A 72089-nucleotide genomic window follows, 5' to 3' on the forward strand; every position below is an offset into this window, starting at 1 on the left:
TATGCAACACGAGACCTGGTGGACAAGGAAAAATAAATTATGATCTGTCCCTAGAATTTTTCCTTTGTGTACATAAGGAAGATGGTTTCCATAGGAGATAGTGATCCATATGTGTTCTCTTCACTAATAGAACTATGGGGACATGGCTTTAATATTTTATTCACCAAAAAAAAAAAAGCACCATTGCTATTATAGAGCAGGCAGAAGTTTGTATTGGTTTTAGTTATCATTCTATTTTCAGCTTTGGAGAACTAGGTGGGGTGTGACATACCCCATCAAGATTAAAACTCCTATAACTTTTTAAAAAATACTGTGCGCAAGTTGCTGTTTCGTGTAGCTGGAGTTACGACATTGCCAGTTTGCGTAGTGACGGCGGTTTAGTGCAGCAAGCATTAGTGCAGTGAGTACACGTGCGCAAAGTGCATGTGGGCATCTCATACACCACCTGGTTCGGCATGCAATATTTTGGTTTTTACTACTTTTTTGATACATAGCGGGAGATGTATGAAGGGGCGATGAGGAAGCAGTATTAGCTCACGTTATGTGCGCTGATACTAGAGATGAGCGGGTCCAGTTCCCTGAGAACTGGTACCGGACCCACCCGATCTTCTGGAATCCAGGGCGATCCGATGCGCCCCTTGGATCTCTCCTCCTGTCCCAGATCCCTAATCGAGGCAAAACCTTGCGACTCTCTGTCGGATCTCGAGGTTTTGCCTCGAGCGGCCATTTTAAAAAATCCCTTTGCCTTCAATGGGCAAAGCGCTGATTGGCTGACAGAGCCGTCTGGCATGGCTCTCAGCCAATCAGCGTTAAGCCCATTGAATGCAGGGAAAAAAGATGGCGCTGGTTCCCGTGGCCGGCGCCCCCCGGTGCCAACACACCCGCTGCCGGCACTCCCCACTGCCGACACACCAGTTGCCAGTACCCCCACTGTTGACACCGCCGGCAGCTCCGCTGGCTCCCCCATGCTGCTGACACCCTGCATTGAGAACACCCCTGCACTGCTGACATAGTCAGCAAACCTGCACTGAGGACACCGCTGGCACCCCCGCCCTGCCGACACTGCCGGTACCCTGCACTGAGGACACTGCCAGCACGACAGCACTGCCATCCCATGTACTTAGGATACTGTCAGCAACCCCCGCACTGCTGACACAGCCAGCAAACCTGCACTGAAGACACCACTGGCACTGCCGACATCGCCGGTACCCTTCACTGAGGACACTACCAGCTCCGCAGCACTGCCATTCCATGTACTGAGGACACAGTCAGCAACCCCCGCACTGCCGACACAGCCAGCAAACCTGCACTGTAGACACCACTGGCACCCCGGCTCTGCTGACACTGCCAGTACCCTTCACTGAGGACATTTCCAGCACTGCCATTCCATGTACTGAGGACACTGTCAGCAACCCCACTCTGCCGACACTGCTGTCACAGTAAGTGCACTATTGGTGTATCCAACCCACACTGTATAACACACTGTATCTGTGTTGGAAATTGGAAGCTGAACTGCCACATGTTAGTGCCGCCCACTGTGTTGCTTAGCTAAAGGCCCCCATACATCAGAGATTGATTGCAGCAATCGTGCAATTTGCAATCGATTGTGTATAAAAATATTTCCCTTTTTCAATCGATTGTGGCAATTCTGCAATCGTTTGAAAAAGGAAAAGATTTTTATACACAAGTGATTGCAAATTGCACGATTGCTGCAATCAATCTCTGATGTATGGGGGCCTTTAGTCAGCCAGCTAGCTGGATGCAACCTTTTGACCTTAACTAGATGAAAAAAATAATATTGTGAGGTCAAAATTGATTGGAAATGACTGGAAATAAATGTTATTGAGGTTAATAATACTGTAGGAACAAAAACAGGCCAATTTTATGTGATTTTAGCTGTTTTTATGATATTTTAAGAAAAAATCCAGATCTAAAACCAAAATACAAAACAAAACACCAAGGAAAAAAATCCAAAACCAGATTCAGATCCAAAACCAGGGGAGATCCAGAACCAAAACCAAAACACGAGGGTCAGTGCACATCTCTAGCTGATACCGCTTCTTACCCATGTATTATTGTGGGGTTCTGTGTTAAATGACAGGGGCGCTATATGACCCTGTTATTGTGCTGATACCACTACTCTCCCATGTATTATTGTGGATACTGGCACTGACTGTTCCAACAGCTGCAGCTATGCGCCATCACCACAGCAGGGACAGCACTGTCCATTCTGCAGAGGCTCCTGGGCTTGGGGCTGTAGTGAGATCTCGCACATGCCCAGTGGAGCTTGTCGGGAAGGGAGACAGTGCATCAGCTCTAGACTGATGCGCTGTGTGCTCTGGCGGGGATTGCCAGAGGGGGGAGTTTTCACTCCCCTTCTCCATGAAATAAGATGTTAACACATCTCACTGGTAGTGTTTCCTGCTTCGCCACGGTAAAGAGGCGAAGCAGGAAGAGTTTTAGCGGCACGATCCATGGTGCTATAATACATCTTCCCCACAATTTGTTATTTTTACTGTTCTATGCTTGGTTTTCTCAACTTCAGGATGAAGACATATATGCTGCACTTTTTCAAAAATATTGTTTCTAGGAGATTTATAAGTTTAGTTCCTTAAAAAAAAATTTAATTTTGTTTTCTTGTTTTAAAAGATTAAAGAGTTTATTCCCATTTTTATTATTTTGTTTTATTTTTATACCTTAAGGGACAAGAATCGATTAAATGACAGCTGGAATTGCTGTCGTACTAAATTAGTATACTTATGGTGAAGTATAGCATGGGGTATGAGATAACCCACATGGTTCGCCATGTTGATTTTTTCCACCTGGTTCACGGAAAGTTAGAGTGATTTTGGTGCAGTCAGCTAAATAGCGACACTCAATGAACAGAATTCATTGTAACCCCTTTAGGTTGGGGGGCCAATATATAATTTCAATTTGGCGCCCCTATATATTTATTTCTATATATATCTATAGACTAGCAGGGCATGGCCCTCCTAGTTCCAAATGTGACTTGCTGCGGTGCATTCCTAAGGTGTATGAACACCCAATACAATCAGACAGAGGACAGGTGGCACTTGGCAGACTAGTAATAAGTTTAACACTTAGGGGGTATATTCAATTGGCCGCGAGAAAAGCCAAAAACCCGCACCTGCGAGGTATTTCCTGCAGGTGCGGGTTTTTTGCTATTCTATTAGGTGCGTGTTTTTTATAAAAACACGCGCTGGGAGGTTTTTTTTTGCGCACCTCCTGAGCAAGCGTGATTTTTCCAGAAATCAATGTTCTTAGGAAAAATCACGTGTACTTGCTCTGACAACCCCCCCTCCCCAAAGGACTAATTAAGCAATTGGAAGTATCCAATTAGTTTAATTAGTCCTTAATTACTCACCTTCCGAAGCGCTGTCTTCTCATCTTCTTCTGCATCCAGCGTCGGGAGCCGGGTCTTCTGCAGCAGCAGTGAGTATGTCAGTGTGTGTGCTGTATGTAAGTGTGTATGAGTGACTGTGTGGTGTGTGTGTGTATGAGTGCATGAGTGTGTGTGTGACACCCGGTGCGGTGTGTGTGGCCCCCCCGGAATGGGCGCTGGGAGAACTACATTTCCCAGCAGCCCTTGCTCCTCCCATCAGCCCCCGGGACTCCCAGCAGCCCCCTCTCCAGTAAGAAGAGAGAGGGGAGGCTGCCGGGAGCCGCGGAGACCCGGACAGGTGACTTTTTAAAAAAAATGTACGCGGCGCGTGGTTTTCAGTGATGAAAACCCCGCGCCCACTGTTTTTTTTTATTGAATCCCGCGGGTATCGGGAGCGCGCATACCCACGGGATTTCAAAATTGGCCGCGAGGGGCGCGAGGTTTTTTCCTCGCAAAACCTTGCGGCCAATTGAATATACCCCATAGTCCTTTTTTCCAACGTTTTGGGGACAAACTTCGTCTTCAGGGCATTAACACACATCACAGTACAAAAACACATACCTTTATACCCCAAATGAACATCCAATTATGCCCACATAGCACTCACCTGGAGGACGCCGCCAGCAGCTGCCCTGAAGTACGCGCTGGGAACAGATGTCGAGGCTACAATGACATCATCAGGTGACATTATATAATACTTGTAGAAAGTAAGCAGGTGGTGAGAATTCTAGTAGCATAAACTATATCAGTGGTTCTCAACCCTGGCCCTCAGGGCACCTAACAGTTCATGTTTTCCAGTTCATCGGTGGAACTTTACAATGTACCAGTTGGTAATACACCTGTGCACCTGCTAGATGCTCTGGAAAATGTGACTTGTTAGGGGTCCTGAGAACCACTTACCTATTGACCGAGTCATAGACTATGGGCGGAATTGGTATGGCCAGCGGTTCGATTCCTGGCAGCGGCAGCCCGACATCAGCAGAGATCCCGGCAGCGGAAGCCCGACAGCGCTGGAAATCCCGATCATGGATAGGTAAGTATTGTCTAACCTAACCCCCCTAACCTTCCTTAGGGGTGCCTAACCCTAACCTCCCCAAGTGCCTAACCCTGATCCCCCCTCTAAGTGCCTAACCCTAACCACCCCCTTCCCCGCTGCCTAAACCTAAGTCCCCCGGGGGGGTGCCTAACCCTAAGTCCCCCCCCAGGGTGCCTAACCCTAACCCTCCCTCCCCCTAGCCTAACCCTCCCAGGGGGGTGCCTAACCCTAAGTGCCCCCCGGGAGCCCTAAACCTAACCCTCCCCCCCGCGGCTGTCCGCTCGCGGCGCCCGGCATCACTACGATCGGGATGCCGGGCGCCGGTCTCCCGGCGTTGGGGAAATTCCCGGCATTTCACCCTTGACGGGATATGACAGTCGGGAAGCCGGCTGCCGGTATTTAGGCAGTCGGCTTCCCGATTGCATACCCTATGGGCAATAGGGAAGGAGTAAGAATGAGGAAATGTATTTGATGAATAAGGGTAAGAGATGTGATTCAAGAGAAGCTGTGAACGTAGGAAGCCATGAATGTAGGATATAAGATTAGGGAATAAATATTAAGTGGTATATGAGTGCAATTTTTTATGGTAGTCTGGAGATGAGAATAAAATCAGTATATTGTGAGAAAGGAAAGTAAAACATATACTGTATATCCTATAGATATGTATACTGTAGACATAGGGGTCTACTCATGAAGTAGTGAAAAGCCCTGTTTAACTGAAGAATTGGAAAATGATGAGCGGAGGCATGGATCAACAGAAGGGTTACCAAAAAGCGGAATGAGTGGAGAATGAGTGAAATGTAGGGTTTCTTAGCTCAGTCCCAAATTGACAAAGATCAGGCTACTACCAGGGGGGATTTTACAGTAATGGGTTGTGAATAATGAAGGCACCATAGAAGTGAGGAAGTGATGGTACCTAAATGGCACTGCCATAAATAAAGGCCCACACTCAATGGACACATTAGGGGAACTGCACTACATATGTGTGTATACAGATATTCCTCACTTAATGACTGAGTTCCATTCCTACGACTCGGTCATTAAACAAATCGGTCATTAAGCGAGGACGTACAGTGGTAGGGAAGCAGCAGGACTCAGGCAGAGGGTGACACGTGCCTGTGTGTGCCCCACCTCCTCCCTGTCCATCCTTTCCCCTGGGAGGCATGGTCTCCTGTGTGTCTCACTGTTACGGTTCACGCACGGTTGTGTAAGACCTCTAGAGCCAGGGAGAGGATCTTCCACCAATAACAGCCACCCATTGTTCCCTTAGTGAATTATTTACACACCGGTACTTAGGTGGCCGCCTGGATTTGCGCCTCCAGCAGTGGAGGCTTACACAACCAGCGAGAGACCGCAGGACTGCCGACTAGGACAAGACAGGACAGTGATGTGACAGTCCTTCCACACTGTCCAGGGACAGTGGTGCAGCTGGGTAGGCGTATGAAGAATGGTGGTAGTACGGGAGCTACTTGGTGCAGCTGGGAAGCCGTATGGAGAATGGTGGTAGCACAGGAGCTACTTGGTGTGGCTGGGAAGCCGTATGGATAATGGTGGTAGCACGGAAGCTACTTGGTGTGGCTGGGAAGCCGTATGGAGAATGGTGGTAGCACGGGAGCTACTTGGTGTGGCTGGGAAGCCGTATGGAGAATGGTGGTAGCACAGAAGCTACTTGATGCGGCTGGGAAGCCGTATGGAGAATGGTGGTAGCACGGAAGCTACTTGATGCGGCTGGGAAGCTGTATGGAGAATGGTGGTAGCACGGGAGCTACTTGGTGCGGCTACAGCCGAGATGAGATGCAAGCTATGATGTGGCCTTGTGGGTCGTGGTGCGGCTATGACAGCCAAGATGAGATGCAGGCTATGATGTGTCTGGAGCAATATGGCAGACAGGTGAACTCTGGCATGACAGGAACAGAGGCAGGAAGCAAACTGAAACGGCTTGGCTGGACTCTGGAATGAAAGTGCCCCAGGCAGCAGCAGGGTAAATTTCACATACTAATATTAAACAGACAGGTGCAGTGGAACTTGGGGAGACCGGCAAAAGTTCAGACTTCAGAGTGACATGCATACACTGGTTGTCAGACGGTATAACTGGCATGGAGTGAAAGGCTGGCTGAAACTTAAAGGAAACAGGGTCCAATCAGAACCAATTCCTGGAGAGAGCACTTCCTAATCAAAGGCATGTGTCCACCTGAGCTCTGCACACAGACAGCTAGTAATTAGCGAGCACATGATACAAAGCACACAGACAGACATGAATGACAGGCTATGATTTAAACACAGACAAGACAGGATTTCCAGCTTCCTGCAAAAAGCCAGAACAAGGACAAGACATGATGCAGTATCCCAATAACAACTATGACTGGGAACTGCCACCAAGATGATTTGCCAACGGCAAATCCTAATACTCACGCCACAGCCATGGCCCTTCTCGGACAGAGTCTGTCTTTTTATTTTTTTGTATCAGTGCAAGCCGCAGTTAGCTGGTTGGAACGCCGGTCGTAAGTCCAAACGGTCGTTAAACAGGTAGGTCGTTAAGTGAGGAATGTCTGTATATATATTGTGACAACAATCACATTGACTGGGTAAAATCCATCAGCAGCTTTATTGCTCACCACAGGCAGTTACACAGGATCTTTCCGTTTTACAGGCAAGATGTTACACAAAGTCTTCAAAACAGCAATATTTCTTCAGTGGACTCGCAGGTCCAGGAGCCCTAACACTAGTCACCCCCAGGCCTATAAGTCGGGTGACTATTTCGCCGTCAGGCTCAGTTTCCCCAGTGTCTCTGCAGTTCTTAAACTAGCCTCACACAGGTGTCTGTAATGAGCTGCCTTTCCAGACTCTGATTGAGGCAACACCTGAACTGGACATTACATAATCCTAATGCCTTTGCTCTGCCAAACCTGGGAGATATGGATATTGCACATTTACCTCATGTGGAATTATGCTGACCCTGTCACAATATATATATACAGTGTGTGTGTGTGTGTGTATATAATATATATATATATATATATATGTGTGTGTATGTATATTTAGTATAGCTCTAAATCTTTGGTAAAAATATATGTCAGGAGTATAATGACTGACACCAATTATGTGTTATTATTTTCAGGGAGTTGCTATTTAGAAACTCAGACCACCTCTGTTCCTGTTATGCCATTTAAAAGGAGGTATTACAGACTGTGGGGTATATTTATAAAAATAAGGGATGTGTCATTGACACATTTAATTGTGTATTGCAGTATATCACATTACATGTTTTCCCGGCTCAGTCCATGGGGTTCTGAAGTCAGACTAGACAGCCGCAGAGTGGTCCTCTTAAGTAATTCGGTCAGAGGGCCTGATTCAAAGCCGCTCGTTCGCTCCGAGCGATGTTCGCACATCTGCGCATGCATTGTAATGCGCATGCGCCAACCAGTCAGTGCGGTCGGAAATCGTGTGCTTGCAAAATAGCGAGTACCTGCTAATTTGAGTGACAGGATGAGGCGTTTGTGGGTGGTAACAGGGGAAGGTGATCCGAACGCAGGTGTGCCAAACGGTCAAAACGGGCGTTTTAAGGGTGTGCATAATTAACAAAACAGCGTCATCGACCACGTCACTTGGTTGTCTTTTAGCCTGAACTGCTCGCATGATTGCGGTAGGAAAATGCTACAACAAGAATAGCGAGTAGTTCATACGCCTTTCGATGTACTCGATTAATCTAATAAATAGCGGAGATGACGTATGATGCGAGCGGCCAGGGGGCGTCTTTACAAAATGGCGAGCGCATGTTTCGTTCGCTCACTCAGACATAGAGGCTCAATTTAAATAGCGGTGCCTCTTAATGCTGGTAGTGGACATAGTAGGCCTCATTCTTTATAGCTGAGGTTGTACAGAGGGGGCTGCATAGGGGAGCTTCTCCCGGCTGCTGTGGGCATTGCAGGAATGGCAAGACGCTGTAGGAGAAGTTTTCTTTTCTACACACTGGAAGGAAAAAAAAAAGACACAACGCCCATCCATAGATGTAAATAAATGTCCTGCCCCGCCATTACAGAAAATGTTTCAAGTACCCCTGATAGTCACAGCTAGTACTTCTGGGAGTACTAGTGCTCCAGTTTGAAAACACACTGCTCTAGCTGATATTTGTGAGTTGGTGATAAAATCTGATAGGTATCAATTTAATTTGAAAAGCTATCACAGTAATCCTGCCCCTCTCCTTCACTGTACAATAGAATGTTTGTTTTGCTATGGTGCTACACTGTTGTCGCTCTCTGCAGAACAGTTTCCCTTTGTGCTGATGAGAAGCTGATATATGTGTTTTTCAACCATAAGGCAGTAGTGATATACAGTAGGGGTCTATTTAGTAAAATCAATAATCACATTTCTCCAGCATATAAGCATATCTATACTTTAATTAAATGCAGTGCAAAGTCTGGAAAAATCACTGATTTCTATGAATTTTCAGCTGTCACTGTAGATCATGCAGCCCTCATAGGAAGTAGTGGGTGCTACTGCCAGGCAATAGTTATATAAAGGAGAGAATCTTAGCTTCTCTCCTTTTTTCAAACAAATGTAGATGGGTGGCTAGAGAGCGGGGTAAAATTCAATTAGCCGCGAAAAGTTGGAATCTGCGGAAAAGTATGGCGGATGACGTTATTTCGCCGGGCGGAAACTTTAAGCCGTATTCAATTGCAAAGACTTTTCGAGTACGCATAAAGTCACTGCAATGTAATAGGTGGAAAAGATTCGCCTTTGAAAGTAGACGGGAAAAAAAGTGCAGAATTGCGGATTTGGGGTGCAAAGGTGGGAAACCACTCAGCACCCTTGGGACAGCCCCTAAAGGATAACTGTATCATAAAATCCGTTAAAAAAAAAGAGGAACACCCCAAAAATGACTTTGAAAAAGGGGGCAAAAAAGTACAAAGTTGGGGTTCAAACATAAAAAGTAGCTAAATAGACTTTTGGGGGATCTGCAAGTAGGGGTGAGGTGTTTTTTAGATTGCAGGTGCTTGCAACAGGTGGGTTTTTCACAATTATCGCAACTAATTGAATACGGGCCGTAGTCGGGCACTTACCTCAGCCACTCATCCTCACCTTCAGGCTTCCCTATGTAACTTGGCCTAGTGCCGCCTATACCTACAGGGCCTAGTGCCCTCTGGGCCACGGCCTAGTGCCACCTCACATGGAGGTCAAACTACCAAATTTCTATAGGGCCTATTACCCTCCTAATGAAGGGGGGAGGACACAATATTATAGAGCCTAATGCCCTATGTGGCTCAGGCCTACTGCCCGCCTAATGGGGGATGATGTTATATGTCCTCTGTGCTCGGGCTATTTTTATTCCCTGAGCCTAGTGCCCTCCTATGTTGCCAAGGACTACTGTCCCGCTACTGCCCATAGGCCTAGTGACTGAATGTGCCCACAGGCCATGTGCCTGAACCCAGGTGGTCTAGGGGTAAAATAACACTGGGCTTACTGGTCCTGTAGTCTTCGGCTGAACCAAGGTGGTCCAGCCAGACCCACCGTGTGGTGTTCACCAGAGGTGGGACACCTCGGACTACCTCCGGACTTCCTGAAGCCTTCCCCTGGGTAGCAGTGGCAGGCTTTAGCGGTTTTGCATGACCCACTGCTGCCGCAGTGGGCTTCGGATGTCTTTACCAACCCCAGTTCCGGTGGGTGTCGGCTCTTTAATCTTCGCCTGGCGGCCGGCAACCTGTGTTATCTCTTTTGCAACAGTCGCTGCCCTCCAGTACTTCCCCTTGTCTTCACTGCTCCTTCCCAGCTGTCCGACTAACTACCGCTCCCTCGCGCTGGCCACTACAAGTTGGCACCAGGGTGATGACGCGGCTCGCCGCGGCTATCCGTGATTGGCTGCCGGTCCGCGAACAGTGATTGGCTTGCGGATTTGAGTTGCAGCTCTGTGATTGGCGGGGGCTGAATCCTTGCAGCTTCAGGCCCGCCGCCATTCTCAACATGAGGTGACGGTGCCAGGGAGTCACCGCTGCCTCCACGTACGATGCCGAACTTTGATGCTGTGGTGGGCTGATACTGGATCATACAATGTCCCGGCCCGTTGTCACAGCCGGACCCTGTTGCACCAGTGTACAGAGCTAGGATATCTCCGGATCCCGTCCCTCCATGATGCATGGGGACCCTCCGAACCCCTGCATCCCCACACCCCAGGCGCAGATGGTGAGGGCGCACAATAGCAGGGCCGGTGACCTAATACTACACATACACATGTGAAACCATAATTGGTCCCCAGCCCCTGTGGTTTCATACCATTGATGAAAACCACTGATGGTCCCATGATGCTTTGCATTCTAGGCTTCTGCTCACAGCTTGCAGGGTAGACAAAGAACCTGTAAATGCGTACTCAATGACATTCAGATTCCTCATCCACGAGGAGGTGCTCGCCGGGACAACTCTCTTTCACTTTGGCTATTCCAGGAGCTTTATTATAAATATGGAGCAAAACATCTGTGGAAAAGCGACAATTTTACTAAATAGACCCCATAATACTTATAGCTGACTAGCTGATGTACCGGTGTTGCCCGAGTTTAAATCTACAAATTATTTAGTTCTATTATGTGATATCATCCAAATCTATTCAGTGGAAGGCCCAGAACAGTCTCCCTGGGTCAAAGTAATTCCCGACACACTCCGCAGTGAGGTCCGACTGGGACCCCAACCATTCCATTATGCATCCCAGGCCAATTCCAGTGGAAGGCCCAGAACAGGCTCCCCGGGTCAAAGTTCTGGTCAGTGTCTCCGGTAGTGGTGTCCCTCCAATTGGTGATACCCAGTGCGACAAGTATAATGGTGCGCGTGGCGAAGTTGCGGGCCATTAAAAACCGGCTTGGCCTATTAAGGGGGCGTGGTCACACGGCTCAAACCCTCTATTTTAGTCTATCTGGGGGGGTCCCGGAGGTGCGGACTGCCCCTGGGGACCAGTGTATTTGCAGTGTCGGCTCCCTCACTGTGTGAGGAGCCGGTGCTGCACGTAATGCTACAGTACAGCACCCGGTTCCTGTCACTTGTGACTCCACTGGTCAAAGTTCTGCCAGTGGGTAGTCCAACCGGGACCCTAATGCTGGCCATACACCAGCACGATTTTGGGCGATTGGACGATTTTCGATGAGTCGTATGATGGATCTTGTGAAAATCGTGTATTTTTTTAGTAGGATACGATCCGATGCGCGCTCCCGCAGCTCCTAAATCAGATCGTATGATCAGATGTGCAGCCCATATTGTCCATCATATCGTGTGCAGATCGTACCGTACATTTAGTGCATGCGATACATCGTGCGTCCATTCATGTAATTTCAATTATATTTTCCAGATGAGCACGTGAGGCACACGATCGATGGTAGGACAGATCATGTGTAAAGAAAAACACCAAATCATACCGCCGGGACTGCAGGGAGCACCGTGGAATCGTGAGGTGAATCATATCGTATGCTGGTCGTGCAGGTGTATGGCCAGCATAAGCCCCTAAACCTGGCCAGGATCTAACTGGACCACCTTGCTTTGGTTCCATCCCAATCGGTGAAGGGGTGCATAAATAAACAAACCAAAATGAATTTTCTATATAAGATTGCTGTTAATCCCAGAAAATAATAATAAAAAATAACTAAACCGTTCATTTAGAGAAATTCCCTTTTCCTATTACAAGTCTGTAAGTTCTTTTAAAGACAGCAGAATTTCTGGGCTCCTAGTTGTGTTTTGTGTATGGTTACATGTCATTTGTGTACAATATTGAAAAATGTGTGTACAGCAGGTAGCTTGCGCTGTGGATTCTAGATTGGTGAATGAGGAAACAAGTGTATCTCTCTAATCTCTCGTTGTCATCTTTACTCTCATTTCAATGGTAAAAACTGTGTTTGTAAAAATAAATATAATAAGGGGTGCTTTTCATCCAGGGTACAGCACACAATAAGATGAGTGTCGCTCCCTAATACATAGGAAATTACAGAAAATGAGACATTAGGGGTATGTGCTTGGGGAAGGAGGGGGCATGCAAGGAGGAAGTGGTTGTGCTAATATTACAGAGCGTGTACAGTGAGAGGAAGGGAGGAGAGACTGAGCGAGGGATGGGGAAAGGAGGAGGGATGGGGAAGGCTGTCTCCCTCTCTGTGCTAGTGTAGCTGGAGGCTGCCAAGGAGGACGCTCTGCTCTGCTTAGTACATAAGGGAGCTCAGGGCGCACACAAAGGATCTCCTCCTCCAGAACAGGAGTCATGGCTTCTATGGCGGCAGCAATAGCCGCAGCCCGGGTGGCTACCTCTGGCAACCGACCCCTGGACGAGAAAGAGAGGAATCGCTTTGCTTATTTCTCCTCACTTAACTCCATGGCCAAAAAGATCATGCAGGACAAGGAGCGGATCCGGGAGCGCTACGGTGCCCAGTGGGAGAAGATGCAGCCCAAAGAGCAGGACGAAGCCATAGATCAGAGTTTTGTGGACCCGGAGCTCCAGAAGCGATATGCCCTGCACAGGGGGTCCGCTGAGCCCCAGCCCGTCTCCTGCTACCCGGTGCTGAAGACACAGACTGGCCAGAAGGTGGTGCACTTCCGGGAAGAGGTATGTACTGTGCCAGGGATGTGCTACTGGGCACATAAAGGGTCATAATGACAGAGCCTTTTCCTATACATGGTGCATTATGTGCAGACTGGTTGCCTGATGCAGAGTTGGATGGAAATCAGGCGTGTGAACTGTGTGCACAGTAAAAAAAAAAAAGTATATTCGACTGTGTTTGCGGTTTGTGAAGTGCCTGCCTATGCTCGGTTTAGTACTAGTCATCGTCATCAGTTCACGCTTGCACTTCCATATTCGTGGTGCAAAACATGCATATATACACATATGTCCAACTCTGCATGGTCCACTGTTACGGCGACACGTATGTGCGCATGCGTCCAACTCTGCATGGTCCGCAGAACATCGACACACCTTTACTGAACTTGAGGACACTCTATTACAGCCCAAATACATCTCTTTGAGTCGTAGGTACAGTTGCGAAATCCATAAGACTTGGGGGTATATTCACTAAGCCTTGGAGAGAGATAAAATGGAGAAAGATATGTCCCAGCCAATCAGTTTCTAAATGTCAGTTTACAGGCTGCGGGTCTAATTCATGTACATCTGTGTTATGGAATTGTTACTTATCGCTATAGATCGCATCACTTCGAAGCTATATATAGTTTTAATAAGTAGCAATTCATGTACACTTAACTGTTTCCTGAAGCGAAGTGGTATATCCAGGTCCAGCGATCTGGTCTTCTCTTCTTCTTCCCTGCATCTTCGGGGTCTTCATTCTTCTGCGCATGTCTGTACGGGTCATTGCGGTGGCAGGGGAAGGTACGGGGATCCTCGGGCAGTCGTAATGGAGGTCAGCCGGCATATGCCAGGTCACCTTAGCTGCAGCAAGGGAAGGAACAGGGGGGGGCGCGAGGCGGCGCTGGCAATCCACATGAGGTGACCCGGCCTATGCATACGCTGAGTTACTTAGAGGTTGCAGGGTAAGGTACAAGGGGGTCAGGGGTGCGGGCAGTCCGGATGGAGGACCCGGCCTATACATATACCGTGTCGCCTAGTGGGGCAGGTGTAGGAAGGGGGACACGGTCAGCCGCAACTCGCAAGTCGGCACTGCAGGAGGTGACCCGGGATATGCATATACCCTGGCCGCCTCTTATTGGCTGCTGGCAGAGAAGTGGGTGGAGAGAACAGGAAGACAGCTGTCTTCGCTGCTCTTCTCCCCTAAGAGCACTGCTAACGTCATCCTGAGATGGGGAAGGCAGTGCTAAGCAGAGGAATGGAAAGCTGAGCTTTCCGTTCCTTATGAATCGCACTCACCATACAAATGTATGGTGATGCGATACACAAAGGAGCAGGTGCCCCGCTGGAGAAGTAAAGCTTCTCCAGCGGTACCCTGCTCTATGAATGGCACGAAACAGGAAAGTGCCCTGTTTTCAGCTAAACAAGACACTTCACTGCTTCATGAATAGACCCTTGTGTTTGAAAAATGACAGGAGCTGATTGGCTGGGATTTATCTTTCTCCACCTACTCCAAAGCTTAGTGATAGACCAATCGGCATCGTCTGCATTTGCTTATGCTCAGTTTTGGCGCCGTGCGAAGACCCACAACATATACTCTGCAAACAGGCAGGCGTTCAACTCTGCATCTGTGTGCAGAAAGCATGTGTAATGAAATCCCTTAAGGTGCCTACACACTAGGCGATGTGGTCACGATCCGACATTGTGTCCGATTTCCCCTCTCCCCAGCAGCTCCCCGGCAGTCGTGGGCACGATTTGGTGTTAAAAACTGACAAATGTGACAAACGATCTATCGCGCCTCCTAAATATCCCAGTGCATCGTGACTGAGATGTAGAGACCTTTAGATTCATTTTAAAAGTCTCATTTGGACTGGAGAAATTTAACATTATTATTATAAAAGCTATTACCACAAATGAAGATATAATAATTAGCACATACCTAAACATGACAGACTGAAACAGGGTCCTTAATTCTTGCAGCTCACAGATAAAACATTTCTTATGTTTCACTGCACAAAAAGATGTATACTGCTTGCAAGAGTTTGGAGAGTTTTTACGCTGTTAAGCCTTATGTGAAATGATCTATATACTGTAGAGTGCTCATGTAGAAGAAGTTATATTTATACATATATATTTTTGCATGTGTGTAAAAGGCCAAGCTTCCAATTACGACTTTTAAGGGCCTATGTATTATTTCACTTCTGCAATTCTTCAGTCAATCGCATTTAGGCGCCCTGTGCCAGAAAGAGCATATTTTAAACAAGGATAGTGCACGTCAAAGCCATGCACCAAAAGTAAAGGGGCCTGGAATCACATGGAAGAGGCGTTGCTACACAAAAGTATCAATTCACATTACACCACACAGTAGTGTCTGTTATTCACATTACATCACAAAGTGGTACCCCTTACCACTTTTACATGTTACGCCACACAATAGTACCCCTTATACACGTTACGCCACGCAGTAGTGTCTGTTATTCACATTACATCACAAAGTGGTACCCCTTACCACTTTTACATGTTACGCCACACAATAGTACCCCTTATACACGTTACGCCACGCAGTAGTGTCTGTTATTCACATTACATCACAAAGTGGTACCCCTTACCACTTTTACATGTTACGCCACACAATAGTACCCCTTATACACGTTACGCCACGCAGTAGAGCCCCTTATACACATTATGCCACATATGGCTTTTTATACACATTAAGATGCACAGTAGTGCATGCGCACGTCATCTATTCTCCTGCTGCTCACAGCGGTATATGCTCCCCTTCCCCCACAGTCAGCCATCGGATGGGCATCGGAAAGCTGAACCGGTGGCTGGTAACCATTGTATTCCCGGTATTCGATGGAAAAAGTACTTAAATCAAATTATTGATGGTTGCTAACCATCAGCTTCCGAAGTCCATCCATATACAGTAGTATACAGTACTCTAAGGGGATTCTCATAAATCTAATTCATAATCCAAGATTATACATAATTTTATGAAAAAATAGACCCTTTAATCTCAGCTGATTTAAAGTAATAGCCTTATGAGCCTCTATTAATTCACTATTGTATTTGAGTATTTCAGTGTCATTTGTTTTAAACCCTATTTTGGGTGAATGTGGCAGATTTCAGATGCTGTGGATTCAAGGCAGTGATAATGGTCTGGAATGGCTCTGGCAGGAGGTGCCAATGTCACAGAACTGGGGAGGGGCTGAGGAATGTATTGTTGGAGGGGGGCTGCTGCTTGTCTACTCAGTCATGTCCATAATACAAAAATCGCGTTACTGTAATCAACTTAATTATTTATAGACAGACAATATATTCTGCAGCACTGATAACAACAACAAAGGGTGTGGTAGTATATATTTTATCTAATCATCCTGTGAGTATTTTTCCTTAATAATTTACAAATAAATAATTTCTCTGCCTTTTCACAGTGAATTAAGGCTGGTACCTGTATTGAGATGACATCATCACATTGTCATTGTATGCATTAGCACATATCAAAAGATAAATGTGTTTAGGTTTATTGCTTATCTCAACAGTTACAAAAAATATATCTTATGTTCTGACTCCTACAATATTATTATTATTATTATTATTATTATTATTATTATTATTAGATAAACACACATTTTATAAAAATAGATATTTTTTCTCCTCTCAGTGGTAATTGGGAAACATATACAGTACAGATCTACTAAATAGGTAACAATAAGTGTATTACACATTGAGTAAACTAATTAAACAGCGTCAGGTAATTTTTTCCAAACTAGGTATATAATATATTTATGATAGCACTGTACATGGGATTTTAAGTAGATTTTTATTACATTTTCTTTTTCATTTGATTTTTTTGCTACTTTGCCCTTTTATCTCCGGGTACACAATGGAGAAGATGTTAAACAGAGGGCCATGAGCTTGAGGGCAGCGGGGCTGCATATATATCACTAATTAAACCTGTTTGCTCAATGTGCCTATGGCAGGGTGAACTGTAAACAAACACCCTACCCCTATAATTTGGTGCTCTTGATTAGAGACAGCATTTATGGGTCCATAGACAGTATAACACTGCTCAGCTGGTGGTGGAAGAGATTTGTCTGCCTGTCTTTTGCACAAAAAAGACTGATTTTGTTAAATTTTCCAACTTCATCTCCAGCTAAAGTGGGTGTTAATCTACTAACATGTTATATCTACTTCCTCGCAGCCCAAATGATATTAAAAAAAGGTTGTCATATAATGGTATATTAAGTATATTAAGTTTATCCATAATTTTGTGGGCGCATTCAATTATCAGCTACGTGCAGTTGCAATATGCGACTGCGCACATCACCGATATTTACAGTACTCAGTGTTGCAGATTTTTCTGCACTGATCTATGGACGGCAAGTAACAAGCTGCAGTGTTAGTGGTGGAGAGATGCCGAAGAAACAGTCAAAATGCCACCACATAGCGCCCACTGACAACAGTTGAATAACTAGAGGCTGCAATTTGGTAAACCCTGAACTTGAAATTACCCATCAAGCCATGTCTCATAATGCCTGGTCTAATGGTAACGTAGATCACTTCAGTGGTCTTCACAGATGGGTCTATTCACTAATGCTGGGTACTTACTGACTGATCAATTGATCGGCCAATATATCTGCTGCATGTCGGCCAGTGTGTACCCACGATATGTCGGTGAATGTCATCGTTCACCGACATATCTCATTGGCTGTGCTGCACAGCCGATGTACAGATATGTCTGCAGACATATCTGTCCATCGGCTGACCGCCCGTACACACACAGCGGCAGCCGGGAGGAGGGGGGCGGGACATGCTACCGACCCGCCCACCGGGACTCGAGGGCACTAGCAGATGGCTGTTCAGTGTGTATGAATGACCATCATCTGCAGATATATCTGAAGATCACTCGATCTGCAGATATATCTGTCAAGTGTATACCCACCTTAAGCCTTGTAGAGATAAAGTGGATGGAGATAAAGTACCAACCAATCAACTCCTAACTGTCACTCTACAGGTTGTGGTCCGGATTCAATTAGAGGCAATTTTATCATCGACGGCAAAATTGGCTGATTTTATTGGCCGATTTTTGCCAAAAAACAGGGGTGAAAAAAAATAGGTGAAAAATTTAGAAATTTGCGTCTGTACCCTAAAAAAATGTCTGACATACATCGGAAATTATTTTACAAGTGTACGATTGGCTGTAATAAAAGTATTTTGGGGACTTAAATTGCGCGTGTTGGCTGTAATTTGCGTATACGGAAAAGGTTAAAAAATTATAGAACAATTTTTTTTTCCAGGAAATGACCGTTTCACATAAATTGGAGGTAGGTGCAAGTATATTTTTGTGTCGTAAAAATGCAATTTTAAAAACCGTTAAAGCGCATGCTGCGACCAAGTGCGATGTTTAAAACACTTGAGGCATCCATACCGCCCCCCGAAAAACCAGACCCAATACGTTAAACCCATTTTCAACTATTTTTTTTTTCTCCAAAAATTTTACCGTTTTTTCTGCCAAATTATGCAACTTTCACATTTTTTGGGGGGTAATTAATATTTTTTTTGGGGGGGGGGTGGGAGGTTGGGTGTCCAAAGAGTTCTGAAAGAAATCCTAAAATTTTTAGTCAAAAATAGGGATTTAGCATTTTTTTTTCTCCTGGTCTTAGGTGGAGAAAGCACTTCACCTGTTCTTTTGTAGAAAATCGTCTGTTTGCGACTTTTTTTTTTTTGCAGAAAATCAGGCAATTTCTTCGGCGGCCGCGAGAATGGACGATTTCACTGCTAATTGAATCTGGTCCTGTGTTTGAAAAATAACAGGAGCTGATTGGTTGGTAGTTTATCTCTCTCCAAGGCTTAGTGCAGTGGTTCTCAAACTCGGTCCTCAGGACCCCACACAGGTCACGTTTTCCAGATCACCTAGCAGGTGCACAGGTGTACTCATTACTCACTGACACATTTTAAAAGATCAACAGGTGGAGCTAATTATATCACTTGTGATTCTGTGAGGATACCTGCAAAACATGCACTGTTTGGGGTCCTGAGGACCGAGTTTGAGAACCTGTGACTTAGTGAATAGACCCCATGGGGTATATTTACTAAAGGTAGATATTAATCGATTTAAATAATAACATCGATGTTCTGGGGCTAAACCACACATTTACTAATACTTAAAAAAAATAAAAAAATAAAAAAAAATTGTTTGTTAGTAAATGTGTGATTTAGCTCCAGAAACGCAACATCAATGTTAATTGATTTCGATTGATTTTAAATCGATTAAAATCGACCTTTAGTAAATATACCCCCATATGTTTAATTTACATTTTGATTTCAACACAAGTCCAGAGGTCCCTGACTGTGAAATGAATAAATCACTCTTGATAAGTTAGCGTTGTAACATCAATACATTCTAATGGGATGTAGTTATGAGACATGGCCGCCGGTCTCAATCCCAACAGCGGAATCCCGGCAAGGGATTTAACATAGGCGTCGAAATACTGACACCTATGTTAATCTCTACACCGGAACGCCGAGGACGCCAGCCCGAACGAAGGTGTCCAGGGCGCCCTTAGCTTTAGAAGTGGGGGGTGAGGGTTAAGATTCGGGATTCCTGCGGGGTTAGGGTTAGGTTTGGGGGGGAGATTAGGTCTAGGCACCCCTGGGGGGGAGTGTTAGGGAGAGAGTAGGGTTAGGCCGAGGGGGGTGAGGGTTAAGATTAGGGAGTCTAGCGGGGTTAGGGTTAGGTTTGGGGGGGAGATTAGGTCTAGGCACCCCCAGGGAGAGAGTAGGGTTAGGCACCCTCTTCCCCCCCTCCCCCACCCCCGGGGAGGGTTAGGTTTAGGGAGCGGTAAGAGGGGGTTAGGGTTAGGCACCCCCAGGGGTAGGTTGGTGTTAGGCCCTAGGGGGTGAGGGTAGGGCTAGGCAAGGGAGGATTAGGGGGGTGACAGGGGAGGGTTGGGGTACTTACCTGCCCCAGTCGGGATCTTCATCTTTCGGGCAGCCCCCGGTATTTAAATCCCTTTCCCATTCTAATAGCTTTTATGTTTCTGTTACTCACATTAATGATTGTTTATTCTCCTGTTTATACCGTGTATTCCATCACTGTGAGCAGCCAACTGTATCTCTTGCTTACAGTTTATACCAAAAACATGTAACATGTTGATGTCATTGTTTACTCTTTCTTCTCCTGCTTGCTTATCCCTTATCCTACTGATTGAATATGTCGGATCATCATTGGGGGTTAGGGGAGGGTTAGGTTTATGGGGAGGGTTAGGGTGCGGGGAAGGGGGAGGTTAGGTTTAGACACTGGGGGGAGGTTAGGTTTAGGCACCGGGGAGAGAGGGTTAGAGTGCAGGGAGGGGGATTATAGGTTTAGGCACTAGCAGGGGAGGTTAGATTTAGGCACCGGGGAGGGAGGGTTAGGGTAGGGGTTAGGGGTAGTAGTACTATACCTACCTACGGGTGTCGGGATTCTGTCTGTCGGAATGCCGCTGTCGGTATTCTCACCGGCGGCATCCCGACTGCCAGGAACCCATACCCAACCCAGTTGGCCATTTAAAACTTTTGTTATCTTTCTTCTTTGCCAGATAGAGATTGTAATGTGTGTAATGCAATTGCAAATTATCAGATTGTAGCTATAGTTTTATATAATAATGTGACTATGCAGACAACCAGGCAGCTGGTTGTTCAAAAGGCCCAAAAAAAGTGTGCGGTCAGTTTAGGTATCATTTTACTGAATTCACACATCCTTTAATTTCAAAGAATGGTATTCCATATTATTGTGTGATCAATCTATACAATTCCATTATACCAATACTTATAATTGCTTCAATGGACATTAACTTTACAGTACTGCTCAAGAGACATCTGCCCTGGCTGCTTAAAAGGCCCCTTCTACCAGTTGTATAAAATAATGGATCATTTTACAATGATACCTATAGTTTTAAGGTATAGTAACAATTGGAATACGTTCAGAATCCCGGTGCCGGCATCCTGAAGGTAAGTAGCGGGGTTGGAGGGAGTGTTAGGGTTAGGAACTAGGGGGAGGGTTAGGGTTAGGCACTAGGGGGGGGTTTAGGTTTAGGGTGTGGGAGGGGGAGATTAGGTTTAAGCACTAGGGGGGGAGGGTTAGGGTAGGGAGAGGGGAGGGTTAGGATACCTACCGACAGGTGTCAGTATCCTAACCCTGTTGGGATGCCGGCATCGGGCGGATGACCGAGTGCCGGCATCCCATATACATCCTGTAACAATTAAGTTACTGTATATTAATCCCAAAGTGGAATATAATAACCATGGATCTCCAATATAAATATATGAAATACAAAAACGAACATCTACAAATGCTGAAAAGTAAATCTATTAGTATAAAATTGGACCCTGATAAAAATGAAGTCATCCCCTTTGAGTGTGCATTGCACCTGTTGTGCATGGTGCACCCCAGCTCTATCTGTTTGCGCCATATTATTAGGTGCGATGTGCAGTGGCAAGACAGAATTTCAGGTAGAAAAGTAACCAGAAGTCCATGAAAACTTACTGTACATCCGATACCAGAGATTTTACCAATTATTTTGAGTTCTGGGTGCAATCAAATAGTTCCAAGATTCCATCCAGAGCCATAACTAGGGGTGTGCGACCAGTGCCATGGCACAGACCGCAAGTCTCCTTGCTGCCACATGGCCCTTGCTTCTGGCTAATAGGGTGCCTGGAAAGGCACTGTGTAGCGATGATCGCTTGTCCAGTGTCGTCCGAAGCGTCTTGTGGATGCTACAGATGGGCACCCTGCAGTCTGTGCAGCCAACTAGGAGTCCTCAGGATGCCCGGTCAGTTCTGAACTTAACAATTCTGCTGACCCCGCCCCATTTGTACACTCAGATACTTATTCTTGCCCAATATTCCTGCTTCCAGCACATCAACTTCAAGAGTGTTCAATTGGTGCCTAATATATTCCATCCCTTGACAGGTGCCATTGTAATGAGATAATCATTGTTATTCACTTAACCTGTCATTGGTTTTAATGTTATGGCTGGTCAGTGTATATATATATATATATATATATATATATATATATATATGTGTGTGTGTGTTTCTGTGTATATTTAAATCTGCTTTCTTAGCCTTTATATATCGGTTAAGAAGCCTTGAAACTTGAGTTAGGTACATTAAGGGCTGGATTAAATTAGTTGTGGTAATTAAGCATGAGCTAATGCAGTAGCCGTGGCTATTCATTACCACGGCTAATTAAATCCGATCCTAAGACTGATGCTAATTTGTTTACGGAGCATAACTTGCGTTTTTGCACAAGAGCAAGCTCAAGCATGTACAGTACGTACAATGGAGAGTCATACGCAGTTCAGTCACATCTCCATCTGTAGCTTTAGGTTGTACCTGGGCCATAGCACTCTCACATAGGCAGTGCTCAGTGAGGGCATGTCAGGGTCACTGAGCTGTACAGAGTTATCCAGAAGTGTAAATGCACTATTTTAGTTGCACCTTTTTCACTAAGGACAAGGGTGGTGCAAGTGCACAGTGATTGTGATGACCAACCAAGTGTTTGGAATAGGATGGTCCAGCCACAGACATACAGTACAGGCAAAATATGCATTTAGCTGTCTCTACTTCTGTTTTATATTTGTATTGTTTCACATATGATTTATCTAAAGGAATTATATATATACAGGTTGAGTCTCCCATATCCAAATATTCCGAAATACGTAATATTCCAAAACACGGAATATTTTTACCATGACTGAGAAAGTGAAATCTTTTCTTTTTGATGGTTCAATGTACAGAAACTTTGTTTAAGGCACAAAATTATTAAAAATAAAGTATAAAATGACCTATAGGTGTATATGAAACATAAATGAATTTCATGTATGTACACAAACTTCATGTATGTACACAACTTTATTTGAGCCACAAAATTATTGAAAATATTGTATAAAATGACCTGCAGGCTGTGTGTATAAGGTGTATATGAAACATAAATGCATTCTGTGTTTCGATTCATGCCATATTCCTAAGATATTTCATTATAGTATGCAAATATTCCAAAATACAGAATATTCCAATATCCAAAATACCCCTGGTCCCAAGCATTTTGGATATGGGAGACTCAACCTGTAATAAGCTTGAAAATAGCACTAATAAAGGCGCGGAAACGTTGCTTCATTAAGCTATGTGATTGAAGTGTTTTCTTTTCCGGAGTGCCGTCTTCTGGAAAGTATGGAGTTCTTTAATTCAGCAGCTAAAGCCACATTCAGCTCCAGAAATACCAAATGTTGCTATCCAGAGATCACCATGATGTTTGTTAGTAAGTACATTTTAAATCCATTTTGTCTAGTAACCAACATTAAGGGACTGTATCAAAGATCCACAACAGGGGCTCTTATTCATGTTCTTTAATGACTCCTAAATCTATCTCCTGTGGAGAAAACTAGCAGAGGATATAATTGAGAACCAATTTATTCACTAGAATTTAATCCACAGCAAATGACAAGCATGGTCGATAGAAATAGTCTTGTATAAACGTAGATGTTGCTCAGTAACTCAGTAAGCCTTGAAATAATCCATTCCTGACAAATGAAATAATATAATCAGTTCTTCAACAACAAGTCTAGGTTACAGTTATATAAACGCCACTGACTGCTTTGTACAAGGACATCGGGACATAATGTCAAATACTTTGTGTACAATTTTTAGAATTACGCAAAAGATTACTATACTATACCATTTATTATATAAATGACAGTATAAACAGCACGACTGTTCTCCCTTTGTTGGTAAGATATGGGACATTTGTCTCATAGATTCCAAAATAAATATTGTAGTGAGAATTCTTTTTCTGGTGCAGCCATTTCCTATATACCTTCCTAAATGAAATGGTCTTGCTAATCGAACACTTGACCTCAGAATATGATTCTCTATCGTTAATGGATAGGCTTTTATGCAGTTTCTAAATGGAGATTTACCCAAGTAAGACATTATCTTAACAAACTGTCTATAGGAGAATACAATAAAATAACTTTCCTGGAGAAGCTGAGTATGGCATTGCAGCTGTGTGTGGGATTTTGCTAGCCCCTCCCCATAAACTCCCTAAACAACAAATCATTTTTTTAAAACTGGCAATGTGTAACCAGAATGGTCGTCCTCAGTGCTGTGTTTACACATTGTCAATTGGAAGAAGAGGAAGCTAGAACAGAAGTCATTATGCCATTAGGAGATGTTTCTTCAGTTCAATGACCCACGCAATTTCCATGCAATGCTAATGGTAGCAAAAGATGATTTTGCCTTTAAAATGATTGCTGTTTTATATCCATGGGTCAAATCGCTGGAATTGCGAAGGATCCGCTACGTGCATGCTATTAAATATGGGTCCATATGTGTTAAAAATGGCTATTAATCCAGACCCCTTCAGAGAGAGAAGCCCTGGGATACCCGGGTATACATCAGGAGATGTACGCGGAACAATGTATCGTACAATAGCTCAGTGTGTACCCTCGTTCATATGTGTGGTCAGCGACTTCATCCCATCTGACGTGCTGCACGTCAGATGGGCCTACCACACTGATGCTGTCATGAAAGTGAATGCGGGATGGAATAGTATATTGTGCGGCCGTACGCCGGATCATGCAGTGTGTACGGCCGCGCAATTTGTCCTTCCATCGGGTGTCGGGTTGGCTGGGATACAAATCCTTCTTATGTGTACCCGGTCTTAAACACTGGTCAATTCCACATTTACTGATTGATACTAGGTTCTTAGCCCAAAATGCTGGAAGGCTTCTACAGTACTCTGTATCAGGTAATAGATCACTAATGCTGGGTACACACTGCCAGATATATTGGCCAATCAATTGATCAGCCAATATATCTTGTGTGTGTCGGACAGTGTGTACCAGCGATATGTCTGTGAATGACTTTGTTCACAGATATATCGTGTCGGCTGTGCCGCACAGCCGATTCCCAATATATTTACAGATGTATTGGGGCATCGTGCTATGTGTACAGGCGGTCAGCCGACCGCCCATACACTTGCAGCAGAGGCCGCAGGGAGGGGGATGCAATACGCCCCCCGGCCAGATGACAGATGATGGCTGTTCATTGTGTATGAACAACCATCATCTGCAGATATCTGTTGCGAATCCTGGTGTATTATGTTTAAAAACAATGAGCTGTCTGAGCCACTATTGACTGATTCCTAATGGTCCTAAAAATACTCTGCTTTTGGAATTGCAGTAGTAACTTTAAATTGACACCTGACCTTGGAATAACCTGTATCAGTCATTCCCCACCTTCCCTCTGTTTGTTCATTGTATCTTTAGTTCTATTTGTATTGCTGATATTGACACAGACTGTCTTGGCAGATAGAGATGTATCCAGAACGACTCCATTGTAGCTTCATGCTTAAGTTAAATGGCTATGGAAAATGAGGTCACCCTGTCGGAATCATGGTTTCATGAATAACATAGTTGTCTTTTTCACTCAAAATTGTCAGACCATAAAGCTCTTGTGGCTGAAATGTATACAGAGATACAGATGAAGAAAATATGCTTGCGCAAACATCGATGTTTTCTCCCTTATTACCCAGTGTCCAGGTCCCATTTTGCTACTCATAAAACAGGGAAATGAATGGACTGGATTGGTGCTATCAACAAGCAGCTGGTTCAAAATTGGAGTGTGTCAAGCTCCAAATGAAAGATACAATAAGTAGAGAAAAGGGATTTGAACAGTGCTAATATTAATATAACCTGGTGAAATGCACCTAAGAATTTATTTAACACTTTGAAGGGATAATAAATTAAATAATACTAGGCATATAGAAAAAACAATCAAAATTGATTCAAATGTATGGAGATTATAACCAATAATAGGCATAAATATATTCTCATAGGCTCTCCTATTTAAAGGATCTCATACGGCTTGGATCACAATAAAGAGATATTTATTACATTACGTATAAAACAATACATAAAGATAAACAGGATCAATAATAATCCAATTCTTGGCAAGAAATGACAAAGTCACATAATAATAGCAGCATTCATAAAAAGGGGATGGAGTAAGATAACAGGGCAATCCGGGTAAATATCCAGCAAAGCAAATGATTGTATTACCAGCCTTCAGATGTTATCCGTCTTGTAGTAAGCTAGAAGACCTGCTTTAGCAAATGGACGGCAGTATACGTGGCTGAAAAGTTGGTTTAAAAGATGCTGGTCCGGAACCTCCCGTGTAGTCTCCTATCCAATATAATATTCAAGGGGTGCTAAACGCGTTTCGTTGTGGTAAACCCCCACAACTTCATCAGTAGCTTGCTACTCATATGAGTGACAAGAAAGAAAAGAGAAAGAAGACTCATTGTGTGGGGGCACTCTAAATAATTATAAAACTTAACTTTTATTAGATCTATCTCAAGATCCGACACAGTTACTCACAACACATAACATATATACATACTGAAATACAAACTATATTAAAATATTGTTGACTTTAAAAATTGTTCAAACAACCTGCTGTAAGAATAAATGCTTAAACACAGAAGCTCTTGTATATCCGATCTCTTAACTATTATATTCTTTTTAACTGCCTTCAAAGGGCAGACTATGCATCAAATATCCTTATATTTCAGAGATTCCAGAGCATAAATAGACTTATTAGATCACCTGCATTGAAGTAGGTAACTCTCATTGATCACCTCTACCGACGGGTATGTGACCAAAAGCAGATTATCTCTTCATGTGAACGCTGGCGCTTTTCAGAACTAATCTATCATCATATAGAGCTCTTCAATGCTCAATTAAATACACATATACTGGAAATATATACTGATGAGCTGAGAATTTTTTGAGCAATTTTTTGAGCAATTTCAGCCATATGATTTGGATAAATGCGTATATAAAATATCCATGACATTGGTGTAAATAACTATATGTGATTTTCTTTAAGAGTAAATCATTTAAGCTAATATGGTCATATAGTACTAATTTATGACCGCATGAAGTACATATATATGACATCGGTGTTAATCATCAGCTGTAACCTTCATCAAGAGTAAAATATTATTTGAGCAATGTGGCTATTGAATTTTGATGAATGCATGTACAAATAGGCTTATGATGGTGGTTTTAGGCTGTGATTCTCTGCAATAAGTCTATTTATGCTCTGGAATCTCTGAAATATAAGGATATTTGATGCAGATAGTCTGCCCTTTGAAGGCAGTTAAAAAGAATATAATAGTTAAGAGATCGGATTGACAAGAGCTTCTGTGCTTAAGCATTTATTCTTACAGCAAGCAGGTTGTTTGAACAATTTTTGAAGTCAACAATATTTTAATATAGTTTGTATTTGAGTATATGTATATATGTTATGTGTTGTGAGTAACTGTGTCAGATCTTGAGATAGATCTAATAAAAGTTAAGTTTTATAATTATTTAGAGTGCCCCCACACAATGAGTCTTCTTTCTCTTTTCTTTCTTGTTGTTTGATTCACTGACTCAAAGGGGAGCACCACCGGTTAAAGGAATAAGTATATTAGTTTAAGTGAAATCTTTATCATATTAAGAAACGAACTAATTGCCGGTTTATATTTAATTACCACGTTGATATAGCGGGTTAGGTACCTGTGCCCAGGCCTTCCCTTTACATTATACTCATATGAGTGACCAGATTAGAAAGATGAAGTTATGAGGCAAAATGACTGTCTCACTTTAAGATGCTTGCCAGGTGTCTTTCTAGTAGTGTTGGCAGCTGATTCCAGGCTTATTATTGTTTTGTGCTTCCATGTATGCATTAGTTGCAGCACATATATACGCCTAATTATGGTGTCTCTCAGATGCCGTTATAGCTTTTGCTTTTTGAATGGGTGCTATTGCTTATAGGAGCTCATTACAGACCTTTGCTTTGTTGTTGCACATTGTTACTTGCTGCTTGTCCTTACCTTTGTTCCGTTTTTAATCTGATACTTAAATCTATATATCGTATATATTTTTGTTTCATCTGTGTTGTGGTCTGCTTTGCGATTTATTAAAATTTGCACCCCATAATCATTAGAAACTTTCTTTTGGTGAATTTAGCAGGTTAAAATACTTTTTATATTCTCCCACTAGATGTTATGGTACGGAACTTGGGAACTTGTGGAAAAATAATTGTCAGATGCCAATATGCTATAGCAGGTGGGACCCACTCTTCTAATGTAAAGATTATAAAGTTTATGACCTTGGAATTACTGTATGTTCTGTGGGTAACACTGTCACTCAGCGGTCACATATATTTTAACTTTGACAATTCAGATCATGGAGGAAGGAGCACAACAATTAGTTATTTATATTGTGTGAACACTCTCTTTTCCATTTTTATACATTAAGGGCAGTGTCCAATTAGCCCTGAACATTATTCGGGCGCTAATGGATCCCCCCGGGGCTATGCAAGTCTAGCCCGACACCAGCACCTATCAGGGCTTTTTTGGGGACTTGATATGACTCTAAAAATGATCCCCGACAAATGCCGTATTTGCACCGCCGCAATGGCGAAAACACTTAAGTCCGTGAACCTATCAAGGATCCTATGTGCTTTCGCCCAAATATTAAAAAAAAGTGCGAAAACCGGTGATTATCGCAGAAAAATCCCTGTTTTTCACCCCCAAAAATATATTGTTGCTAATTTGATATCCCCCTAAGTGTATATTACACTCCAGATTCCAATCAGGGTTTATAGAAATAGATGTTTTAAGAAAATGAACACTCATAGGCTGCGGTTCTCAATGTTGAATAGCCCCAGGAGGGAGCTCCCGGAGCTGTTCAATTCAACGCAATGTTTGTTCGGGCTAAAGGATTTCTTCTCACACCCTCCTGGGGATGCAAGGAGAAATCCGATAAAAGTGCCGGCCGGGCGGCTGTTTTCCGGCTTAGGCGGCTCTAACAGCTGCGCGACCGGCACTTTAGTCGGAGAATGCCGGTTCTTGCTGCTAAACCCCCAGGTTAAGTCGCAAGAACCGGCATTTTCCAACTTAACAGCATGCTGAATTGAATAGCTCCGGGAGCTCCCTCCTGGGGCTATTCAACATCGCATTGAATTGAATCGCAGCCATAGAGACTTGTTAATATAATATTTGATTTCAAATATAACTTTTAATATATAATTCAAACACACATTTATCTAAAAGCGTGCCCCCAAAAAGAGTCTAACTCTTTTTGTGTTGTTGCTCTGTGTCAATAGGAACAAAATATAAATACATATTACCTGTAAGTATGCCAGTTAGTATTCTGCCTTTTTTGCCATCAATTTACTTCCACATTCTAATGTGCACCTAAATGTTAAAACTATTATAGTTGTTGAGTTTATTTATTAACATACAGTTTTGCTGTTTGATGTTACCAGCGTCCTGTTAAACAATTATAGCAGATTCCAACCTGTATGTACAGCATGTCCTGGTGTCCACTGGTTACACCACTGAGCAGCAATTTACTATGCAGCGCCGAGTTCATGGATAAAGTTCCAATAGTTATTCAATGTAATATTAGTCCAAATGCATAATAAAAATTACACTTCAACGATAACTACACATTTTTATGTCCATTCAGTTGCATAATGTAACAATGTGAGCTGATAAGTCTTGTGCATTTTATTTAGCTAATTCTATTATTTCAGGCCTACTTTACCAGTGTGACTATATCTTTACCTGTTATTCATTCTTTTCTAGGACATAACTTGGCAAGATGAACACTCTGCACCATTTTCCTGGGAAACTAAAGTAAGTGATGTGGCCTTTGTTTCACGTTGAATGGATTTCTGATTTTCTTCTAACTAGTGGATGTATCAAAGCAAAAATTGGGCAATATCATCCTTGTCATATAGATAGGATTAAGAAAAAATGTTCCAGAGAAACCAATGGATAATCTTACCTTGATTGAAATATTCTAAGTAGGTTACTTAGATAGCTACTAAACCTGATTTACATGTTCATCCATTATAAAAACAGTGAAACACAGTAAATGTATTATGTATGATAAAGATGTAAAATATGTGGTCTTGTTATGCAATGTTGTTAAATATAAAGCCCTGTACACACTGGACAATACTTGTGAACGATAATGACATCTTTGATCGATATATCATTCAAATCGTCAAGTGTGTATGCACTGAGCGGTGAACGATGCACGCTCCCGCGTTTCGTTAACGATATCCCCAGTCGTCTGTACATGCAGCTCAATCTGGGGATATCGTTAACGATACCATGCTGCCGAATGCAGCATCCCCCCCCCGCCCCCTCATCAATGCCGTCATTGGCAAGTGTATAGGCACTTACCGATGCCGGCATCCCCCTTTTTGCAGTCTTTCGCATGTGCCTATGGAGCCAGCAGCGCAAAGCACTGTGGGAGAAACCAGGAAGACAACAGTCTCTTCCTGCTTTCCTTCAGTGTGCACATAATGTCATATTCATATGGCATGATGTTTTTGTTACAATGGTATATTTTGGTATAAGCACTCTGCAAATATTCCAGATAAGTGTTTGCTCATATACAGAGATGAACAGTTTTCTCCTGTTCAGACCAGACTATGTGTGGTTTCAAATGACACGCTATAATAGCTTGCACCTTACTACATAACAAATGTGCATATATTGAATATCTTCAATGATATCGTAATATGGAAACTTTCTTCTGCCACCAGCACGAGCAGTATTATAGACAGCAGTATTGGCAAATACTGGCATTATCTTCCGGTAATGGTCCAACCCATATTTTCTTGGCATGTCCATAATTCAATGTGTCAGCTGCTTATGGCAATCTGTATGTGTGGCAATCAGCCAGCCTCATTAACAGGCCAAATATCTAGCAGCAATCCATGCTGAACGCAAGTTTGTCCATCTTAATCATCTATACAAGTGCCAAATTGGATATAGGACCTGTTGCTTGGCCCCAAGCCCGATGATGGGAGTGGTGCTTGTGTGGCCAGTTACATATACCGGTACATTTGTTAGTGGTACAAAATATCTTTGTGGATCAACTTGTAACTTAGGTTTGGTCCATCTTAACATTTTCTAGGTTAGAGTTTGTGTAGATTTTTGGCAATCAGGGATCCAAGCACTTCTGCCTAATGTGCATGTGGAAAGTATGTGTGCACAAAGTCATTCCAACTACTAACAAGTCTGCTTTGTAACATAATAGAAGAAGCTAAATAAATAAACTATGAAAGCCCTGTCCGCACATCTGACTATAGTGCTTCAATTAAACAATAGCACTGTGTTTTATCTTTGCTGTGCCTATGTCTTTGCTAGGGCTTGTTCACACCAATCTGCTGTTAATGTGCTAACACCTGAAAAGTGTAGTAAAAATAGGATGAATGATTGTTCATCAGCTGGTTGCTGCCATGGTGTTCTAAAATGCATTGAACACAAAGCACACCTTATTTATTATGCATTAATTAAATGCCCTAATGGCTGGAGACAGCTTGTACCGAAATTCCCAGTCAAATAACCATAAAGATGCCTACACACTTGGTGATCTGCACACGATCCCACGATGTGTACGATTTTCCTTGAAACTCCTCCCCGGCAGCTCTGCACACGATTTGGTTTTTAAAGTGTTCAATTTACAAATGATCCATCGTGCATCCAGACTTTTCTCCAGTGCATCGTGTCCCAGATTGGCAGATCTGCCCTACAGTACGGCAGATCTGGCGATGCAATGTGCGATCAGCGGGGACGCGCATCGAATCGTGAGTGGGGACTCACGATTTGGGCATATTTTACATGATCTGTCGTTCCGATGCGTCGGAATCGGCCCGATCGGGTAAAATATCGTCAAGTGTTTAGACACCTTAAGACCTTAACATTCTATAAATAAATAAAGACACAAGACATACTGTAAATTGCATTGAAATTGGTCAGCTTTATAATCTAAGTAAAATAGTATGGTGGCAGTAGAAATAACAACTACCTGATCAGTGAGACCACTTGACTTGTGCAAGTTCACTTCAAACAACTTCTGCATTAGCCAATTGACCTAACAACAATGGCAGAGAAGTGAAAGGTTTCACACTCCCATACTAATAACACTTGGAAGGCCCACATGACAGAGTGGTGCTGTTCAAACTAATAGATTGGAATCAGCCTACCCAGGGGCGGGATGTATTAACACTGAAATGCAGTCAAACCTCCGAAAAAACTGCCAGAGCTTGCACACAATAGGATACTCCACCTATGGGCTTCTTTTCGGGTAATTCTCTGAGATGGCTGTGCTTGCGCAGAATGACTCCTGGGTCATAAACTTGGAAGTCCTCTTATCGGAGGAGCTGTCCTTGGCAATTTTAATCGCAATGCTACAGGCATATGGCGTTAATAAACGTCGCTATGCATGCAGCAAGTGGTGGGATGTATCACATTCAAAATGCGATGCTTGATACGTCCTGCCCCCAGTGTATTACAGTGGAGCACACCTCACCAGTGCAGCAAGATGGCTCCTGTACTGCCATTCCTTCCCGCCAAAACAGTCATACAGCCAACAAAACACCAAACAGAGGAAGAAGGCCGGGAAATTCAGAAAACAAAGAGGCTGATTTAAAGACACACCCCATTCTGTGCGTCCCCACAGTTTTAGGACGATCAAACTGTCACCCACATCAACCACAAAATGGGGACAACAATTTCAAAATGTAATTTAGCATATCACCTGTTACAGCCTTAAGGTGCCCATACACGGTGGAATAAGTAGCTGATCCGACGGAGTGGTATGATATCGCTGCTATGCCGTACCATGTATGGGCATGATATCGGACACTACGCACTCCCGTGGGGTCATACATCGCATCTCCAGATCTTACTGCAGGTTCAGCTGATCTAGGGATGCAATGTAAGATCCCATGCAGCGCTATGCGGGCGGGGGAAGGAGGTGCCGGCATATCGGGCGGTCAGCCATCTGATCGCACCATGGGTGGGGACCGCCCGATATGTCGGCCGTCGGATCCCCCGTCGCGTCGCATATCGCACAACGTATATGGGTGGCTTTGGAGTTTAAAAGCCAACTGCAGCCTTCCGTTATTTGCATGCTACCAGAACAGTAGGTTCTATTGTTAAAAGCGCAGTGCATGAAAATGCATCATCAAAGGGCAAGCTAACTATCAAGTGTTTTTTTTACCCATTTCCCCAGCACATAAGTGTGAACAAGCCCTTTAAGTTTCAGCCTGTGTGTCTGGTTCATGTCTCAGTTACTGTGTTCAGGTATAAGAGACAGAAGCAAATTCCTTTCTCCCTGCAATTTAAAATTCTCTAGCCTGCCAAGCTAAACAGCTTCCTCTGGTCACAGGAGGCTTTGCATGCTTGTAAAATAGTATACATTCCTACCAACTGAATAACATGTAAAAATAGACTCCTGAAGTCTATGCCCTCTAAAATGAAAAATTTGCTTTTCAGGGCAGTCTTAATTCGGTAAAATGTCTTCCCTGTTCCTTATTCAGATGTGAAAACCTCTGCCAAAAAGAGGTACAGTGCAATGTTATTTCTATTGTATCTATTTATAGTAAATTAATATATTCCATAAAGCTGTGTAGACTGAATTAAGCACATGGTGTATATATATTAACCAGCAACTTTCCAGCCTGAAACTGTAGGTAATAGGCATCTTGTCCTGGAGAGAACTTAGAAACTATGGGGTAAATTTACTAAAGTTAGAGCTTTTAGAAGTGAATTTTAAAAGTGATGTTGCCCATAGCAACCAATGAGATTCTACTTAACATTTAACTAGCACCTTCTAGAAGATAATAGCTAGAATCTGAATGGTTGCTATGGGCAACATCACTTTCAAAACTCACTTCTAAAAACTCTCAATTTAGTAAATTGACCCCTATGTGTGTGTTTTTTTAATTAATTTAAGATTTTAGACCACTAGGCCTGATCAAAGATGTACGCTAATTCCATCGCAGCTGCCATCCCATACGCAGCAGCTGTGCGAAAATATGCAAATGTTGTATATGTAGTCATAATCCCGGCTGTTGGGATGTAGGCGCTCAGAATACTGGTGCCAGAATCCCAACACTAGTCAGAATCCTGGCGACGGCATGCCTACGGTAAGTAGTGGGGTTAGGGGTTAGTTTTAAGCACTAGGAGGTGGGTTAGGATTACGCACTAGGTGGGAAGTTTTAGGTTTAGGCTGCAGGGGGGGGGGGGAGGTTAGGTTTAGGCCCTGGGGGGGGCAGGGTTAGGTTTAGGCAGCAGGGAGGGAGGGATAGGGGTAGTAGGGGGAGGGTTAGGATACTTACCAACAGGTGTTGGTATCCTAACCCCATCGGGATGCCTGCTTCGGGCTTCCGACCACCGGGATCCCAAGTGCCGGCATCCTGTATCCAGCCCATATATGCTGCTTACTGGCATATTTAAAGTTAGAAAAACCACACAGATGAAATGCTCTAAGAAGCAGTTCAGCCGTGTCTGGATCTCAGCGCTGGCATTCTAAGGTCGAAATAGTGACTGGTGACATTGTCATTGTCGAATGAAGAGCATGGTCCTGACATGGAAGTAGGTTGGGCTTGGTAGTGCTCCCACCATGCGCATTTTCTGGTGTCCACAAACATACCAATAGTAGAGAGGCAGTCATACCTACTAAATATCCCATATTTGCAGGAGAGTCCCGATTCTTGGATTTCAAAAGGAGTGATGTTTTGTGGACGTTCCCGGATGGATATGGGTGGATATTGGTCTGATTAGTGCAGGGTCTGGGTAGATCAGGGCAGTGGTTTGTTTTGTCCCGATTACGTTTGTCCAAATGTTGAGAGGTTTAGCAAGTGGATGTACATGGGTGATTGATGGAGCATAGCTGGGATTTAAAAGGACGGACTATTGTAGGCTCAGTGAGGGTGTGTTCATGGAATTGCAGGCTATGCAGAGTAGGCCAGATGTGTAAATATGCTTGTTTTCAAGTGTATCTTCTGTACCAGAGATAGGGTAATTGTGCTCTGATGATGATGATGATAACAGTGGGGTATCTATAATGGGTGCGGGATGTTTGGTGCCCACAAGGCCTTGGGTCCAGGGGTCTCACAGTGCACACCCTGAATCCATGTATTATACTCACCTTTTCGAAGTTCCCTGGCGCTGCACAAAACACTGCACGGAGACTCTCGATGATGATGCAAACCAAGGGTACGGATATGGGCTGCCTGCTCACAGAGATGAATACCACCCTGCTTACAAGCAAATATATGCATTTAGTTCCGTGGACACCATAATGGAGCAATTCCAGCCGACGTAAGGATAAAATTTCAAACGTTTCATGTTTCGCTTATTTAATACTGAACGTACAATTATAAGTACTGTATGGTATGTGGAGGTGTATACATTTAAATTCCACTCTGGGGTCTTTCGCATGTTAGGAAAATGATTATGTTTCCACTCCAGCAGACAATACATATATCAAATGGACTGTATTTCACCATAGTAATGCACACTTCTGAATATACAGTACTTATCCTTCCATAGCAGTGCTGGTACTTGTGGTTCTCCAAGTACCAGCATGTGAGGGAGGCTTGCTGAGACCTTTAGTTCTCATGTAAAGGACAATATTATTTTTACTATTTGTTACAGAATCAACTTTGTACACACCGCCCAAGTATGCAGAGGATAGCCCCAGACTATTAGCCTGGGGTATACTCGGGAGGGGGGAACCACTTTATTGGGGGATTCCTACTTCCTGAGGAAGGCTTTGGCTGTGGACCCGTTGGAGTGGGAGTGTAATGTCCAGCTGCGGAATTACATGCCCACTAGTTAGAGCCCAGTGCTGGTTGTTGATAATACGGGGGACCCCTACTCATTTTGTCCCCTGCATACTCACAACCAGAACTGTCTCACAGAGCCTGGTGCTGGTTGATGAAAATACGGGGGACTCCTACGTCTTTTTCTCCTCGTATTTTCCGACCAGAACTGGCACACAGAGCCATTGCTGGTTATGCTTTTGGGGAGGGGGTCCACATAATTTTTTTTCTTTATTTTTACACTTGCATTACATTTTTACACACAGAAACCTTCACGGATCTGTGAAGGCTTCTTCTATAGACACTGCTGCTCAGGCTAAACTCGCGAGCCTGAAGAAGGTCTATTATTTTGCTCATTTTATTTAAGTAATTATGTGCAAGTTAAATACTTGCGCTCTATTACATTGGGCAAGTTGTATGTTTTCCATGAGAAAACATCTGGATGCATCATGTAAGTAGTGAAAATGCGACAAACATGTGAGTTTCCATGTTCTCACAGCCTATTACATGTGCGCTAAACTCACACTGTTTTAACAGATGCCCCTGGCAATTAAACTAATTTTAGTGTCCCTGCTAATTAAATAAATAATAGCATTGCCCCCCCAAATGTTTCTGTAGTGCAGTGGTCACAATAAATGCTTGCCTAAAATATTCTCTTTTTCTTTTCTTTTTCCAATGAACTCCATATTGGGTATTTAAATTAAAAAGACCAGGGACAGGGGCATAACTAGGTGTTTTGAAGTGCCCCTATGGTGAAAAATGTACATAACAGATATAACTTTGACAAGAAAGATGGGCCCTCCTCAGCTCTGGGCCCCATAGCAGCTGCACCCCTTGCACCTATGGTTGTTACGCCCATGACCAGGGAAGCCCACCTGTCCAATTGGTCAGCAGCCAATCAGAAGCAGTCTCACATCCATGAGAAATGAGAGTAGTGAATTTTATATTATATTAGCACTAGGAAGGTGCAATCTTTAAGGATGATCAAGCCTCCCCATATCCATCCACTTCATTATGGAAGTGGACAGATCGAGAAGGGTAGACTACTCGCTTTGGAGTCTGAGAGTAATGAACCAGACATTCCGAGAGAGTGTTATGGCATATAGCTTTCACTCGCTGTATGGTATCATCAGGGTGTGCAGCGAATAGCCACAGATACAGATGTGTCCTTTTACAGTATTGCTGCAGTCACACCAAACAGCCCCTCTCGGCACACCAGATCCCATATGATTTTTTTGCTTCTCTTTCGCCCGAAAATGAGTCTTAGTCGTAATGTGATGTTACTGAGACCAGGAGATTGCACTGGGGGTTTGATTCAGCAAGGATCGCAGTTGCTAATACGCATGCAATCGGCCGTTTGTTGCGCTCTGCGCATGCATCGCAGTGCGCGTGCACAATCTAGCTATTGCAATTGGGACTGTGATCGCAGAGGCTACGCAGACCCCTCGCAGAGTGATTGACAGGAAGCACCGTTTGTGGGTGGTGGGTGATCGGGGAAATGCAGGCGTGCCAGTGCTGTTGCAGGGGCATGCATAAATTAGCTACTGCGATGCCATACCCAGTGTGAGGTCTCATAGCATGCGTGGAAGTTAGCAATTTCTGAGTAAGGTCAGAGCTTGTGCAAGGGTGCATGAGGCTGCGATGGTACTCGATTGTACTGATGGTTTAGCTATTCTGCTAAACATTACGGATGTGTTTACGGTAAAGTGGGCATCATTATGTTGTGCTGAGTTTGCATTGCGATCGCAATGGAGTCGCAGTTGAACCACGTGTGCACGCAATATTGCAATCCGTAGTGAATCAGGCACTGATTCATTTGATATGCGTCACTTGTATAACTGTGTGCAGCCAAGTTTGAACATGTGTACAAAGTGCTGTAGCGGCCACGACTTTTTTCCACACCAAGTTCCGTTGTGTTTCATTTACAAACTCAGATAAACAAGTGTCGCATATCAGATTAATCAGTGCAGTCTCCTGGTGCATCCTAGTTGCATCACATTGTGACAGATGCATTTTCGGGCAAAAGAGATGCTCGGCGCTAGCTGCGTCACACAGGACCAGGCGGCTCACTTATGCCAAGATTTGCTTCATTATTGGCAGATAACTATATCTGGTTAAAATCCCGACAGTCGGGTTGCCAGCGCTTAGAATGCTGGCGCGGCATCCCAACAGTAAGTACTGGGGTTAGAGGAAGGTTGAGGCTTAGGTGTTAGGGTTAGGCACTAGGGGGAGGGTTAGTGAAAGGCACTAAGGGGGAGGGTTAGGTTTAGGGTGCGGGGAGGGGGTGGTCAGGTTTAGGCACCAGGGAGGGAGGGGTAGGGAGAGGGGGAGGGTTAGGATACTGACCGACAAATGTCGATATCCTAACCCTGTCGGGATGCTAGCGTCGGGATTCTGACCCCCGGGTGATTTTGTAGTCCATGTAGATTTCCTATCACCTTAATTGCAAAAGCAAATCTGCTGTGTTGGTACTGTTATTTCTAATACACAGGCCCAACCATCTCTGGACCCGATGGTTTACATACGTATCCGATAGTGCGGCGTCTGTGCATGCGCAGGACCCGTTGTCCTTTAATCACGGTTGCAGTGGCCTCTGAGCTGCTACATGATTGATAGGCTACGCCTGTTTGGGGGCAGGGAGGGGGCGCGCGCCAGGCTGTGTTCCTGAAACCGTGTGTTGCCCCCATTTCCTTGGAGTGCAGAGGCCAGGGTTTTGTGTTGTAGGATGCAGGCTTTCTGGCCTTGCAAGCTTCAGGTTATGCAGCCTGGCCAATGCAGCAACCCGAGGCAGCATCTACAGATACTGCACTCGGATCGCAGATACATGCAAGCGGTGTCTATTTCCTACAGACACCTCCTGCTGCATTAGCATATTAGTTGGACAGTATTGCACCGCTCCTTCCTTGTGGCTGTGCAATACCGTCCACATCTGCATCAGTCCTTCTGTTCATATCCCAGTGGATATTACATTTAACTTCTTATCATATACATGTGGAACATAACGCTGTAATTTCCCAAAACATTGTTTAATAAACCTTTGTGTTTAGCAATATTCCCAAATTCTCCTTTATTATGTAAACCATCTAAATTGCCCCTGTGGTCTGATTTACTATCAGTTTGTTTCCCGGATTTCTATGTGCGTGTATATGTGGGTTTGTACATATTGGCATTCATTTGGTATAACACATACAAACACAGGGCCTGATTCAGACTTGGGAATAGAGAGAGATCTCTCTCTCAGCTGATCATCTTTGTGAAACCATGCTGCACTGCAGGTGGGGCAGATTTAAAATGTGCAGAGAGATTTAGATTTGGGAGGGAGGTGTCCAAACTGACATCTAAATTGTAGAGTAATAATAAAGCTGTGCAGTATTTGTGGGCTACATGCAAAAGCAGCCAGTATTTACCCCACATGTAAAAAAATGTATATATTTACACCCCTTGCATTGCAATATGGTTTGTTCAGGTTCACAGTTGAGAGAGATATCTCACTCTATTCCCAAGTCTGAATCAGGCCCACAGTTTTAATCTCTGTGGGCTCCTTCTTAAAAATAGCTATTTTTACAGCTGGACTGGCAGGAATTAATTTTCTTATTTATAGGAACACAAAAGGACAGATTTTCCTAAGGAATGGAGTGAAGATAAGTTTCAAATGTACAAATTTTCCAAAACATACAGGGCCCCTATTAAAAAAAAAAAAATATATATATATTATATATATATATATATATATATATATATATATATACACACAGTGGACGAAATGGGGGTATGCGCAATGGGGACCCCATATCGCTCATAAGCGGTACATTGACAAACAGCAATAAGCTAAGGTCAGCGCTGTTTGTTAAATACTGAAAGAAGGCTAAAGGGGTCTCATTGCGAGTGCTAAAGGGGTCTCATTGTGAAATGGGACCCATGGTCTCCACATGAAAAAATAAAACACAGGCACAGACACAAAAAAACACACAATATACACCCACAGGGAAAACCCCCCACACATATAGGCACCCACTTGAAATATTACTCACCAGTTGCACAATCTTATCCACATTACACCGCACACAGTGCCCCTGAGTCACATTACACCACATAGTAGTGTCCCTTATTCATGTTATGACCCACAGGAGTGCCCCTTTTATACAATGCCCACAGTAGTGCCTCTTATACACAATGCCCACAGTAGTAGAGCCTTTAATACACATAATGCCCTTAGTAATAGTGCCTCTTATACAATGCCCACAGCAGTAGTGCCCCTTATGCAGTGCCTCCAGTAGTGGTAGTGCCCCCTATGCAATGCCCCCTGTAGTAGTGGCCCCAGTAGTAATGTCCCTTGCAGTAATGCCCCCAATAGTAATGCTCCCTGTAGTAGTGCCCCCAATAGTAATGCCCCTGTAGTATTGCCTCAATAGTAATGCCCCCAGTAGTGGTGCCCCCAATAATAATGCTCCCTGTAGAAGTGCCCCCAGAAGTAGTGCTCCCTTTAGTGAAGCCACTTACACGAAGAAAAAAAACACAATACTTACCTTAAGCCCCGCTCCTGTGTCCGCGGCCGTCCGAAAGGCTGCTTCTCTGAACTGTGGGAGAGACGTCATGACGTCTCTCCCATAGTGGACTGCACACTGCGGGAGCCGGAAGCTGGAGCTCAGGAGTGAATCTCAGCGGGCGCCAGGCAAATTCAGCCTCTCTGCGGCACCAGGCTGAGGTGGCCCAGAGGAGACTGAACTCGTTCCGTCTCTCATTCCGGCCCACTTTAACCCCATTGTGTGGGGGCCCTTTATGTGTGGGGGCCCCGGGACGACCGCCCCGAACCTGCAAACAGGGCTTGATTTAAAGTTGCACTTTGTTTCACTGGGTTTTTACTGCATTAACGATAACCGATCCAGGGTGTAAATACAGGTGAGGGTTACACATTTAGGAGGGGGTTATTTAGGGATCTATTTTTTTAATAATTATATTTTTTTCTTCTCTTTACTGTACTTATTACTTATTAAGTTGATAATGGAAATAGTGTAAATGCGACAGTACACATACACAGTATCAGTATTTTACATTGCTCATATCCTAACATAAGCTTGCAGCAATACTTTTCCATGTACATTAATGCAGTTTCTACAACAGGCGCATGGTTCACAGTTACGTGCTATATTTAGGGCCTGATTCAGCGGGGGACGCTATTCATGCACGGATGCGGTTTCTTACATGCAGCTGGCAGTTTAAGCATTCCGCTTGTGCGACGGACTGAGTAACCCTGCAACGCCTGCTTTGCATAACTGCGCAATGCTCAAGTCCGCTGGTGGATACAACTCCACCATCGAACACACCATCAGTTGGACCATCGCCTCCTCAGGCAGCCTCTCGCTAACGCAGAGACTCTCTTTTACCTTTCTCAAAATATGGCCACTGTGGCTTTGGTGCTGTGAAAGAGAGTACAGCCGTATTTTGAATCACATTGACGATACTCCCATAACACAACCATGAAACGACCTCTTTTTGGGTCACTTCCAGTCACCTCCCAGTCTCCACCCTGAACGCTGTGGATTGCAAATAATGTCTTTAATTATAGTGATGTCATATGCAACTGCGTATGTCATCGCACACCTAGGGTTGTTTCTTGAGCAGTAAGGGTTTCGCTCAATTGCGCAAACATCGGCACCTCTGAATCGGGTCCTTAGTAGTGAATTGAGATTTCACTAAAAAAATAGTTTGAAATCAGTACGATTGTAACACACTTTTTTTTAGAGCAAAACAATTCTGACCAAAATTAGCTACATTGTTTTATTATTGCCTGGTAACACCAAGGACATCAGTAATTAGAATATATTTTGCACATTTGACACAGTAAGCAAGGGCAGTGTTATCACAGCAGGGCTGCATAACTCAAGTATGGTAGGCTAATATAAGCAGGTAGAGGAAATGACGACTTTACTAACTGACATTACCGAAATGGGGTTATGAATAAATATATGAATTTTGGAGTTGAAAAAGTGTTCAGTAGGTGAGTCAATATGGGAGAATGGATTTTGCACTTTGTTTTTTTTTAAACTCTCTATTTTCCCAATCTGTAAAATACCCATTTATCAAAGAACAAAGTGTTCTAGATTGTATATTTTTATATATTCATATTTAGCTAGTTTAGCATATTTAGCTTAGCTATGTTGATGTATGCAGAAAACATTAGTACTGCATGTTATACCATATGACTAGCTTTTTATTAATTTGTTTTAACAAAGTTATTTAGCTCAGTGGTCCTCAGCCTTGTTCTCAATTAACCAAATAAGCTATGTTTTCAGAAGATCCTTCCTGAACAATTACTTACAGGGTCAATTACCAGGGATGTAGTTAGCAGACTGGTGTACGGGATGCCGCCGATGTAAATCCCGGCGGTGCAAGCCCGACACGGGACTTAAGATAGGCTACCGACGCCTATCTTAATCCCGATGCTGGAATCCAGACAGACGACATCTCTGCCAAGGTAAGCCGGGGCATCTTAAATGAGGGGGGGTGTAGTGTTAGGTTTAGGCAGTGTAGCGGGGTTAGGGTTAAGTTTGGGGTGGTTAGGGTTAGGCACCACTGAAGGGGTTTGGGGTAGGCACTAAAAGGGGAGGGTTAAGGGGCCTATCCATTACACGAATTTGTGAACAATCCGAGCAAAACCAGGAGGTTTGGTCGGATCTTGTAAAAATTTGTGTTATGGATAAGCTACAAACGTCCTGCGATGCGCACTCCCGTGAACAACTGTCGGAGTCTTTTGCCGTTTGAACATGCTGGTCAATTTCTGTATATTGCTGAACGACTTTAGAAAGTTGTTTAGTGGATATGCAGTGAACGACCAATGGTGAACGACAAACGACTTCTTTAATGAATATTCACTGCACTCATTACATTTTGGTCCTTGGTCTATAAAGAAATTGTTTTCTATCATGTTTGTGAAAGACTTTTGCATGAAAGACTGTTTGTGAATAACTTTTGCATGAAAGACTTCTGTTAGCAGGAAAAGTCTTTTTGTCTCTGGTCTTTCACAAAAAAAATCTAATGGATAGGCCCCTTTAACGGGGAAGGTTAGGGTGCGGGGTGGGAAGGGTTAGGGGAGAAGGGGGAGGGTTAGTATACTTACCTGACCCCTATCGGGATACTGACCATCGGGATACCACTGTCAGTATTTTAACAGGAGGCATCCCAACTGTCGGTATTACATACGCATCCCCAATTACCCCTCTGTATGATATATCAATAATACTTGGAATTGTAGAGTGTTTGATGACGGGTCTGAGAATTATTGGTAACTGGGAATATGAAAATGTGGTATTTCGTTTTTATCTAAGCTTCAAAAGCAATGTATTAGTAAAGTGGAGTTGTATATTTAATGTTTTAAATGAATAATGGGTACAAGTTAACTGCAATTCATAAACTCAGTTACAAGAACACAGTGTAGGGGTGAAAATATATATTTTATGTAGCACATGCGGTTTTTACTGTAAACACACAATAATTTGTATTACACATGCTTAAGATTAGCGCACCCAGAAAGTTTTCTGCCTTGATTGACCAGTCTGAGCCTGCAAGTTAATATTAAAAAAATTTTTTTGGCATTTCAATTTCATTTTTAAAGTCTACTTCACTTGTCTAGCATTAGTTATCATAACCCCATTTACTGTTTTATTTTAATTTTACGACAGAGTCAAATGGAATTCAGTATTGCTTCTTTGCCTGCTCAAGAATCAACAAGCTGTCCTCCACAGAGTGAACAGAAGCAAACCCCCAAATCTGGCAATCAAAGCAACCAAATTAAGACCCCTCATGTTAGTGCCGCAACCAAGCCCACGCCAGCAACGAGGGCAGCCAACTGTGAGAGCTCAACACCAGTCAGAAAAGAAGAGGAGTCAGCCTTTTGGAAAATAAGCATGGAGCGATCTAGGGTTGAAGGCTCCCAATCAGAATTTCAGTCATTAACGCCAAGCCAAATAAAGTCCTTAGAAAAGGGAGAAAAGCCGCTTCCACTCTATCAAAGACAAGACTCATTCCAGAAGGAGAAGGAGAAGGAGGGATTAGCAAAGCCTGAGAAACCTGAGAAGCCTACTGTAGTATCTGAAAAGCCAGCTGTGATTACCAAACAGCCGAAGACCACCAATCCAGGCATTGTCTCGCCACCTTTGAAGAACCCTAGGCCAAGCCAGTCTTCTGTCAGCACTTTAGATGATGTATTTCTCCCAGAACCACCAGCACCAGTAAAGCTTGTACAGCCAGTGACAGAATCCAGCTTAGAACCTGTCAATGATGAGGCTTTGTCAACAGGATCTCAGCTGTTCTCGCAGGTTGGTGTAATTGATGATGATAAAAAATGTTTTTAGACATGGTTATTGAAGGTTTGACTTGACATTATGTTTTGAGCACAGCTAGAATTAAATATTTCCAAATGGAATCATATTCAGTATAATAATTTATGCAACAATCATCATATTGACTGGTTAGTATCAAATACAGATTGGTGGAGATGGTGATTAGCTTGTTTATTATATAGGCCTAATAAAATTATCTACATAATATATTTGGCTTCTATGCCTCATGTAGTTGGACCTATAAAGTAAAAAAACCAAAACAAACAAATGCATCACCTACAATAAAACAGTATGTTAAAACAGCTAATAACAGTGCTTGTATACAGGGCCGTAACAGGGCCCTATGTCAGCCACGCCCCCTGTAAGCCTGATGTCATGCAGAGGGGACGGGGCCGTCAACTCTGTTTATTATAGCTCTCACCAAAGCATCCTCATGGCACTTCGGGGGTGCTGTAATCAGTGGCGTAACTAGGGCAGGGCGAGCGGGGTTCGTGCCCTGGGCGCCGTTGGACCGGCGGCGCGGGGGGGGGGCGCCGCCGGCCACGGTACCGGCCCACCCGCCCTAGATAGCCAGTGTAGCGCCGATCGCAATGAGTGCGGTCAGCGCTACACATTTGCACAGGACCGGCGCTAGGCTTCCAGCGCCGGTCCTGTGCTGCACGCCTGAGCCCGTTCCCTCCCCCTGAGCGCTTGCCCAATAGCGCCAGGAGGCGGGCTCAGGCTGTGCATAACACGCATCGCCGCCAGCGCTGGCGGCGATGCGTGTGTTAAACAGCAGCCAATGAGAGTCAGATAGACTCTCATTGACTGCTGCAGCACCCACTGCAAGAGCCGGACGGCTCCTGCAGTGGGTAATGGGACATGACGTCAGTCCCATAATGCTGAGCGCGCCAGCCCGGGCGGACTGGAGGGCGGGAGCGGCATCGCGGACAGGAGCAGCGTGGAATCAGGTAAGTATATTTTTATATATATTTATTTATTTTTAAACCTATCTGCACAACGGGGGAGGGGTTGGCTACTACTGGGGGGGACATCTACTGGGGGTGCCATTGGGAGGACTTCTACTGGGGGGGGCTACTCTACTGGGGACTACTACTTGAGGGGGGACTACCACTGGGGGCATTCTAAAAGGGGCCTAGTATTACTAGAGGCACTGCACTCGGGGGACCACTACTGGGGGCAATAATAGGAAGGGCCACTACAGGGACCACTGGATAGGGGGGGGTCACTACTGGGAGCCTGCATCAGGGGGACCACTACTGGGGGCACTGCATGGGAGGGGGGGACACTACTGCTGGGGGCACTATATAAGGGGCTTACTGCTAGGGGCACTGCGGGGACCACTACAGGGGGCACTAGATAGGGGGGATCACTACAGGGTGCCTGCATAAGGGGACCACTACTGGGAAAACTGCATGGGGGGGACTACTGCTGGGGGCACTATATAAAAGGGTACTGCATAAGGGGATACCGCTACTGGGCGCACTGCATTGTGGGGACTGCTACTGGAGGCACTGCATAAGGGGGAACACTACGTGGGGCACTGCATTTGGGGGGGCCACTACTGGGGGTACTGAGTAAGGGGAACTAATTGGGGGCTGTATAAGAGGGACCACTACTGGGGATACTGTATAAGGGGCACTACTATGGGCCTGCATGAGAGGGACCACAACTGCATACTGGGGGTACTGTATAAGAGGTACTACTGGGGTTAAGGTGCATATGGATAGGAATGTTCAGTTTGAAAATAAAGGGGTGTGTCATGTTGACATGCCCCATTTTTAAGTGACCACGCCCATTTTTTGCCGCATGCGCCAAAGCCGCGCGCACATGGGGGGGAGGGGGGGGCTCCCTTTTCAAATTTGCCCTGGGCTCCAAATACCCTAGTTACGCCACTGGCTGTAATAGCTGCAGGGTGACTGCCTGGAGCGTCTAGGGTACGCTCCAGCGGCACTGAAGCAACGATTCTGCCCTTCCAGGAACCCTGCTAGCTAGATGCCGGGGCCGTGGGTAAGCGGCGGTGCCTCCCACCGGGCACTGCGCTCTTTGTGGCGACACTGTTCACACACCCCTAGTTACGGTTTTGCATGTGTCCATATATTTAAAATGCATTACAGAACCATATTTATTCATGCCATGTGCACGCCGACCCTACAGATGTGTCCTTATACATCTTTGCTGCAGACGCGCAAAAAAGTCCCTCGCCCGGCCAATTCCCATGAGACTCTGCTAGCGCCGGGCATCTTTTTTGCGTTTTTTTCACCAAAAATGCATCTAAGTTGCAATGCGATGCAACTAGTATGCACCACCAGACTGTGCTGATTAATTTGATATGCGACCAACACTAGCAGAGTAGAACAGGAGCTGCCGGGTCAATCTCGCTAGGCAAGTCGCACTATGTGGCTAATTCACCAGAGTGCTTGGGCTGTATTGTGCAGCCATCTTCTCCCATTGCGGTGGTTTTTCTTGTCCTAGCTGAAAACTTTGGTGGCGTGATGCTGCATGGAGGTGAGGGCGTAAGCTGGTGAACCAATCAGAAGCCACAGAGGCAAGTGTAAATGTACTGCTACTTAGGTGGTAGTGCAGCTTTACATGTTATATGGAAAGACAACTCTCCTATGGATACATAATAAATAGTATTATACTACATAATAACCAGATTATCATTGCAAATTATTTATGTGCTAATCAACCATCTGCACATCTTGGGTACGAGATACAGGCTCCACTACAAAACTACAACATTCATGATCCTTGAAATGTAATTTTCCTGAGGTCTGCTGTCTGCAAAATGAATAAATACATGGCTAAATACAATTGTCTAGGCTAATTGGCAGTCATGCCTTTTTGGAAGGAAATGGTAGTTGATAATTGGCAAATCTAACTTTAAACACTGGGAATGTAATGAGTTTAATTCCTAGCTGAAGCTCACTAGCAAATGAGTCTCTTTATTTGCACAGTAATTGAAATTGTATTGTTGTTCAAATGTTTCCCAAGAGCTTATTTGTATTTTAACTGTGAGCTTGTGTATGTATATCTATGTATATATGTATATGCATGTATGTATGTAAATATGTATTTGTGTATGTATGCATAGACAGTTGAATGACGCTTCTGAATACAAGTAACACTGCCATATAGGCCACATTAAAGCAGACATGTCACCAAGTGAAATGGAGAATAACTACAGTATTCACAATTCAGTTATAAGGGTGGATGAAGCCACTTAATTAGATGACACTCTATTATCTAAGAGTTAAGGCTTACAGCAGATCTGAGACGTGGCCAGTATTGAGAGTGTTATCAGTTATAAGTGACAGCAGCCCCGATCTCCCTGTGTATTCAACACAGCCCAGGACACAGTTCAATCTACAAGACAATACACATGTCACCTACTACTTTTAATAATATTAAGGGGCATGTTTGTCACAATCCGCATCTCAGATGCAGATGGGGTGTGATAAATTTGCCTAAATTTGCAATGCGTTATTTGAATACATCACAAGCTCTGGGCCTGATACACTACTGTACGCAACTGTGATTATGCACGCAATCGGCCGATTGTTGCGTTCTGGGCATGTGTATGCATTGCAGTGCACGAACAAGGTATTGCAATCAGGACTGCGATCGCAGAGGCTACGCAGAACCCTCGCAGAGTGATTGACAGGAAGCACCGTTTGTTAGAGGTGACTGGGAGGGCTGGTCAGGGAAACTAAGGCGTGCCAGTGTGTTCTCACGCCGTTGCAGGGGTATGCATAAATTATTCACTGCAATGCCATACGCAGTGTGAGGTCTCATAGCGTGCGTGGTTGTTAGCAATTTCTGAGTAAGATCAGGGCTTGTGCAAGTGTTCGTGAGGCTGCGATGGTACTCGATGTTACCGATGGCTTCGCAGTCCAGCTAAGTATTGAAGTGTGCGTGAGGCTACGATGGTACTTGATTGTACCAATGGTTTCGCTATTCTGCTAAGTATTACGGAAGTGTGCAAGGTAAAATGAGCGTCCTTATGTAGTGCTGAGTTTGCATTGTGATCGCAATGGATTAGCATGCTATCGCAGTTGAACTGCGTGCGTACGCAATATTGCAATCTGTAATGAATCAGGCCCTCTATCCCTGTGAATCCCCTCCAAGTACTTCTCAGGGTATTCTTTGCAAAAAATACCCTGAGAATGTACCTGCGCATGCACCTCCGACCACTCCTTTACTAAAATGCTGCCCTCCCATCACGGATCTCCCTCCCTACTCCTATTAGAAAATAAATAAAATAAAACTCACCTGCAGCAGGATTGTTGAACGGTGTGTCCTTCTGTGTGATCCGGTCAGCTGATTTGTGCAGTAGCCGTCTGAATACTGTAAAAGTCCCGTCAGGCATCTCAGTTGAGGTCGCACAGATCAGCTGACCAGTTCACACAGAAGGAGACACTTATAACTGATCCCTGGGTGCAGGTAAGTTTCATTTGATTAATTTTCTATTTTAACTATTTATTTTCACTGTGATCAGCTTCTGGTCTATCAGACACACAGGCTGATCACAGAAGCCTACTCCTGGCAGGAGTAGGAGAGAAGCCTGCATAACGCCATCTTCAGATAGCGTTATTAACGCAGGGCCCTCTACGGTATTTGTTTACAACTTTATTGAGCAGATCACATTTCCCATTACAAGTACGGGAAATGCGATTTGCTTACTAAAATAATGCGAATTTAAGAGCTTTCAGGAGAATTTCGCAAATTTTCCTCAAACTGCTCTTTCATAGATTTCTATAATACCAAAAATAATGTGAAAAGGGTATGAAAATAGGGTGTTTTAGTAAAAAAAGATTGATAAATATGCTCTTAAGTGTTTTTTCCATGAAACACAACATATTAGTATGAGACGCTCAAATGACCATAGACAGGTTAATCCTACCAACAGCCGGCTCACCTTTCACTACGTTTTCTCAGGTAATGTGAGGCACTGTGACACATATGCTGGTAGTAATGTGTAAATATAATTTAAAATAAAAACAATTACAAATTATCTTTAATAAATTATGCTGAAATTTGGCGATAATAAATAACCTCACATACACAGTCTGGTGAAATAAATGTGCCAAAAGGTAATATAGGGCACCCATAATATCTATTTTTTATTGAGTCAAATCTATTTGCTAAGAAATCTCTCAAAGCTGTAATACTATGTACACACTGGCATTCGCTCAGTTTTTTATTGCATGTTAAAACAAGGGTAAAAGGGCATATAAACAGCATTTCATGTATGTGCGCGTTTAACATGTGTTACATACTTTTACAAAGACGTCCGTTCTTAGGCTAAATATGACTGTGATAAACAATAAGTTGTTATCTTGTTCAAGACAGACACATGTGGAAACCCATATTTAACCATGACTTAATGCATTGAAACCCATGAAAGTTTCCCAGCTGCGTTGATGAGCATCAAAAATGATTAAACAAAGCACAATTTAAACACACATAAAAAGGCAAAATATGATTTTATTTCCCTATCCATTTGCTATTGATTATATGTGCTTAACCTGTTTGAGCAATATATCTTACATGCAGAATTTTAGAAACAGTACTTACATACTTAAAACACATCGGAGGGTATTTAATAGAAACCATTCTACAGGTAAATTGGTATAAAATGTTTTCTCCTTAGTAACCAATCATATCCTAGCTGTCATTTTGCTGATTTAGAAAAAAAAGCAAATGTCTTAATTGACTACTATAGACAACATGGAGATTTACAGTTAACCATAGAATAGTTTCCATGTCTCTCAATGTACTGTATATTTTGTCACAATGATAAATTGGTTTCTCTCCCCTTCCTTTACAGATAAACACTAGCAGTGTGCTCTTGAAGACAGGATTTGATTTTCTGGACAACTGGTAACAAGGATCTACAATGGCGCCCAGATCTGTTGGAGATGTGCTAATTGTTTTCTTTATGAGTTGGTTTTGAGCTGGTTTTGATGTAAACTGAAAACTCCTGCCTTCATTGACACCTTTTTGTAAAATTCTATGTATCATTTTCTATACTATAGTGATGTATTTGTAAGTCGAACTCTTATGTATAGTATTGGTGAGAATACACTTTTTTTTTTTTTTAAGGTGCCTTAACTATTTACATGCTAAAATGCCCTTTTTCCAACAATGTTTAAGAGAAACTTTGTGGCATTTTACTATTGAAGTGACACTAAAAACAAAACCAAAATGCTTGATACACCAGATGCTTGGTACCTAGTATTATTATAGTAGGCGTTGTGTTTGTGTGGCTTAATCTATCTCACATCACCATTTCTTAAGCAGATCCAAACGTGTGATTGGAATATTGCATTCAGCCAGATAACTTGGCTAAACGCTGTTAGGCTTCCTTTAAAGGCAAATGTTAAATACACAAAAGTTATATAAAGATGAATACTTCAAATATTAATATCAAAAGTAATGTACTGGTAAAGAAGAAAAACAAAACATACAAAAAAAAACCTCAGAAAGAAACACTAATATATACAAATAATTTCTTTTCTGTACGTCAGGGCAAAGAAAAACTTAACTTGGGCAGAGCTTTTTGTCTAGCTGTCTTATTTATAAAGATTAACCGTGAGACAGAATGGTGATAATATTTCCAATGTTTATAGATCTGCCATGTTCATTTTAATGTAATAGAATCATAAAATGAACACCGAGTTTGCACTGCCCAATGAGATTAATAAATCCAGTTGATTATTATAACCTAAAATGCTACAGTAAGATCTAAACTACACAAGTGATTTTCTGTCGCTCATTGCAGGCCATTAAATGTTGATGCCTATGGGGTTATTTTTGCACAACGATCACCTTCTTTTGTGTAGCCTGGAAATGTATTATAATGGGATGAACAATTAATCACTTACTCATTCTTGCAGATTTCTTAGGCAACTCATGGCAGGAAATACTACTTGACCTGTGTAATGAGATTTCATAAATTAATCTCAGATGATTTATCGCACAACAGTACAGTGTTGTCTAAATTATTAATATCATGAGATTTGATTGCAGAGATTAAAAATCACTCGTAGTTTTTTCCTTTGTATTTATAGAAAACTATGGCAGAATTTTTTTATTTAACATTATTTATGTATTTCTTTTTAAGCCCACATTGTAGAGTGGCTAGACATGATATCTTCTATCCTTAATGTATTGCACAATGAACATTAAAGTGACATTTTATTCTGTTACATTTCCTTCATTGCCATCTCTCATGACAAAGAGGATTGTGAAGTTTTGCATTGTTGCCAACTGTCCCTAATTTACAGGGACAGTTTCATGTTTAAAGGATTTGTCCCTATTTAAATTCTTAGAAAAATAGAATTGCAGTTTTCAGGATTACCCTGATGGGCTTAATAAATGAATATTTAATGAAGATGAGCATTTATTTAAGTTTCCATTATAGCCTAGGTTAGTAAACGTTATGATCCTCCAAGTCATTACAGTGCATGACGTGCTTGAGTGCACAACTTATCAGGTGCTTATTAAGTGTAGCCCATATGCACTCCTGGTTCCGGTGGACATCTTTTATATGATATTTACAGAAAAATGATGCATGCATAGAAATTGTAAAAGCTCTGGCTAGGGTTTTTGCGATCTCCTATTCCGGTGCAATCTTTCCAAATAAATCACCCGCTAGAATCAGGTATGGGGTGGAGCACTTCACAACACACACTGGGGTTCATTCTGGATGTAGGCTGTGTGGAACAGGGCCCCCTCGACACAGGGACCTATGTGCACTGCACCCCCGGCACCCACTATAGATCTGCCACTGATTCTAAATCATCAAAGTTGCATTTAAAATGATTTTGAAATGTTGGGAACTATATATATTTGGCCAGTATAGAACATAGTTGTATGGCACTATACCGTAAACGTACGGTACATGACACAATACTTCTCTTATTACTAATCTTAATTATATTTTGGATGAAAGAATTTATATAAGTAATAATACATATTATCTTGCCCTTGAACATGATTTTTGCTATCAGTGCATTACGTGCAAATGTACAGCAGTATAAAACTGGTACAGCAGAATTGTCTGGGTGATTTAAATGTGGTTCTGACCCCCCTTTTCTATATATAGGACAGTTTATAGGGTTTGTTATGTGCAGCATGTGCTGGCATGTGAATGTGTACCCTAGCGCATTTCTGGGAGTAAGCCTATGGATACCCAGACCTACACAACATTCCTGGGACCAAAGGAACTGCTTTATATTTCAGACTGTGGTTTATATTATTATAATTGTCTATTATGATAAGAGGTCGTGTGCACTCAGTCCAGACATCACTCTCATCAGTAATGTCAGCCAAATTCAGGTACTGTATGTGAGCCCCACAAATGATATGATAAGGGAGTTACAAATGATATACTTTATGGAATACTCTTATTTTGTATTCTAATTACACAATAGTGTACACGTTACACCCAGCATTTCATTTGGCAAATTAAGGAGCTTACTGCACATTTCCATATTTCAAATATGCTGCTTGGCTTTGCTTAGTCTGGAATCCCAATGGTGGATCCTGTAGTAAATGTACCTACTAAGTGATACTTTTCTTTTTTGTTTAAAAAAGACACTTTACTAACACTACTTCTTAAAATTAAAGATGAGCAACAAGTTCCCTATAGTAGAGCAAGGTCATCTTTCCGAGGCCACACGTCATCTTTGCTGAAATCTAGGCTCTCGCGTGTTTTGGATCACATGGAAATTATGTGCGTTTGAAAAGTTTGCGAGAGCTGAGATTTCTGGAAAGATGACGTGTAGCTTCTGACAGTTGAAATGTGTCCTTGTTCTCCTATCCACACTCATCTATTTAATATAGATAATTGTCTACTGTTATAGCATGCTTATCATAACAATCATTGCTGTATACCACTTAGTGTTGGTCTACAGTATACAGGGCCATAACTAGAGGTATGTGAGTGGTGAGGCCACACAGAGCACAGGGGTCTGTGGGCAGCACCCTGCAGCTAGAATCTCTGCAGCAGTGCCATATAGAGCATCCTTAGGACCCTTCAGATGTGCACACCACTGCCCTTATAGCCCCCCCAACATCCTGAGGATGCGTTGGGCTTTGCTGTAATTCCTGACTATTGTGGCTCCATCCCCTCTGAATGATGTCATGCAGGGGAGAGGGGATGTGGCCTGCGCTGGGACCCACAGTTATGGCACTGAAAATATATATGTATATTTTATCAGACAAAACAACCCGTTAGTTGGCGGTAGTAATGGGCATATGTACTGTCTGTTTATGTGCATATATTTTCGTTATCCTAAAATGTGTAACTGTCTGTTTATGCCTAAAGCCATAGTCCAGGATCCACCTGTACAGTTTTTATTGGTTCAGACAGAAGAGTATTCGGGGATAGTTTTATTTAATTCCCAGTTGAAGTAAAATCTATATTGCACATTTGCTTACAGCAGATAAGCTATTGATATTTTATAATATTACATAGAGTAGCCTCTCAGACAAATATTTCTATGTTTTCATTTGTAATGTTTTTATATCATTTTCTTTATCAGTTTTGCGCTGCCTGTGCTAGTTTTTGTGATATAAGAAAACTTCTCTCAAGTAGATTAGTTTAAACTTGTGTTAAGTAAGTAAAATAAGTTTTTGTAACATGAAAGGTGATTTATCAGTTTACCTGATCAGCATTAATAAGTGAGCATAAAATACACACAGGTAGATTCAATTCTCCACAATGTGTCACTGTGATTTTCAGCTTCGTACATCAAATGTGGCGCCTAATATAGCTAATTTTCTTCTGTGCCTCTATGGGGTACGAGACATGTAGCAATGTTACCCTCGTCTAACAGCATCGGCAGCCCCTTCTCAGCCATCACTTAGCATTCATTCTACCCCATGAGCATAGCCATTATTTCCTAGTGCTGACACTTTATAGACATTTCTTTAAAAAAAAAGGTATAATGCTATTTAACTATTTATTTGTATACCTATGCAATTGCCTTAAATCACATTTTAATCCCAAACCATGACTGAAAGAATATTAATTATATATGCATGCAATGTATAAACACAATGACACTCTCGGGTGTATGTAAGTGTTACAGGACTACTGCATGGTAGCTGTAATAGTACGGCTGTATGTATAAGAAGGTGAGTCTGTAACCCATCCATTTCTGGTCAGAAACAGTCAACCTGCCGAACGTGTCATACAGGTGAGCTGGTTTATCTTTTATATTTAGACTAATACATAGGGGTAAATTCACTAGACAGTTTTTAGAAGTGGAGATGTTGCCCCTAGCAACCAAACAGATTCTACTTAAAATTGAACTAGCGCCTTCTAGAAGATAATACCTAGAATCTGATTGGTTGCTATAGGCAACATCTCCACTTCTAAAAACTCTCACTTTAGTAAATGTATCCCATAAAGTACTGACCTACATATTGTACTACAATAACAGTGTACACTGGTGGTATACCTCGGACAGTCTCTCTACTATATCTGGATACAAACTAGTAAAAACAGTTCAAAGTTGAAGGAGTTATTTCTAATGCTGGGCATACACTGTGAGATAAAATGTCAGTCAGATCGAAAAACATTGTATTTGACAAGCTGAAACCCATCAGTATTGTGGCCATACACTTGGCCATAAGTACAAAGCTCTGGAAAGTGATAAAATGGAGAGTGAAAAGCTACCAACCAATCAGCTCCTGTAATTTTTCAGACACTTTATCAGAGCTTCATGAGATATATCACAGTATACAGCCACAATATCTCTTTTCCTCCACATTTCCCCATTCCTCATCTCTGAAACAACAGGGGAGATGTCAGGTGGCTGGTTGTAGCACTGCATACACTGCCATATACGGGAGACCAGTTATCAGATTCAGATCTATAGGACGTGCTGGATGATTATGCATGTCCAACAGGCCAGTAATTTTTGATCGATGGCGGCCATACACTGTTTAATTATCGGCCAGATCAGATGATTATTGGCTGATTGATCCAATAATTGGACAGCGTATACCCAGGTTTCGTTGTCTCATTTACTAAAGGCCCCCATACATCAGAGATTGATTGCAGCAATTGTGCAATTTGCAATCGATTGTGTATAAAAATCTTTCCCTTATTCATTCGATTGCAGAATTGCCACAATCGATTGAAAAAGGGAAAGATTTTTATACACAATTGATTGCAAATTGCATGATTGTTGCAATCAATCTCTGATGTATGGGGGCCTTAACAAACATTTGCAGAGAGAAAACAGGCTGTTCAGTGGGAGAACCAAACAACCAATGAGGCAGTGCTGCTCAGTGCACGTTTATGTGGGCATTAGGCGACCAGATTTACTGCAAAACCTAATAAATATCCTCTCACTTATCATAGGATGTGTCAGCATTGTGGCACCTAATAATGGATCATAGTAAATAGTACACTGCCTAAATCTTACCTGAAGTCTACAGTTAATACCATGTTCATAAGTGTTATAATATTGCTTAGATACAGGTGGAGTCTCCCATATCCATATATTCAGAAATACGGAATATTCCGAAATACGGAATAATTTTGGCATGATTGAGATAATGAAACCTTTGATTTTTGATGGTTCAATGTACACAAACTTTGTCTAAGGTGCAAATTATTAAAAATATTGTATAAAATTACCTTCAGGCGGTGTGTATAAGGTGTATATGAAACATAAATGAATTTCATGTATGTACACAAAATTATTGAAAATATTGTATTAAATGACCTGCAGGCTGTGTGTATAAGGTGTACATAACACATAAATGTATTCTGTGTGTATATTAGGGTCCTATTCCCAAGATATTTCATTATGATATGCAATTATTCCAAAATACGGAATTTTCCGTTATCCAAAATACCCCTGGTCCCAAGCATCTTGGATATGGGAGACTCAACCTTACAATCTAAAGATTTGCCATTCTGTAATGATTGAATAAGAAATATGAATGTATAATCATATTACTGCTGTCATGGGAGGAAACTTATTTTATAATAATGATTTGGCTCATATGTTTTCGTTTGCTTTTACCACGTGAAACTGTTCTAGCAGTAGGGTGATAACAAGTATGAGGTGCAGGAGGTGTATTAGTAATGCCTGTATATTACAGCCACTGTGTGCCTGATTTTGAGCCGCACACAATGGCGGATTCACAGAGTTCAGCAATTTTTTGCTACTGCACGTCCACGAATTCCATAATAAGTCTTACACCCCATGCGTCCCACGTTGTGTACACACAGAGGCGCAGTTGTGATTGAGACGCACAGTGTGTGATATGTATTGCATGTTCCTGGCTGGTGACTGGGAGGTGGCTATTCACATAATTAGAGATATACCGTTTTATGGGTGTGTTATAGGAGTGTCGCGGGCATATTTCTGACCTGGTTGTGAACTCAGATGTATAATCACTGACATCGGAGGCCATATGTTGTCGGAATATCTGCACCTAGTATAGGGCTGGTGCAAGTTGCATTGGTGCAACGGTTGGGTCTAAAGATGCATCAGGCAGCATTACAGCATCTGAAGATGCACAAAGTGGGCATCTCAGTCTGTGCACATTTAGACACAGGCGGGGTAGAGCTGATACTGGTATTAGCATTGCGTCTCAGCAGTGTGTGACTCAGAATCCGCCTCTGTATCTAAAGACATATAAAGAGTATAACACTAGCAGTGAATTTTGAGTGTTTGTGTAAACTGGTGCTCGGTCATCAGTATGCCCCTGATATACCCACCCCCCAGACATTTACCTCAGACCTGAAAATAGGCTTTTACTTACAGCAGCTGGTATCATGTTTTTATAGATGTATTCTGTATTATGTTTTCTGTTGCCATGTGTCACTATGTGACCAATAAATCTGAGATTCTTTTGCCAGTGTGAGCCATCAAAGACCTCTGGAAATGATTAACTAGAGTTCCCCTTCTGTCTGTGTTTATGTTGCTGTGAGCTAGGAGCAGACACAGAGCTGTCTGGGTGCTCTTACCTCCATATGTTGTTTTTTTTTTTACTTTTATTGATTTTTGTCATTTTATATTGTAAACAATAACATATTATTAAAGTCTGGAATATTCAGAATTTTTTTGGGGCTCAATTTTGTTTCTCTGTTATATCTCCTGCATGCTTTTATTGTCACTGGTATGTCTTGTTTTTAGCCAGTGAATAGCTTTACATTAGACTGCTTAGGATTGGTGTACTGGATGGATAAGATCTATTTCAAATGGTTGTCTTGATTTATAGCTTAAACAAAATGAAAACCCTAATGGAATATAACACAAGTGTATACTGACTCATTTCTACTACTCACTGGTATGTCCTCGCTGAACAATTGTAGTATACACTGCAGGGAATAACAGAAGGGAACAGATGTATTGTCCTGTTTTTTTCTTAATGGAAGAAAGTCATATGGATGACCAAAAAGCACCTCAATGGATCATCAAAGTACTACACACATTGCCGCCAATGGTAACTGAAGCACAAATGTTTGAGTAATAAAATTAATACTTTTAAGGCTATTTAAAAAATAAATTGTTGATATCAATATTAAGAGCTAAAAGACCCTCGGGATGAAAAGTGACTATGCCGGGTAACCCTTTGTTTTTAAGACAGTTTTACAGGTGCAGCCAGCAGAAGTTCTGAAATTCAGACAGGTCTCAGGAGCACACGTTGCACTGGCAACTATGAACGTACATCTGTGAATCAGGCCCTTTATCCACACAGTTTTGCTAAAAGTCTGCTGTACATGCCCCTATATGTGTTACTTTGCAGCTGAGGTAAGGTGCTTCCAAGGTGCCCAGTGTGTGGGATGTAATGCGGCATCCCGCAGTGAGGAGGTATTTACTGGCAGCTGCCCAACGATTATATTTACAGCATCTGAACTGTTGTATGTCCAATTCTGTGTACTTCTGTGGCTGGCATGCACGGGGGGATACAGGCCCTAGAAGTTATTATGAAGATCTGGTCTGGCAGCAGCTGCACTGATCCTCTCCCCAGCTGCCAGTGACAGGGAGGGATCCCATTCTGATAGGAGCAACTGTGAGCGCGGGGGGGAGGTGTACCCGCACTGGTGCATCTTTGATTGTGGGGGGTGGGGCACTCGGGGGTGCATCTGTGATCGTGGGGGTGTACAGGCCCTAGAAGTTATTGTGAGAGGGGCCGCTGCACTGATCCTCTCCACTGCTCAGCCGCTGCCAGTGACAGGGAGGGGAGAGATCCCGTTTTGACAGGAGCATTTGTGTTCACGAGGGGGGTGGTTGCACCCACAGGGGGAAGTTGCATCTGTGATCGCGGGGGGGAGGGGCACCCGCAGGAGTGCATCTGTGATTGCGGGGGGGGAGGGGTGTGTACAGGTACTAGAAGTTATTATGAGGACCTGGTCTGTGCAGTGATCCTCACCCCTGCACAGCCGCTGCCAATGACGGAGGGATCCCAGGCTGATAGGGAAAGCAAAGCCGGCAGGCGGTAATGAAGTGGACGGACACAAGCGGCCAGTGTCCGCCTACTGATCGTTCAGTTGGGGGGAACTTTCCCCCTACACTAGAACAATATTTGGGGAAAATCAAACATGTTTGATTTTCCCCAACTAGTTGGAACGACTGTTTTTGGCCGTTTTTCAGCGTGTGGGAGCAAACGGCTGACTATCGTTTACTCCCACGCTCTAGATTATCATTCCAGCCATCTAGTTTCCTGGTTGGAACGATATCATCCTGGTGTGTGGCCAGCTTAAGAGTTAGATAGTAGAAAGAGTTGGCTCCCCAAACAGCAAGTAAGTGATATTAGATTTTCTACCTTTTTCTAATATTATCAAGTTACATTATTTTCTACTCTTTAAGGTTCTACGCAGCTGAGATCACATGTGGTGTACAATACCTGCACTCTAAGGGTATCATCCATCGGTAATTATATTAATACCAATATCATACATAATCAGGTCACAGTGATGTGAACTCTCTAATTACGGATAAAGTAAGAATTGAAATCATTATTATCACTAGGTGGCACTGTCCCAGCAGCTTAGCTGTCTGCAAAATGTGACTCCTGTAATACTACTGGTAATTCATGTACAGTATATACTTCTCACTAGACAAAACAGTTCTCATTTATTACAAATCTTTCTTTTTAGAGACCTAAAGCCAGATAACATCCTGATGGCAGAGTCTGGTCATCTAAAAATTGCTGACTTCCACCTAGCAATGGATAACATCTTTGGTGACCAGATAGCCACAAAGGATGGAGTTGAGGGGTGTGATCATGTAATTGCGGCCCTGACCCCCCACTATACAATGGCTAGATTTCCGTGATCATATCATTGCGGTCCTGGCCCCTGCTATACAATGCAGAGATTTCCGGTATTGTAAAGCAGGGTGCGGGGGCTCGACGACACAATTCAGCTTGAATCGCATCACTTGCCCATTCCTGGACCACCCGCTTTCGCAAGTTCACAAGTGGGGTGGCGGCCAGTCAGGGAGCCTTCTGTTGCGGGCAGTTGGGAGCACCACTTAGTTTTTGGGAGCCTCACGGCCATTGCGGGAGAGTCGGCAGGTATGGGTAAAATATATTATTACTGTAATCTGGGCACATAATATACCTATAGCAATGTGTTTCATATATCTGAGAAAGCCTGGACCACCCGCTTTTGCAAGTTTGCATTGGCTAGCATGCAGATTAATACAGACAAATTGAACATGCTGATTACTGGGCATTCCTCCTTGTGGGATGTAGTTTGGAAACCAACGGTCCAAATCCCGCCCGCCGGCTTCCAGACGTTCAAATCCCGGTGTGGTACTAATGACCAGCCTGTCATTAACCAGACGCCTGTCATTAACCAGACGCTGGAAGACCGACGCCCGGCATCCCGTTCAAAGTGATGCCAAGCGCGGACAGCCGCGCGGGGGGGGGGTAGGTTTAGGGCTCGCAGGGGGACTTAGGGTTAGGCACCCCCCAGGAGGGTTAGGCTAGGGGAAGGGGTGGTTAGGGATAGGCACCCCCGGGGGGAGGTTAGGGTTAGGCACCCCCCCGGTGGACTTAGAGGTTAGGCACTTGGGGGGGAGGTTAGGGTTAGGCACCCCTAAGGGAGGGTTAGGGGGTAGAATTAGGTTAGAACATACTTACCTTTTGACGATCGGGATTTTCACCCTTGCCAGGCTGCCGCTGTCGGGATTTGAACCGCCGGACGCATGTAATACCTACTACACCCCTCCTTGTGAACAAGTCTCCAGGTGAAACGCACGTCATCCAGGACCCAGTCAGCTGACCGTAACCACGTGACCGCGACTGTGCGACATGCCTCCGACACCACCATTGACCATTACCGGACTCCGTGTTGGCTCTTTCTGAGAAGTGTGGATGTGGAGCGCATACCAGCTGACTGAGAATTCCAATGCAGCACAGTGCAGACCATCTCCACTTTAGAACATCTTTTCCTGATACAGGTATTTACTTTCTATCCCCTCCAGTGGCAGTTTGACTGCTCTGGAGCGCATCTGATCCCTGCAATGCCTATATGGTAACAGGTATCACCTAACACCCGTCAGATCTTTAACAAACACTTACCGTACTGTTGTTTCCTTACTCTCTCATCACTAAGCTTACAAATAGCATGAGTGAAAGCAGAAGTGGAGAGATGCTTTAGTGTCTTACTTTTATCTTTCTTCATCTACTATTAAGCCTGTGTTGACAAGTGACACCATTGAAAAATATACCTCAGATGAAATATCACTATAAGCACATTTATATAATGAAATGGTTTGTCCTTGTTTTTTGACTGCTTATCTTATTTAATAGTATCAGGAATTTGCTTGTTTGTATGATGACATATATTCATCAGGGCCGTATTAAGGCTTGTGGGGGCCCCAGGGCAACTTAGCTGTGGGGGCCCCTTCAAGCCAAACAGAGCCGAGCCTACCCCCCCTAAAAATAAAGGCCCACACAAAGCCACATTCCCCCCTCCCCCTACATGAAGAGCGAAGGACTTTCCTTCGCTCGGAGTGTCTCATCAAAGGGGGCGTGCTGTCGATGGTGACTGACAGCACGCCCCCTTTGGTGGGCGTGCCGGTGGCGTGCCTGCCAGACGTAGGCGTTCCCAAGGGAACGCCTACCGTCTGAAGCCGGCCCCACTGACATCACTAGTGATGTCAGTGGGAGTGATTTTGGCTCTGATAGAGCCAAAATCACTCCTAGTCTTGCGGTTGAAAAACCCAACCGCAGGCTTTTGCTCGCAGTTTCGATGGTCGTGATGGTCAAGACCATCGCGACCATCATCCTGCACGCTCGTATATGCTGTGGGTGGTGACCCACAGCTATACGAGTGTCCAGGAGGACGCTCCATATTAATGGAGGTGGGCCCTGATTCAGAGCGAGCGCTCTGGTCAGAGCGTCCGGCTCTGAATCAGGGCCTTAGACAGCTGATGCAGCAGCACTGATTGTGCTACATGCAGTCTGTCAAACAGCCGCGAATCCAGAGCCTGTACCCGGGAACAGGTGCTGCTGGACACCTTATTGCCCTTTAAATACTTTCAACCTATCCATCCTAATATAGAAGAACAATTTTGATTTCTTCTGATAGGATTTAATATAAAAAAATGTTTATTTATTATTGAATCTATCAAAATATTTTATCATACCTTAATTATTTTCACTTTAGATAATGGTGTCTTTTTGGCACTAATATTTTAAAGAGTATTAATAAAAAATTATGTTTTAAATAAACCAATAACATTTTCACATAATATACAACAAAGAGTGCCCCAAAAAACAGTTCTCTTGGCCTGCCTGTGCAGGAACCCCTTTTTTCCCACTATAGATATGCCACTGAGAACCACACTACACTAGTTTTTGGTATCAGCGGATCCATAGATACATGTTACATTATACTTTTTTCTAACTTCCTTTAGCTTTTATGACTTTGAAATCAGGTTTAGTACATGGATGTTTATTTGTCTCTCCGTCCTGTAGCCCGCCATTGAACACAGCTCCAAGGATGTCACATCGAGGAGATGGAAGCAGCAGAGGCTCAGAGAACACCACTGAGAGCAAGGACCAGGAGCTGTTCAGAGGGTTCTCATATGTGGGCTCCAACTGGAGGACCTTCCCCAGAACACCAGCCTTCCAACTGCATGGAGCGAGATGGCCTAACACATGGAAGATGGTTATGGAGCAAAGAGATGGTTTTACTATTTACATAATTTTTATAGTACTACATTCATGTATTTCTGCTATAGTGTGCATATACTGCATATCATTTAAGAATATAATTTCTAATACATTTAGTTTTCTTATCTTCTGAGTTCTATTTCGATAATGTGCTCTACAGTTCCTGTCACCATCTCCCAAGAGGGATAATTGAGATTTCTTGTTGAATGAAGGAGGTAAATTCTAAGAGGGTGATCCATAAATCTAAAGGCTCATTTCTGTCCTTAGCAAAACAGTTGATTTGCTGTTCCAAACAGTTGATTTGGCCACACCTAATGTTTTTGCTATCTCTCTGATGGGTTTGTTTTGATTTTTCAGCCTAATGATGGCTTGCTTCACTGATAGTGACAGCTCTTTGGATCTCATTTTGAGAGTCGACAGCAACTGATTCCAAATGCAAATGTCACACCTAGAATCAACTCCAGACCTTTTACCTGCTTAATTGATAATGAAATAATGAGGGAATAGCACACACCTGTCCATGCAATAGCTTTTGAGTTGATAGTCCCATTACTTTTGGCCCCTTAAAAAGTGGGAGGCACATATAGAAACCATTGTAATTCCTACACCATTCACCTGATTTGGATGTAATTACCCTCAAATTAAATCTGAAAGTCTGCAGTTAAAGCACATCTTGTTTGTTTCATTTCAAAGCCATTGTGGTGGTGAACAGAGGCCAAAATATGAAAATTCTGTCAATGTCCCAATATTTATGCACCTGACTGTACCTGTAGGGTGAAACAATTAAATAACTTTCCCCTGCTATGGTGTTTTGCTGTCTGCCTGTGCACTGTACAGGCCATGAGACAGCACGCTCTGATTGGTGGGTAGTTCCAGACATTCACTAATTAAAGTATGGAGACCTCCAGCTACTGTGTCTTGTGAATGACCAGCACACATACCAATCAGTTTGCTACTGTATAAGATGATGTCATACCCAGTCACTGTGCAGCCACACAATGTATGAAGGGGATGGCCTAACCCATTTGGATATGCACCTCCTGTCTATGTGATAACAGGTAATGCAGGACAAGGTAAATGTTCCCTCACATACTGATTAAATTAGGTAGTGAACAGTAACATCCTGTTCATACTCTGTTTTATCATATAGTAAAAATATGAGGGATGCAGTGATGAAGGTGCTGGGTATAGAGATGAGACATATCGGCAGGAGATGACAATGTATGTTGGAGGTCTTGTACATCCATAGTGCAGGTTCACATAGCAATAACACAGAATAATATACTGTACCTTGGGAGGTTTTTCATTTTACCATAGAAAACACGTTAGAGTCTTAATTTGTTTTTCTTTTTGTCATCATACAGCTCTTTAGGGCCATGAAGAAGAAAATAAGAAAATATTGTTTGTATTTTTAAATTTTTTACAAAATAATTTAAGATACATTAGATATAATTATTACTATTATTTTTATTATAATTATTACTATTATTATTATTATTATTGTTCTCCTTAGTATTATTATTATTATTATTATTGTTATTATTATTATTATTATTATTATTACTAAGGGGAAGGGTTAAGGGGAGACTGAATAACAGAGAGATGAGTTAAGGAGGACCAGGGGAAAACAGTGATATTATTATTAGTTTAACAAGTATAATTATAAAAATATCAAAGGAGTGTGACTGGCCGGCTATTTAGGGGCGGTGGAGGCCGGTTTTACATAAAACATAGTATTGTAATACCAACAGTTTGTGTTTCAGTTATTTACAAAAATTGACAGTACACATTTGCAAAACTGTCATCATTATTATTATTATTATGAAACAAATATTCCTTAACATTAAGGGGAGATTGAATAGGGGAGAGATGAGTTAGGGGGACCAGGGAAGAAGAGATAAGAAATTGGATTTGTTCCCCATAATGGGGATGAAGGGGTCAAAGGAGTAGTAGCTAGAGCAGGGATGGAGAATCTTTTTTCTGCCGATGGCCATTTTGATATATATAACATTATTTGCGGGCCTAGTTCAGGCTATGCCCCCTCCGCATGACGTCACACGGGAGCGGGGCCACAATCGCCAGTGATTATAGCAATGCCCGGAGCATCCTGAGGATGCTCCGGGGAGCTGTAAGGGCAGCGGTGTGACCGTCTGAAGCATCCTAAGGATGCTCCAGGTGGCACTGCTGCATAGATTCTGGCTACAGTGTGCCATTCTAGGCACCCTGCTAGCCAAATGAGGTTAGCAGAAAAAGCTCAGAGGGACAGACCAAATGATTCTGAGGGCCTTATAAGGCCCCCAGGTAGGAGGTTTCCCATCCCTGAGCTAGAGGGAGAAGACATGGGAGGGGAGGTAGTTGCAGAAGGTGATTGGCAGGTAGAGATTCCCTGTCTGATAGATTCAATTTCAGAGGTCAAAAGGTGACAAAGTCAGAGGTAGATAGGGAAGTAGATATAAAATTGGGGGAGGGCAGAGAAGGTGGCAAAGAGCCACTGGAGGAGGATTTGGAGTAGATGAAAGCCTTGAAGAGCACACCACCATCTGGTTGAATGAGTAGAAAAGAGGTCACCATAGTAGAGAGCTATGGGAGAAAGCCAGATTTTAGTGATGGTGAGGAGGAAGATTAATAGGTCTTGAATATGGGCCATTTAATATTAGATATAAGTTTAAAATCTGTTATTTTTAGTATAAACTTATTTAAGTTAATAATAATAATTATAATAATAATAATAATAAACATATCAAAGGAGTGTAACTAGCCGACTATTTAGTAGTGGTGCAGGCCGGGATTAAATAAAACATAGTATTGTGAAACCAACAGTTTGTATTTCAGTTATTATGAAAAGTTTGGCAATGTATATCTGTTTTACTGTTATTGTTATCATTACTATTAGCAGTATTATTAGCATATGAAAAAAATATAACTTACCGTTAAGGGGAAATTGAATAGGGTAAAGATGAGTAGGGGGCACCAGGGGAGAAGAGAGAAGAACTTGGATTTGTTCCCCATGATAGGCTGTGGAGGCCAGATTTTAAATAAAACATGGTACAGTATATTGTAAAACCAGTTTGTGTTTCGGTTATTTAAACATTTTTTACAGTACATATCTGTGTTACTAATTAATGTAAATTCACAAGTAATCTGCATTATGGAATTCCTACAGAATGGCAATATAAAAAAGGTTTGCTTTTTGCTGGTTACATTATTTGGTGAACAGTTAATAGTCCTGTAGATGAAAACTAATTGGTATTGTATGACCACTGAAACTACTGCTTGTGACTATTATAGAATATCTCTACTAAGTAAAGTTTTTTTTTTAAGTGTTTAAGCTTTGATGCACTGTACATCCTGAATTATACTTATGCCTCCTTACACAATTTTTATATTTTTAAATAAAGGTTCATACATTTTTTTAAGAACATAATTGCAAAACTAGTAGTAAGACAAAAAACCACAAATAATAAAGTTATGCCTCAGACTCTGACTAATTCTCTAATTCCACCAATATTAATATTTTTGAATGACCCTAATATATTATAAGTAATAAATAGTTACCTAACATCTTCCAGCCTTGTTCTGATGTTATATGAGAAATGGAAACAAACAATCAAAATACAAATGGAACCGACACGCTGATCACGGGGAGCACTGTAAGTAAACTGGTATAAGGGCTGGCTGTCTGGCTTTTAGCAGTCAGAAGCAGTCTGTTATCTGATTAGGGTGAACTCGCTAGCAATGTGTCCATTCCATCTGTTTTTCCCCATGGTATTATGTCGAAGCAAAGCTGTAAAATGTTAGGTAAGTATATATAATGCTTTTAGTGTTTTCTTGGTGCCCAAAACTAATTATTAAATGAATATAGGAAACATTAAAAAAGCATTAATATTTAAGGGAATTATTTAATTATTCACATTAGAGACATTACATATATGAATCAGATAGGGGATATTATTAGTGTTGGGGTCATTAATTATTTAATATATGATGGGTATCAATTGCTTTTAAATTAATAGAGGTGCAACACTCCATTAATCAGACGAGGTAGTCACCTAGCTCACACACTGCAGTGCCCCAACATATATCACCAGCATGGGGGGACACTGTGACATATGCAGGGCCGGATTAACCATGGGGCGGATGGAGCTGCAGTTCCAGGCCCATCATGAAAATAGGCCCACAACCCACAGCAGCATCTGCGGTAGACAGGGAAAATATTCTTGTTATAGCCTGAGGCCGTCTGACCTCCACCCACTGAAATCTCGGCGGGCCGTCCACACCCCCCTCCCCGGTGCAAACACTAAGTATTGCAGTGCAGTGGTAGCCGGCTTCACTAGCCTAGCCCTCCCTGCACCAGAGTATCTCGGCGATTTCTCCGCGCCGTGTGACGTTGCAGCGCACAACGTCACATACAGTAGGTGCTGCCCCGTGCCCCCACTAAAAGTACTAGTAGCCGAGCCCGACCTCAGCTCCATGAAGGCGGCTCGGCCATGTGAATGGCTGTCCTGACACTGAAGTGTCAGTCCTCCTGGGCGGAATTCAATCGATTATTCCCCCCTTCGCACCCGACGGAGCTATTCTATTGTTGCTCCTGTCGGGTGCGATCAGCTGCTAGCGCTCAAATTTCAGCTGAAATCGGCGAAAAGTGTCCTGTTTGGGCGCCCAAACGGCACTTTTCGCGATCGCGCCCAGCACTTTGGTCGGGGTTAGCCGTTTTACGCGGCTAAACCCGACCACTTTGGGTGCGATCAGCTTGAAACGCTGGCACAATTGAATAGCGGCCCGCGATCTCCTGTCACTTTAGACGGGAGATGCGGGCCGCGAAATCAATTGAATTCCGCCCCCTGTGTTGGCTGCTGATCGGGTGTCCTGCAGGCTGCTTGCTGATGAACAGGGTGTCCTTCCGTTCAGTGCCTACGTAAGAGGTATGCAGGTGCTGACAAAATATTTTAATATAGTTCTTTTGAACCAGTTTCATGTATTTGTGGGCCATGTGTTGTGTGTATATGTGTGTGTATATATATATATATATATATATATGTATGTACAAAGTATGTATACTGTACATGTGTGCATAATATATATGTGTAAGTGTGTATATATATATATATATATATATACAATATGTTTATATACAGTATCAGTATTCAGGTAAATGCATATATCTGTGTAAATGTGTCTGTGTGTGTATATGTATATATATATATACCAGCCAGAACGGACACATACTGTAGTGATGCTGTCCAGCTGCTTTTGTTTCTGGCCAGTACAGCATTTCAGCACATGGATGAAGATTATTTAAGGCGAGTGTGTTTTCTGTACTGTGGACCTGATTCAGAGCTGTATGCTATGCCGTTATCTTTGCAGTTGATTGATTATCGGCCATCTGCGCATGCTTCTAAGTCGCACAGCGCACGCATCAAAGTTCATTACTGTAGTCGCTCGCAGCAACTTTTTACCCACAGTGTGATTGACAGGCAAGGGCCTTTTGGTGGAGGTAACAGGGAGTGGCGACGAAAACACAAGCATGTCACAGCCAATTTTGGGGAGGGTCGAGTCTGCGACTGCGATCCCGTACAAATTAACAATGGCATCTGAGTTCATGCGGCCATTATGCAAAGCCATAGGGTTAAGGGGCCTATCCACTAGGCGACCTGAGAGACTGAACGACTAGCGTTCAGACCTTCAGGTCGCCGAGGTGCGGTGCCCGCATTGAACGGCGTTCAGTGCAGGAGCCCGACCTACTATATATGAACATGCCAAACCTGATGATCGTCGTCAGGTTGATGGGCAGGTTCAGTAGATAGTCGGGGTCGACAAGGACCCAGCATGCACGCGCATCGCCTTGCCGGCTATCCATTACACAACTTTCTGTACGATGTGACCAAAACCTCCTGGTTTTGGTCCGACCGTGCAAAAATATGTGTAATGGATAGGCCCCTTTACCCGATAGCCGATAATCGAAGGATCTGTGGAGCAGACGCTTGGATATGTAAAGCCGCAGGTGGGCGTTTCAATACATATCATGGAAGCTGCGGCATTAGCATATTTTCACAGATGATCTGCGTACACATTTGCAGGAGCGACGGCAATAGCGTACAACTCTAAATCAGGCCCAGTATCCCTGAGGAAAAAACTAAAATCTTTTGAAACGTTGGTGTAACCCTGTTGCGAGATTTGCTATCTATGATAAGATTTGCTTTGGTGCAGCATACACTATGCTTATTTAGTTCATCATTTCCTTACTGAGCACTACTTTTGGAAAGTTGACTTGGGTCTCTGGGTCTGATTCAGAGCCGGACGCTATTTGCGAACGGTCGTTCAGAAAAAGGGGCCGGCTATTTAAATTGAGCACTCGCTCTTTGTGGTCTGTTGACGCCTCTATGTCTGAGCGAGCGAACGAAACATGCGCTCACTATTTTGTAAAGACGCCCCTTGGCCGTTCGCATCATACGTCATCTCCGCTATTTATTAGATTAATCAAGTACATCGAAAGGCGTCTGAACTGCTCGCAGTGCTTGTGGTAGGATTTACTTCCCGCAATCACTGCGAGCAGTTCAGGCTAAAAGACGACCAAGTGACGTGGTCGATGACACTCCCTTACTAATTATGCACTCCCATTAAACGCCCGTTTTGACCGTTTGGCATGCCTGCTTTCTGATCTCCACTCCCCGTTTTCAAGCACCTTCCCCTGTTACCACCCACAAACGCCTCATTCTGTCACTCAAATTAGCAGGCCCTCGCTGTTTTGCGAGCGCACGATTTCCGACCGCAGTGACTGGTTGGCGCATGCGCATTACGACCCATACGCATGCGCAGATGTGCGAACATCGCTCGGAGCAAACGAGCGTCCACTTATGAGCGGCTCTGAATCAGGCCCTCTGTTGGCTAGTGCGCCATGATAGTTGTATGCTGTTTTAACACTGTTTTTTCCAGCTGCTGTGCCATGTTGGTGTTTCTTGCTGCACTTACAGATATGGTACAGGCTGCTACACCAAGTCAATCAACATATGGTATGCTGCAATGCCATGTACTGCACAAGCCGCCACGCCGAGCTAGTTGATCTGCTGTATTTACAGATTAATTGAATTGCTCTGATAGACACCCATTATTTAAGATGCCCAAAAAAACAATGGAATTCCTCCTAATTACCTTGTTATGAGATGCCGACCTCCACGCTGTATTTCCAGTGGTCTCCGGTGGAGTTTGGTTTTACCATGAATGTTTATTATATTCGCATTTTCGTCATGGTTACCATGAGGGTTTGTTGCCCATAATGTTGTTTAAGAGCTTCCAATGAGGGCTCAGCACATCCAGCTGTGCTCAGGAGGTGATGTTCTTTACTTAATCAATTGCCTTTTGGACGATCACACCCCCACCATGCTGGTCAAACTCCCTATGGCAACACAGAATAGGCCCTTTATAAATTTCAGCTCCAGGCTCATGATGACCTTAATCTTGCACTGGACATATGTGAACAGGGGTTTCTGAGTGGTATAATGTGAACTGGAGGTATTACAATGCAGTTAACACAATTTTGGTGCTGGGAATATTTGCACAATTATTTTTTATAACATCACCAGCATATCATAGTGACAATTTATTGGTAGGGGCCCACCAAAATGAGTTGTCACAAACCTTAATCCGGCCCTGTTAAAGATTAATTAATATCAGGGGCATGATGTCACTGCTCAGGCATGAGATAAGTAACCATATTGGGGTCATGATTTCTTGATCAGCATCTTGACAATTATTTATTTAATTTCTTATGGTAACAATCTACTAGGAGTTAAATATAGAAAAAAATAAAATGTATTCAGTGCACTGCTGGAGATATGGTAAAATATAACTTATATTAGTTTATTTAAATTGTGTGCTGTAACATTCAATGCATAAATAAAACCAGCAAAATACGATACAATACAGAAAGAGAGTATAATATAAATAATAAATGTGTTTTTAAACCATTGAGAGCTTAAATACTGTCATTGTATTATTCCAAAATAAGAGCTATATGCAAAACTGGTGCAAGGTTTCTCAGCACCATAGGCAAGGCTTCAGCCTGTCCACCTCTGCCCTAAATATAACCACATCCAGACTCTCTCACACAATATCATACATTGCAGGTGGAAACTGCCCAGGGTGCCTTACAAAAACATTAACACAAACTCCAGGGTATCCAACACAACTTTGTCACATGTCTACCCATCTGGCAGGGTAATGGCAAAACTACCTGGACTGATTATCTGTGCTTCTTTTCTGGGACGGCCGGACCTATGCCCGGCGGTTCAAATCCCGACGCTAGAAGACCAGCACAAGTGAAAATTGCCGATCGTAAGTATCTAACTATCCCTAACCCCCTCCCCCTCCTTTAGGGGTGCCTAACCCTAACCTCCCTCCTAGTGCTTAACCCCCCTGTAAGTGCCTAAACCTAACCCCCCCCATCCCCGCAGCCTAAACCTAAGTCTTCCGGTAGGATTCCAACCCTAACCTGCCCCCGGGGGTGCCTAACCCTAACCCCCCTTTTCCCTAGCCTAACCTTAATCTTCCCGGGGGCATGCCTAACCCTAAGTTCCCCCCAGGAGCCCCTAACCTAACCCCCCCATCGCGGCTGTCCGGGCCCACCGCCTGGCTTACCTTTGTTCGGTATGCCGGGTGTTGGGCTCCCGACGTAGGGATAATGATATGTGTCAGGATTTCGATGCCTATCATTAGTTCCCTGTCGGATTACACAGTCCGGAAGCCAGCGGACGGCATTTAGACCGTCAGCATCCAGATTGCAAAACTCTTTTCTCCCTAAAATAGCCAACAACAAAAAAACCCTATAAAACCAATTGACAATAAAAGGGGAGAAGTCTTGAGAAAACAAATATCAAAGAGGCTTGGGCCTTTAACCACTTAACTGATCATTTTTTTTTTTCTAAAAACCGCTCAATTTGTAATTTTTTTATGACTGAATTAGGTGAAGAACATATATTTCCGCGCTGTATTTCCAGTGGTCTCCGGTGGTGTTTGGTTTTTCCATGAATGTTTATTATATTCGCATGCTCGTCATGGTTACCATGAGGGTTTGTTGCCCATAATGTTGTTTAAGAGCTTCCAATGAGGGCTCAGCACATCCAGCTGTGCTCAGGAGGTGATGTTCTTTACTTAATCAATTGCCTTTTGGACGATCACACCCCCACCATGCTGGCCAAACTCCCTATGGCAACACAGAATAGGCCCTTTATAAATTTCAGCTCCAGGCCCATGTGGACCTTAATCTGGCACTGTCTTTGCCATAGCCACTCTCAGGCACTAGGCCTGCATAAATCTAAATTACCACATACTTGCCAACAATCAGCTCCAGCCTTCCGGGAGGGAGCTGATTGTCGGCTAATAGCGGGGGCGGGGCCGGCCATTGGGGGCAGAGCCGGGGGCGGGCGGCCATTTTGTGCCACACTGGGGGCGGGGCCGCACGATCGCGTCGTCGTGACTCCGCCCCCTCTTCACAATGCCGTGATTTTTGGCATTGTGAAGTAGGGGCGGGGCCACGATGACGCGATTCTGCGCAAATCGCATCACCGGGCCCCCCCACTGCGGGTATTTCTGTTTTTTTCAGGGGGGAGGTGGGGAGGGTCGGAGACTTCCGGGAGGCTTGCCTATCTTTCCAGGGGGCCGGGAGCGGTACCCGAAAATCGGGAGGCTCCCGGCCAAATCGGGAGGGTAGGCAAGCCTGAATTACCATTTTCTGACTTTTATTTGGGCAAAAGCCCAATAGCAGCTGGCTGGAATTAGGATATAAAAAGGAAAATTAAAATTAACTCATGCTCCTAGCTTAGTTACAATTGACAAAAGCTGGTGTGAGAGGTGATAGGCCTATCACACAATTCCGGTAAG

The 72089-nt window shown here is 43.3% G+C and overlaps 1 protein-coding gene across 2 annotated transcripts; it reads left to right on the forward strand.

The window, feature by feature from the left end:
• Positions 1 to 12520: 12520 nt before the first annotated feature.
• Positions 12521 to 51259, forward strand: CUNH1orf198 (chromosome unknown C1orf198 homolog). Of its 2 annotated transcripts, XM_088474511.1 has the most exons (5): positions 12521 to 13005; positions 29663 to 29713; positions 33374 to 33442; positions 43386 to 44021; positions 49879 to 51259. In XM_088474511.1, exons 1-5 carry the CDS (start codon positions 12664 to 12666, stop codon positions 49933 to 49935), a joined length of 1155 nt encoding a protein of 384 aa, XP_088330637.1. In that variant the 5' UTR covers positions 12521 to 12663; the 3' UTR covers positions 49936 to 51259. The 2 variants fall into 2 exon arrangements, with proteins under 2 accessions (XP_088330637.1, XP_088330638.1); XM_088474512.1 differs by lacking the exon at positions 33374 to 33442.
• Positions 51260 to 72089: the final 20830 nt, after the last annotated feature.

This window comes from Taudactylus pleione, unplaced genomic scaffold, assembly GCF_031769625.1.
Source record: "Taudactylus pleione unplaced genomic scaffold, aTauple2 ptg000154l, whole genome shotgun sequence".
Classification (NCBI taxonomy): Eukaryota; Metazoa; Chordata; class Amphibia; order Anura; family Myobatrachidae; genus Taudactylus; species Taudactylus pleione.

What these genes read in the sequence shown, in the direction of transcription:
- CUNH1orf198 (XM_088474511.1), top strand. Translation starts at nt 12,664, where the DNA reads ATGGCTTCTATGGCGGCAGCAATAGCCGCAGCCCGGGTGGCTACCTCT. An exon ending in TGGTGCACTTCCGGGAAGAG is followed by an intron (nt 13,006 to 29,662) that starts GTATGTACTGTG and finishes ATTCTTTTCTAG; the next exon opens with GACATAACTTGGCAAGATGA. An exon ending in CATTTTCCTGGGAAACTAAA is followed by an intron (nt 29,714 to 33,373) that starts GTAAGTGATGTG and finishes TTTGCTTTTCAG; the next exon opens with GGCAGTCTTAATTCGGTAAA.